Raw genomic sequence first — 72089 nt, 5'->3', positions numbered from 1 at the left:
GTCCAAATCTTATTGAAGAATTTCATCCCGAAGGGTTATCAAGAGAAGAAATGAGTACACAGGCAATCCTAGCACGGAGAAATGATGAAGTCAAACGAATTAACGTGAAAATTGTCAATCGGTTACACGGCAAATTGGTTAAATGCCTATCAATAGACTAGGCTTAAACAGTTGGTGGTAATGGTGCGGAAGATGAAAACATCAGCTTACAATATTCCAAAGAATATCTACAACTGTTAACACTGTCCAGTCTTCCACCACCCGAATTACTGTAGAAAGAAGGATGTATCCAAGTAAGGTAATGTAGTACATCTTCCGTGGATAACATTACACCAAAGGAGATCTTGACATGCCATTCGTATTAAAACATTAACAGTTTCCCATTAGAATAGCTTTTGCAAAGACAATTAACAAATCACAGAGACAAACATTCGAGTTGGTTTATTTATTAGAGAGAAAGAAACAAAATTCACTCACAGGCAGATATATGTTGCATTGTCACGATGTAAGTCCAAACACAGAATCAAAATTCAACACGATATTGATGAAAATTTAATTTAATAAATTGTTTTACTCAAGCGTTACAGTAAAAGTGTAAGTTTAAAAAGTATCTCTGTGTTAGGCCAAACAGAACAAAATCATATAATGCAACAAATACTGTAACTCTAACGCAACATGAAACATAATTTACTTTCAAATTATTACGTTTTACTATTTTTTAATATGGTTAATTAGTCACTGTAATGTAAAATAGTTCTATTATGCATATGTAGCAATTCCCATGAAAATAACAATCTGTTTCAAAAGTACATCCACATCCTTATACACGAGAGGCAGAAACACAAAGTGGCTAGTGCATAGCGCCGGCCCAGGGGTTGGCGAGCAAAGCAAGCAGGAGGCAAAGCCCCCTAATTTTTATTATGTTTTAAGTTATTATGTTTTATCATTATGTTATTATGCTATTATGTTATTAACATTAGTTATTATGTTTTATTATGTTTTAAATTATTTTTTTTAACATTATGTTATCTTTAATCCCTTGCTACTATAAAAATATAAATCAAAAAAGATATAGACATAGACTCTTTTTTCCCTTTAAGTGAGTTCCACAAACCTGACTGACTACATTGATTATGCACTTGTATTTATTTTTATTGTCAGAGTCAAATTCAAACTCCACCCTGACAATAGTTTCCTATTTTATAACCAATTATTTTCTCTGTGTTCAGAAATATTTTCTTTCTAGCTAGTTTACAACTTTTAGGTTCCAAAGGCTATGAAGCCGGTTAGTGAAAAGGAGTATTAGTTAGTGAAATAGTATTCTAAGAGCAACAACTGGATTATTTATAAAACAGAAACAACACATTTTCACTTCTATCCATTATTTAAATTAGTTTTCATAATGGGGTTTTATTTTCACATTAGTTTCTATTTCTTCATCAGCATTTAATTGATTAACCAGGTTTTTTTTTAGTTGTTTCAGTTACTTTTTTGTTAATTATAATAACATTTCTGGAGACTCCAGCATAAAAAGAGCAACCATCTTTGATGAAGAGGTCTTGCTCCGGAGCTATCACAGTAAAGTTTCTTCTGTCTACATTATGTTTTAACCTCCCACACAATATTCTGATTCCTTCCTTGCCTGAGTAATTAATCCAGATTCTTAAGGGGCTAATTTCCGCTGCCTAAGTCTACCACATCCAGATCTGTGGCCTGACCCCCACATGGCTACCTTGGGTAGAACCCAATAAGGCCACCAGAAATGTACCAGTGAATATCATCTCTGATTTTTAACTCCAGAAAGAAATTCCTGTTCCAAGCAAGCTTTGACACAGTTTATTAAACACCAATGTCAGTTTTATTTTGCGCTCTTCTTTGTTTGGCTTCTCCAAATAAACTGATTTTACATGAAGAACTTTTCCAGGAGCATAAGGCACTTTGTCAACATATTATATCTCCTAGAAGGATTATGACTATGTCAAGGACACCAGCCTTGCTGGAAAGAAAAATTTTCTGAATTAACCATTTTCAGTTTAGACATGATGGCAGGGTTCCTCCCTTTCTTAAATTTATGAATTTATGACAAATAATGTGAGAATATGTGAAAGACTAATATGTAGGTTTTGCTGTGAAAATTATTTTATAGAACAAAAAATGTTCGTTAAATGTTGAAATCTTAGATCTTAAAATCCCTGACTACAAAAATATCCTTTTTTTCAGACATGTGCAGCAAAAGAAATAGAGGAAAGTCAAAAGAGCTTTGTTGATCTCATTAATGTCATTGAAGAAACCCGCAAGAAAGTAACTGAGCTGATTAAAGATAAGGAAAACAGAGAAGTGGAAAAGGCAGAAGCCCTTGTGTTGAAATTGGAGAAGGAGATTGAGGATCTGATGAGGACAGACAATGAAATGACAGAATTATCAAACACAGATGATCACATTCACTTTTTACAGGTATAGTTATTGTGATTTGAAAAACAAGTTGCAGTTCAGACATGTTCCATATGATTCTTTTTTGTTATCTTGTCCTGCCTCCTATGATATAGACCTTCCCGTCTCTTTGTGTTCCTGCTGGAGATGGAGATATACCCTGTATAAGTGCCCATACCGGCTTCTCTTTTGAAGATTTGAGGAGGGAGCTTTTCTGCCTGAAAGAACGTCTGGAAGATATCAGCAATTGGGTATATGAGAAAAATCACCATTAAAAAGGCCATTATACTTTTGTTTATATGATACAAAATTCAAAAATGTGAATGACATATTTATTTTTTGTGTTTTGTAGATGATCTTGTCTGTAACTTGAAGCCACATGATATGTGTAGATGTAAGCATCTCTTTTATTTTATAAATAACAAAGCATATTTCCCTTGGTATTATTTAGGCTTCGATTTAGTGAACACAAATGCCAGAGGTTGTGAGCTTAACAGATTATATTTATATTTTTCCTATCGGCAGAAGGTAGGGCAGTGGCTAGTGATGCTGGCTTATAGTTTCAGATACCTGGAATGAGCCCAAGTCACTGTCTGTGTAGAGTTTTTTGCCAGGTATTCCAGTTTTACTTTCCCATCCTAAAGATGTACAGGTCAGGTTGATTGAAGACTCTTCACTTAGGAGTATTGAAGTGTGGGCTGGTGTGCCATTGAGGAAAGGCTCTTGCATTGTCTCCAGAGCTGCTGAAGTATGCTCTAGTTATATGCTGACAGCACTTCTGGGAAATCAGTGGATTATTATGGAGCAAAGACTGTGGGCATGGTGGTTATACAATCCTGTATACAAACATGCTTATACTGCTCATACATGTGGTAACTCTAAAGAATAAAATCAAACCAATACAGCCTTCAAAGCCACTCATTTAATGAGGTACTTTAATACAAGCCTGCTTTAAACAACACTTTATGCACCTGCTTTGGGTGTATTGCTATGTGACCACCGCTTTGTCAGTTACTGCTTGCTCATACCATTGAATTTGAAAGCCCTGCACAGCCACTCAGATTGTATTTTATTTTTGCTGCTGGATGATATGTGACCAGCCCTACGCTTGCATAAATTGTGTCTGTTTCAAGTCCTCACATATCTGGCACACTTACTCTTTTCAGTGTCTTTACAATTTTTGGTATTGATATGCAGAATAATAGCGGTGTCCTCCATTGGAAATAGAAAATCTACCTCCATCTACTTGACATATCAGTTAGTTCTTCTTGAAACCAAGCACGTCTTTTGTCAGAAATTTAAAAACTCTGCCTGACGTTCTTTGTTAAACAAGCACAAACAGTCATATTGACAGATTAAGCACGTGGCTCAGAACTAAGCTCCTTGATAGTGCACTTGTACAGTTCTCAGTTTGTAAGCTTCACTTTATTAATATCCATCCATTATCCAACCCGCTATATCCTAACTACAGGGTCATGGGGGTCTGCTGGGGCCAATCCCAGCCAACACAGGGCGCAAGGCAGGAAACAAACCCCGGGCATGGTGCCAGCCTACCACAGCTTTATTAAAATAAAACATATAATTAGTCTCATATTGTCTATTTTGAATAGAACTGATATTGAAATTATTCCAAGTTTAAAATACAAGACATATGAGAATTTTTAAAAATAAATTTGGACACCAAAATTAGGCAAGAAATAAATGATTGGGAAATACAGAACATTTGGCAACCCTAGGTCTGGCCCTGCACAATAGTGTATTGGAATAAACTGGTGAATGAATGAACGTATTTTCCCTTCAGAATGTACATTTTTCAAGAAATTTGATATACAGTAGCAGTGAACTAGAGACATATCAAATATCATTAATACATTTAATACAACTCGAAATGCCAATGCCCACTTTAGCTGAACCTGTTTTCTATTGTAGAAGGCAGGCAAAGTAAATAAATGGAGAAAATTATAAAAAAAAAAATCAGATAAAATTCTGTAGCAATGTGTTTACTTCTACTTTGATTCTCACTGCCACATTGAACGTCACACTAGTAAGTCATTACTTTCTAGATTATAAATTAAAAAAAAAAAAACAGAAAATATAATGTTTTAAGTAACCATTCTAGTCTTTTTGCTGCACGTTCTAGCACAAGTTAGCACTGTTGACTTATTCTTCTAGAGTTCTGGATAAGACCCCTCCGCTCAGCCCCCCAGAAACATTATGTTCAAAGATATGATTGTTAAGTAAATGACCAAAACTCGCCCTGAGTTCCCCTGTTCCCACCTTGGACCAGCACTATCAGCTTACTTACTAGCTCTCACAACCCTTAAGTAGACAAGTTGGTTAGAAAATGGACAGATGAGTGGATATGGGAATGTAAACTTTTTAAAGTCGATCTCTTTGGTATAAGCAATAAATGTTGAAATGATTTAAGGTTTTGAGACAGGTTCTGGTAAGTATTAAAATTAACCTATACTGTACATCAAAAAAGGTTTAATGTCTCCTTAATGGAATATTCCACCTAATGTTATTTTTCATATGTTATTTACTCCAGTTTGTAGTTGAGGACGAGAAACATTTTTTATCTCATGTTTTTATGGCGAAAGGACATAACTAAATTTTTGATAGAATGGGACCCAATAGAAACCAGCCCATGATAATAACAAACAATATAAAACATCCATTAAAAAAATCTCACGTTACTTGTGTTGCCTAATCCACATGTCAGGTCATCTTGTCATATACTCAGAAAATGACAAACAAACATATTTTTTGGTACCATACTGCTAAATAAATCACTCTGGATAATGAAAGTAATCCACAAACAGTATGCCTCTCCACAGGGGGTTGCACTTTTATGTTAATTACAATGGGGTAAATAACAAATAACAAGATTATTTTTGGATTGAGTATTCCTTTAAAGAACATACAAAAAGTGTCTGCTAATGGGTTATTGTTTTTCAAATGAATTATTAATTAAGATTAACAAAAAAAATTAACTTAATGAGAAACGGTTCAAAATTGCTTTGAATTTTATAAGTATCTGTTAATGTTATTCTCAGTAAATGTAGGATGCTAACTTTTTGGACACTTTTCAACATTTGTAATGATAATTTCATTATTAATCTGATCTGTCTTGAATAAGAAGTTTTTGCATACCTTATTAATATTTAATTTGAACATTGTAATGCAATCCTTAAATTCAACAATATATACATTATATGTATTTACAGTATATAAAATCCATCGTCTGTCTGTCTGTATGTATGTCTGTCCGCTTTTCACGAGAGAACCACTTAACAGATTTAGATCGTGTTTTTTTCCGTAATTTGCTTCAACACTCCAGTTGATTTTGCGACCTCTCTCTTCATGCTAAGTATCATAGTTTGCTTGCGGTACCAATTTATTTGCACAAATCCGACAGAGTAGCTGTGGGCCGAGGGGAGCGGGGGTGGAGCCCTCCTGACTCACGCACCAGCCTCCGTTCGAGTCGGTCTACCACTTGTCACGTGTTGGAGCGTACCTTGCCTCTGCTTAGCTAGCGATACCTGTTTGTTCAACAGACTTAGTCATCTAGAGATTGTTAAGGAGTAACGTTGACATTTTTGAGATAGAGAGAGCTCAGAGCTACATGTGTTTTAGAGGGTAGCTGCTGATTGCCAGAGATATCACGGCTACATGCTTTTCTCCCCACGCGGAGGACACTCTACCGTCGGAGCTGAACACAATCAGATACAGTGCCAACGTTTGACACTGGAGTGTACCTACCTTCCATTTGGCCAGAATTACATTTTTTTTAAAATTTTTAATTGATTTTTAAAGCTTGTCCTGTTTCACTACTACATGGGTGGAGCTGCGGGAGACAGCTAATATAAAATAAATAAAAAGAAATAAAGTTTCACTCCTGCAATATCAAAAGGTAAATAAGGGCATGCAGTAAATGAGATATGTACATTTCACTTACTTTGTCATTCTTCTTCTCTTCCAGGCTTTTTTGTGACGATTAGCCCATGTATAAGCCAATAGTGTTAGACCACTGATGGGAAAAGCTGAAAAACGGTTTCATTTTGAGATCAGGAAATAGGAGAAACAAAATTTGTAAACTGAGGCTACGTCCCACTACTATATTTTTATTTAAAAATGGAGTTTTTAAACAAAAACAATTTCTGTCCACATTAATGTTTCACCTTGTTTACAAAAGCACACTAAAATGGCCAAAAACACATATGACATACCTGTTCGCCTACAGTGGAAAGGAGAAGACAAAGCGTCCTCCTTGAAGGAATGGTTATGTCACCGACCACAGGATTTATCGCAAAACTATACAATCTGGTAAATAATTTGCCTCTTGTGCATGTATGTAGCATTCAAACTGTACAAAACAAAATTTAAATGCATACAAGAAAGCAACACAATGGAAAGCAACTCCTCCATTTCCGTTATGCTGGAAAAACGTTTTCTTCCTGGAAGGGTGACCCATCAGGGAATTAGAAACAGGATTAAATCAGGGAAGGGCCATGTAATAAGCATGAACTAATCAGAGTGTTTTCAAAATTCAGAGTTTTCACTCATCAACGCTGCAATGCCAAGCCAATATTTTCAGAAATATGCAGCTCTAAAGTGCATTTTCAATAGTCTCCATTTCTGGGGTTCAAAAGCATAGGGGTGATGCAGAAAAAAGGTGGACAAAGGCAATTTTGCATTATGGGCATAGCCTTAGACAAAGAGGAATTCAAAATACCAGAAAAACCCTAGTGAAACTAATAATTTTGTTTTTCTGCTAGAGGTAAATTCATATCCACAAATAAAGGAAAAATGTCATACCCAAAAGGACATTCAGTTGTGCATCAAAACCCTAATGCCAACCAAAACGTGGAGTCCAAAATTCATACCAGTAAGTCTTTACCTCAGTCTTTATATTCAAATCACACACACTCCATTTTTTTAAAATCCACAATCTTGGACAATCTGGAATTTCATGATACTGACCTTTATACTGGAGGCAATGGGAGCTGTTGTTAACAACAAAAAGACAATTCCATGTCCTACAAATTTTGTACCAATGAAAGACAAAATGGTGGAGTGAGAACAAAAAAAATGTAAGAGTAAAATTATTAATACAGAGAGGCAGAGCTTGCATTGTGTTACTTTTGGATCTCATGAATATACTTTGACATTTTTCTGCCATAAGGCAGGAAGAGGACAAGGAGATAAAAAATACTCAAAACCAGAAACAAGTCGAAACTGTGAAGAAGAAACCTTATGAACCAAAGCCTAAATCCTAATGTGAATTTGAAGTCAGACTGAAGCTTAAAGTTCAGAAACCAGAACCTTCAGAAATTATTTTGCACTATGTTTGATTCTGGTTTTCTATCCAAATCAAAGTTATGAGTGAATCGCGGCACCAGTATTTAAGGGGTGTTCATGTCAGAAAGCCACCCTCTGAGTTTTTCCCAGGGGTGTGTTACCATCTCGAGCCAAGAGGGGGCACTGCTGCTGTATTGTCGTCTTGTTCCTGCACATTACAGAGAGAGAGCTCCACAGCCTACTTATAGTCTACATAGCCATTCAGATTAGATGATAGATAGATAGATAGATAGATAGATAGATAGATAGATAGATAGATAGATAGATAGATAGATAGATAGATAGATAGATAGATACTTTATTAATCCCAAGGGGAAATTCACATACTCCAGCAGCAGCATACTGATAAAGAAAATATTAAAGAGTGATAACAGTGCAGGTATACAGACAGACAATAACTTTGTATAATTTTAATGTTTACCCACCCGGGTGGAATTGAAGAGTTGCATAGTGTGGGGGAGGAACGATCTCCTCAGTCTGTCAGTGGAGCAGGATATTGACAGAAGTCTGTCGCTGAAGCTGCTCCTCTGTCTGGAGATGACACTGTTTAGTGGATGCAGTGGATTCTCCATGGTTGACAGGAGCCTGCTCAGCGCCCGTCGCTCTGCCATAGATGTCAAACTGTCCAGCTCCATACCTACGATAGAGCCTGCCTTCCTCACCAGTTTGTCCAGACGTGAGGCGTCCCTCATTTTTATGCTGCCTCCCCAGCACACCACCGCGTAGAAGAGGGCGCTCGCCACAACTGTCTGATAGAACATCTGCAGCATCTTATTGCAGATGTTGAAGGTCGCCAGCCTTCTAAGGAAGTATAGTCAGCTCTGTCCTTTCTTACACAGAGCATCAATATTGGCAGTCCAGTCCAATTTATCATCCAGCTGCACTCCCAGGTATTTATAGGTCTGCACCCTCTGCACACAGTCACCTCTGATGATCATGGGGTCCATGAGATTAAGCTAGCCTGAGTGTTATGGTGGTAGCAGTTTTGTTTCTTTTTGAATGCCATTGTTCATTGTTGTTGTTGTTGAATCTTCAAGTAAACGGGAAATCAAACATTTGTTGAAGGATCAACCTGTCATTCCCTCAGATGACCACAGGGGTCATGCTGATGATGTAAGGCATTGTGCTTTTCGAAACCATGTTCATTAGCATCCAGGAATAGTGTACCAGTAATAGGAATGATAACATGGCAGCTCCCATATATGGAACAAAATAACATTGTGGCACATTGAATTAAATAATCACTATGATCAGGCACATTGTACTGCAACAGTAACTACATAGACATATAACCAATGTAAAGAAACCCAAATACAATATATTTATATATAGACATTTTTTTAAGAGATGTGAACATCTCATAACAACCTTGAAACAAGCCCTTGATCTCCAAAACGTTCTGTGAGCCATACAGATGAGTTACGTGTCATAGAAGTTGAGTGTTGTTTGAGTGGTAAATATTTAAAACTAACTGTAGCTCATTTTGTTTATTTTAATTAAAAAATATGTCATGGAAGTACATATATAATGTTATCAGGAATATGTGAAAGAGGTTAAATGAGATGACCCTCTTAATGTTAACCATCTTTCCATTGCAGACTGATATCAGCCTACCGCGTGTGCTCAGTATCTCTTAACGAAAACAGAAAGCTCTTGTCAAATGGAAAGTCCAAGTCCTCCCCTGATCGTGCTGACACACTGGAGTGTTCTTGGAATCAACTGTGTTTCTTTGGGTATTACTTGTTCTAAGTGTTGACTTGCTTATTCTAATGATATAAATGTGAAGAGAGCTGCTTCCATTGTAACACAATCTAAAATATGACTGGGATGGTTTGGATATCCTGTTAATAATACTTGGCACTGCCATTTCCACTTGTTGGCAAATACAGTCAAGCGAAACATCACATGTAATGCATGGTCCAGCTGTATTATATATTGGAAGGTGAGTTTTTGGTTGGTTGGTTGTTAACTTCAAAAGAACATTTTTGAGTTTTCTTTTCAATTGTAAGGCCTGATCTTCTTTATTGGCACAGAGCCTAGTACCAGAACATGACATCATATGGAGAACTACTACTAAAGTATTGTAATAGTCCAATATCTATATTCTTTAAAGAGTATGCATATTGTATTGTATCTGTCAATGCTTGATTGCCACCAATTGATGCAGAAGTGCGTGCATATGAAATCTTTGATGTAACAGTGTTCTAGTCAATACTGTTCATTGCTGAACTCTAACATTTTCAACATATCAAACCAAAGGCATTGCCTTACAACTCCTGGGTTTGTTTCCCAAATTTTTCATTGCCTGTGTGGTATAAACTTTCACTTAATGGCCACATCAGTTTTTTTCTGGGTACTCCAATTTCCCTCATTCTTCTTCAAGGACGCACACACCACATTGGGTTTACAGTAAATGGACCCACCATGAATGTGTGCATGAGTGTGACCAGCAAATGTTACTGTCCTCTAAAGGTTTGTTTCCATCCCTACATATAACAAAGAAATTCCCTGAAACCCTCTTATAGGCAGACAAGGTTCATAAAATAAATGTATGCATGAAGGTTATCAGACTATTATCACTTTAGAAAGCAATAATTAATTAAAATCTTCATGGTTTAGTTGTTTTTATGAAGAAACGTAACTATAGTTAAATGCAAACCTAATGAAGTATTCTCAAAGCACACTTGATTGTTTAGGTTAACTTTAATTTTTAACATTGTGCTCCCCTATTTCATGGCTTTCAGCTATACACTGCTTTTTATTTGTTCAATAAACTGTGTTAAGTGTATTGTTTACTCTGGTTTTTCTTCATTTTCTTGAAATATTTGTAAAGGTAATTTCAATTAGAATCCTGTGATAAGAAGGAGCCCTTGTGATAACCCCCCACATCCAAAGAACAAAAAGGATTCTAACATGGCCTGGAAACACTTTCATAGTTAATGATCGCCCTACAGTTTCCAAGATATCAAGTTAGATCTTTCTTTAGTAGGTCCTGGTGTCCCTGTACCTTTACACCTTTTTTGTGCCTAAAGAGTTGAGTCTCCAAGAGCCCAACTACCTGCTCTGTTAGATGTAGAAATAGGACAGTATACACTGAGGAGACAAAACATTATGGTCACTCCTGTATGAGGTGAATGACTTTGATCATCTCATCACTATGGCAAAAGTCAAGACCTGGGATACGTTAGACTGTAAGCTGACAGTGGGTACTCCTATTCAAGGTTTTGAATGAGGCAGATAAAGAGCCTAAATGTGTAAAGACCCTAGACTCATAGATACAAGAGGTCAACAAAAGCTATGCTGTCTGGTGTGGACCAACAGAAGGGCTACTGTAGCACAAACATCAGAAATTGTCAATGTTGGTTAGGCGAATAATGTGTCACAACACAAAGTGCATCGAACCCTGCTGAGTATGGGACTTCATAGCCACTGGACAGCTTTAATGTTCATGCTAACCCCTTTACGGAGGGCATGCAACCTTTGTTTCAAGTCAATGTGGTATGAAGATCATTATACAGGTTATTGTTTCTTGCATGAGCCTAGGAGCGATAGATAGATAGATAGATAGATAGATAGATAGATAGATAGATAGATAGATAGATAGATAGATAGATAGATAGATAGATAGATAAGCAAAATACCGGTGCTTTGCAACAGAGAAATAGTGTGTTAAAGAAGTTATGAAAAAGAAAAGGAAACATTTTAAAAATAATGTAACATGATTTTCAATGTAATTGTCATAGGCTAATTTTAGTATTGAGAGTGAATCTGGTGATTGTAAAGAAGCAATCTTGTGTCAAGTCAATGCCGAAATTTTTTAGAGTCAGGCCCTGTGACTTATTTATTGTCATAGAGAAGCAAACCCTTACTGGAAGGTTGGAAGTAGTGGAGTAAAGAAGAAGGGAGCAGTGAGCACGACAAACAGCTGAGGAAAGTAAGGATGCGAGTGAGGACGCACATGAGTGCGGGATGTCATTAATGTATATAGGCAGGGAGTCAACCAGGAGGTAGGTGCGTGGACAGCGGAAAAAGGAAATAAATCCTCTTTTAACGGAAATAAGGAATGAAACCGCCAAAAGGAGAGGTCAGTTCCGAAAGTTCCTTACGACATAATGGTGAGAACCACCAAAAAGAAGATGTTATTTCCAAAAGTTCGTTATGGGGCACGGCCCGAAATTAAATATACTTAATGTTTGTAAGTACAGTGTAAAGGATGAGCATGGGAAATTTGGGCTTCGTATATTGGAAGTCGCAGAAATAGTGAGGAGGGGTTTCCCCTATCTATATATACAGTTTAGGGGGTACACCTGTCCCCCCCCCCCCCCCCCCCTTGGGTATTGCAATAGGACAAGAAACATACCTAACTTTTGTAAGTATACTGCAAGGAATGAGCATGTGAAATTTCAACTTCCCACCTATATGGAAAGTGGGAGAATTAGTGATGAGTCAGTGAGGGTTTTGCCTTTTATATAGATAGATGATTTTATTAATGTTGAAGCAAACTGCAAAAGGTTACAGCAACAGTCATATGACATGGAAAATAGCTAAGGAAAAAAGCTGAAAGTAAATATAAAGCATGTGATGTACGGTCCACAAAATTCTTTTTTCACAGTCAATTTTGCATTTTGCAAAACACAAAACTCACTAAAAAGAGCAGAACATCTAGATGCCCTCCCACACTGCCCAGATGTTCCACCAGTCCTTCAGTGCGGCTTCAAACACTTTCATCTGTCTGGCATACTGCACTTACAAGAAATCGTATTATTTTGAATTCAAATAGGTAATGAGTTGAATAATGGGGATTTTAAGTAATTAAGACCACCTGCCTTGTTCCCTGTGCACACTGGGATAGATTCCAGTTTCACTGCAAATCTACTCTGGATAAAGCAGGTTTAGAAAATGTTTTGCTGGATGGATGGATGATTATTATTGTAGGTTAATGACTTTCATTTGTATAAGTCACTCACTTTTTTTTGCCACAGCTAGACCAAACATTTGTCATATTGAACCATGTTTTACTTTATACAAAAAGCAATGATGTTTACAGGCTGCACATTTTGGTATGAATGTTTGAAATCTATCCATACAAGCAAGCATTGAACAGAGTAGGAGCAGAACAAACCTCTAACAGACCCCCGAATCAACTGTGAAAAACACAAAGGTTCTGCCTCCACTCTGTAAAGCACTCACAGTGCGAGTGTACAGGCTGGCAATGACATCCGACAACTTTGGGGGGATCCAGCGTTGATCACTTTATGAAAGTCAACAAAGGCTGCAAAGAAACAACAGCAATATTTGTGTTTGTGCTCGATGAGGACCCTTGTTGCCAGGATGCAGTCCATGGCAGACTTCTTAAGCATAAAACCAGACTGCTCTGGTCAATGGTAGATGAGCAAGTGATCACGGATCCTATTGAGGATGACCCTAACAAGGACCTTACCCAGCACCAAGAGCAGTGCTAAACCCCTGTAGTTGTTTCAATCCAGGCGATCACGCTTCGCTATTCAGATAAGGATGACAAGTCCTGTTTCCAGTCAGTTGGGATGCTGTGCTAAATATGTATTTGTACCATGGGTTTTGTTTTTTATTTAAATTTTTTTTTTAATCTTTTTACATTTTACATGCATTATATCTGAAAAGAATAAAGGGCTTATGACTCATGCATGGTAGCTCAAAAGACACGCGTGAATACTGCAGTGTTCAAATAAACTCAGCCCTTCACAAAAGCAGGACACTGTACAAGTGCCATGTGGGGTAATTAAAAAGGTGGAATTGGGCACAATTTTCACTGCCTATTTGCACCTGTAATTCAGCAAGATAAAATGATTGATTAATATATTTCATCAATCACAATTTATCTTTGTATTTAATACTTATTGAAAACAAATGCAGCTGGTGGGCAATAAATTGGGTATGGTTTTAAACACTGTCAAGTCAAAGTGCCACTTCTAGCTTACAGTAATGGATAGATTTAACATGTTGCATTACGGGTGAATTATGAATTAGCTAATGTGAATGGAAAACATTTGAAACAAAAGCGTTGTTTTCGCATTGACCTGTGTTAACATTAGACTAAACTGATGAGGTAACTACAAGGGAGATTTTTAACATTCTTGTCCTAAACTTCAGGAGGCTGACCGTACCCTCATTTGCAGCTTTAAATTTAGGGCCACCATCACTGACAACCTAAAGTGGGCACAATGTACTTGAACTATTGCCAAGAAAACTCAACATCTTACATCCTCGGATATCTGTGGAAAAGCCAGATTTCACCATTTGTACTCACCAGCTTACACAGGTGAACACACAGGATTCCGTCTTCACTTCCTTGATTACAGTGCTCTCCATAATGTTTGGAACAAAGACATATTTTTCTTGATTTCCCCCTCTGCTCCACAATTTAAAACTACAACTCAAACAATTCAGATGTGATTAAAGTGCACATTGTAGACTTTCATTTCATTTAAGGGGATCTGCATACATTTTTGGTCTCTTCAAGTAGAAATAACAATTTTTCTACATGCCCAGGGCACCACAAACCAGCTGGTATCATGGGCGTTTGCAATTCCTCAGGTGGGTTTCATTGCTTCATAAGGTACCTCGGCTTGCTTCTACCCTTTGGAGTCTCTAGTTGCTATTGTTCAACATGAGGAAAAACAAGAATAAAACCATTGGAGACATTGATAGAACATTAGGATGACCAAAATCAACTGTCTGGAATATCATGAAGAAGAAAGACCGCACTGGTGGGCTCAATAATCACAAAGGGATTGGTAGGCCAAGGAAGACCTTCACTGCTGACCTCACGATAGCAAAGAAAAAGCCCCAAATGCCTGTGCAACAGATCACAGTCTTTAGGATGCAGATGTGCGTGTCTGAGACAAGTATCTACAGAAAACTTCATGAGTAGAAATACAGAGGCCACACTGCAAGATGCAAACCACTGGGTTGCCACCAAAACAGGATGGTCAGCTGACAGTTTGCAAAAAAGAACTTAAAAGAGCCTACAGAAGTCTGGAAACAGGTCTTGTGGACAGACAAGACAAAGATTAACCTTCATGAGATTGATAGCAAGAGGAAAGTGTGGAGACCAAAAGGAACTGCCCAAGATCAAAAGCAGACCACCTCATCTGTTAATCATGTATGATCGTGTATGGCTGTCACAAGCACTGGCACACTTCTCTTTATGGATGAAGGAATTGTTGAAGGCAGTCGCACAATAAATTCTGAGGTGTGTAGAAGCATCTGATCTGCTTGAGTTCCAGTAAATGCCTCCAAACTCAATGGATGGCACTTCGTCCTGCAACAAGATGATGACCTCAAACAGACTGCCAAGGCAACAAAGGAATTTTTCAAAGGTAAAAATTGGAAAATTGTTGGACAGCCAAGTTAGTCACCCAATCTGGGGAGACCCAATGAGGACCACTCTCCGACTGAATGCATTTGCATTGCGCCATGACAGCGCTTGCAGTTTCACACGGGGACCACCTCCCATCTGTTGCACAAAATGCAAAGTTTCTCTTGTTTCTAGTAGTAAAAAGACATTGTTTCAAGGACTTGTTGCTTTAGATTGAGGTGTACATATATACTGTAAAGCAGAAATAATAAAAAGGTCAGAAAGAGGTGAAACTCCATCATTCATTGGCAGAGCACTTGGTTACAGTCGGTCAACAATAGCATTTGTTAAAATAATGTACCTGTTCCGACTTACATACAAATTCAACTTAAGTACAAACCTACAGTCCCTATCTCATATGTAACCCGGGGACTGCCTGTGTATATATATTATACATATATATATATATATATATATATATATATATAGAAATCAAATTGTCCGGAATCGGAGAAAACGAATCACATATCTTAAAATTGGCTTTTATTCCCGAGCTTTCAACACCTACCAGGTGTCATCATCAGATGAAAATGATTAGACATACAGGAATCAAACACAACATATAGCAAATGAGGAAGGGGGTGTAGGTGGGTGGATTAGAAAGGTGGGTTTCATAGGGTGTTTTTGTCTTATGTCTTTTTTATTACTAAGATGTTCTTTTTTTTTTTAAACCTGCATAAGCTGGGCTAAAGTCCAAGGGTCTGTTAATGTCATTTTCATTTAATAGCCACAATTCAGCCAGCTCTCTGGCACTTTTAGTATTTGCCCTGAACCTTACTTGCACCATGTCCCAGTTAAATGCGTGTCTGGTTGAATTAGTACGTGTACATATCAGAGACCATGGAACCCTACTTCTAACAGGACTGCCATACTCTTGTATATATGTTGCGAGTGTTTTAGATGTTTGTCAGGCATATACAGCTGGGCATAAATCACATGGTATGCTGTAAACCCCATTCTGTGTCTCTGGTGCTGATTTCTTGCTTTCAGCATTAAAAATGACTGTCCACCGAGCGTTCCCCAGTTTATGTGCTGCTTTAATGCCTGATCTGGAGAAGATGTGTACTGTGGTTTGAGACACGCCACGGCGATAAGGAAGATGACCTTATCTGGTAGTCATAAATTGGACTTGATCTGCACATCTGGCTTACAGTATCTGTTGGCAACACTTATTACTGTGATTTGGGACTCTGACCATAAAGCAGTACATTTCACTGTCTCATTTCCTCTCCCTCTTCTTACCTGTAAACGTCAAATTTCTTTCAGGATCCTTAAACATATCTGTCCTTCTATCCTTGCAGGATCCATTTCTGATCTTTTTCTGTCTTCCCCTATTCCATCCATGCTGTATAGTCTTGTTGACTAATATAACTTGGCCCTTCTTTCAGCACTAGATAAAACAGCTCCTTTAAAACATCAGGAGGATCCCTTTAAGCGTTTGACTCCATGGTATAACTCAGAATTACAGTCTATGAAAGCAGAGAGAATGTCATGCAATACTGGCCTCACTGTGCACATCCATGCTTTCTCAGGCTGTCACAGGACTTACTGGGAAGCCCTAACTTCAGCCCAGAACACACATTATGGCATAATAATAGAAACTGGCCATAATAACTTGAGCGTTTTGTTCTCTGTAGTTAATAAAATACTTCAACATGTGTCTGGCCCAATTACCTCCTCTACTGAAGTCTGAAAAAATTCCTCCACTTTTTCTGTAATAAAAATCCATCCATCCATTTTCCAACCCGCTGAATCCGAACACAGGGTCACGGGGGTCTGCTGGAGCCAATCCCAGCCAACACAGGGCACAAGGCAGGAAACAATCCTGGGCAGGGTGCCAACCCACCGCAGGACACACACAAACACACCAAGCACACACTAGGGCCAATTTAGAATCGCCAATCCACCTAACCTGCATGTCTTTGGATTGTGGGAGGAAACCGGAGCGCCCGGAGGAAACCCACGCAGACACGGGGAGAACATGCAAACTCCACGCAGGGAGGACCTGGGAATCGAACCCAGGTCCCCAGGTCTCCCAACTGCGAGGCAGCAGCGCTACGTAATCAAAATTAAAGATCTAAATAATTCAACTAACATAAATCTATTTACATCTTTCCCTGTCTTCCCAGTTCCTTTACTAAATTTTCACCAGTCACATCTGCATTTGTTAACAACCTGCTTCCTAAGATGAGGCCGACTACTTGTGTAGTGGACCGCCTCCCCAATACATTTCTTAAATCCTGCCTTCATGCTATAATCCGGATCGTTACAACAATAATAAATACATCCCTTGACACCAGCTTTGTGCCAGCCACTTTTAAAACCAATTCTGTAACATCAATGTTAAAAATTGTCTGGTCTTGGCACTGACAATCTTAATTTTCAGCCTCCCTCTCACTTACCTTTTCTGTCAAAGGTTCTCGAGTGTGTTGTAGCCTCCCACCTCACTAATTACTTAACTTCTAATAACTTGGTGGAACCCTTTCAAGTCTGGTTTCAGAGCACAGCACAGCTGAGAAACTTCCTGCTCTGTTTCGGGTAACTAATGATATGCTGGTCTGTCCAGATTCTGCAGCCATAATCAAATTAATTCTGTTAGTCTCCAGTGCAGGATTTTGACACCATCAGACATGACATTCTACTGTCCAGAATGGAGAGCATACTCGGTATCTCTGGCACTGCCTTTCACTGGTTCAAATCCTATCTGACTGATAGGCAAGAGTTTGTTAGTCTTAGCAAGAGCAGGTCAGAGAAGGACTTCCTCAGGGCTCTGTATTCGGCCCTCAGCTCTTCTGCATCTATATCCTTCCCCTTGGCCATATTATTCATAGTTATGGACCAAGTTATTTTTATGAAGATGATACTCAACTCTATTTCAATATTAACAAGTGAACTTCATCACTTCATTAAAACTTGGATAAAGCAGAACTGTTTAAAATTAAAATTACAACAAAACATAACTCCCATAAACAGGCACTGAAGCGCAATTTAAGAAAATTAGCTCCTTTTCAGTCACTCTTGCCGATGATCTCATTATACCTTCTAATGCAAGGAATTTTGGTGCCATTTTTGATTCCTCCATTTCTTACTCCACTCACATAAACCACATTAAGAAACTTTCTTACTTTCACCTCTGTATAACATCCCGTGTTTGCTCATTCCGCTCCTTTTCTAAGGCTGTGAAACTCGTCCCTGCTTTTATCATATCGCACATTGATTACTGTAACTCCCTACTGGCAGGTGCCCCTTCATATCTTGTATCAAAACTCCAGTTGATCCCAAACTCTGCTGCAAGAGTCCTTACATGAACCAGCAAAGCTGAGCACTTCACACCCATCCTACTTTGCCTTCACTGGCACCCCGTGTCTTTCAGGATCGAGTACAAAATTCACCCAACTACAGTACATAGGTAACGGGGCTTTCAGCCATATAGCGCCCAGACTTTGGAATGACCTGCCAAAATTAATGAGATCAGCTGAGTGTACTCATTTTTTTTAAAGAAACACTTAAAACTCATCTGTTCAGGAAGGCTTTTAGCTTAAGCAGACATTCTGCCCCTCCTTTCAGTTTACCTCTTTGTTCACTGCTCAGCATAATTTGTGTGTTATATCAAATTATGTGATTTGTTAAGGATTTTCTTATTGAACTCAGTATTTTACTCTATTTTTTTCTTAATTCTGTTTAATGCTTTGTATACCCTGTATTTATCTGTTTAATGTGTATACATAAAACATTCTATCCAACGTTACATATATGCTGCTGTTTAAATAGACGTCTTGAGCATTCGAAAGGTGCTATATAAATAAAATGTATTATAATCATATGTCATCTAAACTTGGAACAATGATAGCTAACAGATTGGGGCACAAAGGAAAATTGATTCCAGGGTTATGCATCATAAAATGTCTTGGTTATACAGTGGGGCAAAAAAGTATTTAGTCAGCCACCAATTGTGCAAGTTCTCCCACTTAAAAAGATGAGAGAGGCCTGTAATTTTCATCATAGGTATACCTCAACTATGAGAGACAAAATGAGAAAAAAAAAGCCCAGAAAATCACATTGTCTAATTTTTGAAGAATTTATTTGCAAATTATGGTGGAAAAAAAGGTATTTGGTCAATAACAAAAGTTCATCTCATTACTTTGTTACATACCCTTTGTTGGCAATGACAGAGGTCAAACGTTTTCTGAAAGTCTTCACAAGGTTTTCACACACTGTTGCTGGTATTTTGGCCCATTCCTCCATGCAGATCTCCTCTAGAGCAGTGATGTTTTGGGGCTGTCGCTGGGCAACACAGACTTTCAACTCCCTCCAAAGATTTTCTATGGGGTTGAGATCTGGAAACTGGCTAGGCCACTCCAGGACCTTGAAATGCTTCTTACGAAGCGACTCCTTCGTTACCCGGGCGGTGTGTTTGGGATCATTGTCATGCTGAAAGACTCGGTCACGTTTCATCTTCAATGCCCTTGCTGATGGAAGGAGGTTTTCACTCAAAATCTGACGATACATGGCCCCATTCATTCTTTCCTTTACACGGATCAGTCGTCCTGGTCCCTTTGCAGAAAAACAGCCCCAAAGCATGATGTTTCCACCCGCATGCTTTACAGTAGGTATGGTGTTCTTTGAATGCAACTCGGCATTCTTTCTCCTCCAAACACGAGTAAAATTTTTTTTTATCTGACCATATGACATTCTCCCAATCCTCTTCTGGATCATCCAAATGCTCTCTAGCAAACTTCAGACAGGCCTGCACATGTACTGGGTTAAGCAGGGGGACACGTCTGACACTGCAGGATTTGAGTCCCTGGCGGTGTAGTGTGTTATTGATGGTAGCCTTTGTTACTCTGGTCCCAGCTCTCTGCAGGTCATTCACTAGGTCACCCCGTGTGGTTCTGGGATTTTGCTCACCGTTCTTGTGATCATTTTGACCCCACGGGGTGAGATCTTGTGTGGAGCCCCAGATCGAGGGAGATTATCAGTGGTTTTGTATGTCTTCCATTTTCTAATAATTGCTCCCACAGTTGATTTCTTCACACCAAGCTGCTTACCTATTGCAGATTCAGTCTCCCCAGCCTGGTGCAGGTGTACAATTTTGTTTCTGGTGTCCTTTGACAGCTCTTTGGTCTTGGCCATGGTGGAGTTTGGAGTGTGACTGTTTGAGGTTGTGGACAGGTGTCTTTTATATTGATAACAAGTTCAAACAGGTGCTATTAATACAGGTCATGAGTGGAGGACAGAGGACCCTCTTACAGAAGAAGTTACAGGCCTGTGAGAGCCAGAAATCTTGCTTGTTTGTAGGTGACCAAATACTTATTTTCCACCATAATTTGCAAATAAATTCTTTAAAAATCAGACAATGTGATTTTCTGGATTTTTTTCTCATTTTGTCTCTCATAGTTGAGGTATACCCTATGATGAAAATTACAGGCCTCTCATCTTTTTAAGTGGGAGAACTTGCACAATTGGTGGCTGACTAAATACTTTTTTGCCCCACTGTATACTATAAATTCCAGTTATTTGGAGAGAAATCCTAAAACACTTCAGATAATATTGGCATGAAACAAATGTTTTTATTCATATACAGACTTTTTCAGAAAAAAAAAATTAAAGTGTTATACTCACCACTCTTCCTTTACTACACAAGCAGAATAATAGATATTTATTTTTGGGTATTAACTTAGACACAATAAAGCCAAAAACTCCTTAGGGCATAAAGGGGTATGGTTAAATTTAACACCCGACAATTCAAATCAGCACTAAAATTCTGCTGCTCCTAACAACATCAGTCACAGTAAGAAACCAGGAGCAGATTATTTGTAATAAAAAAAAAAAAATCTATGGGACAATTATTATATAAACATGTAATAAGTAGATGAAAGAGTAGGGCACAGTAAGTTTGTTCCCTTTCTATTCTGAAGAGGTGACTTGTCTAACTTACCATGAGGTGCCAACTATTCCCTCGATTAGACAGACTAAATTAGGACTCTGAATGAACAACTAGTTTGCATGTTATGACTATTACTTTGAACACCCTGGAACACAGATTTTTCTTAACATATGTTTACAATTCAGAGGGAAACAAATAATCAATTCATTCTATTAATGTACTGACCTGTTCCAAAAGAACAAACTTAATTACAAGAGTATTATCTGGAATAGGGGTGGGCAATGTCTGTCCTGGAGGGCTGCACGTTTCTGCTCCAACCCAGTTTCTTAATGAGAAGTCAGTTATTGCTGATGAAGCCCTTATTGCTTAAGTGACATTTTGATGCTTCATTTTTGTGGTCTCTCTTATTAAGGTTCCCCACCCTTAATTGCTTATTTCAATCTTAAACAGCTGCATTCAGTGTTTTAATGGCTCCTTATTAGAATTAAGATTTAAATGACAAAGCAGCCAGACGTTCTCCATCTAGCTTGCTTCCATTTATATCTGTGTGTGTGTTCATTCTGCACTGTTTGAATTAACAAAAAACTTATTGAAAAATGTGACAGACTGAAAATTATATGTGTTAGGCTCAAAAATCATTTGGATGATATCCTTGGAAAGGAAAAAATCTACGATATAAGAACCTTACATTGCAGAGTAACAAGCCGTAAGATTAAATAAGGTCCAAGATTGGGAAGGATTGGGTTTCTAATTAAGAAACTGGGTTGGAATGAAAACCTGTAGCAACTGTGGCTCTGCAGGACCGACATTGCCCACCCCTGGTCTGGAAGACTGAAGACTGCACTAAAATATGAGAAAATTTCTCACCTCACATAGAGGACAGAATGTCAAAAATATGGGAATGACAGAACCATAAGACGTGCACAAGTATAAGCAAAACCTTTCAAAACTTTACAGAAAAATATTTACTTTCACAAATTGAAGCGTCAAGATAAATAGTGCATTTACTTGCATGTTGTACCACATAGTAAGTGGTAGCATCAAATGACTCAATGAATTTAACATTTTAAATGAAAATTATAATTGTCATACTTTTTTGATTTGGTATATAATTATCTTGTGCATGTGTCATTTTTAGCAAGAGTTCACTAAACCTGACTAGAAAAACAAGCTTGCACATTAGTTAAAAAAATATCCTTTGCAGTAAGCTTTCAAGGTGAATATACTGTATTCAAGGAGAAACACAGCAAACAAGTCTTATTTCTGGACAGCAATAAAACTTTCTCCATAAGCAAATGACAGGAGTAAGACATATATCATTATGTTACTTTTTAAATTTATTGTCTTTTTTATTGTACAATGTCAGAACAAATAAAAATGCTTTAACACTAAGGAATGGAGCTTGTGATCACAATCTGAGGTAGGCATCATTAGTCAGGCAACATAAAGAAAAGATGTATATTTGAACCAGATTACCACCAATCTACTTTGCAATAGTCACTGCAAATGTGTTTTTGTTTTTTTAAATATTACAAAGTGGAAACAAAGCATTAATATGTAAATACTGCCTTCTGTTCCTGCTTAATGTGCTGCCACCTGGGGGACTGATAGCTATTTTAGAAGAGGAACCTAGAAATTAGAATGAGACTTGTCTTTAAAATATTGCAGAAGATTTCAAAAATGCCTTAAAATACTTCAGTTCTGAAATGCACTCTTCAAAGAAACACTAAAGCTTTCTCAAGTGAATATAACCACCACAACAATTCACTGAAACCAATCATCATTGCAATGGTGTACACACATCATATAAAAAAAATGGCTGTTCCACAACCCAACTGCAGCATTATAAGAATACAGCATCATTTAGCAGCTCCCTAATAGTTTAAACGGGCTTGTCAGTTATTTCCCTCACAACAAACAAGGTACAAGTCACAATCATGTAAGGCTTACAGTCACTCAGTATATGTCTTCCAGGCTTAAATATCTAGCTGGTGATCGCTTCATGTAACATAATGTAACATTACGAACAAATGTAGTGCCCTCAAATTCTAAATTGTGATGCATGGACAACAAATCCATTTAACATTTTTAATGAACTTTTTATACTTATCTTGCAATTAAAAATCACACCCTGTGGCCTGAATATGGCATGAAAAAGTCTATGGCAATTTCACATCACTGAAAGTGATCTCTAAAAACAAAACGTTTCTTCAGACTGTTAAAAAAATAACATATCTTCACCTAAAAATAAAACATATTTCAAAGTCTAGGTCACCGTTAGTAAACAAAACAATAGTTAATCAGGTGCAACCATGGTGATTTAAAGGCTAAAATGTCTGAAAAGGAAATGTGTCTAATTTTTTCAATAACCATTTTATGCTCTAAATCAAGGGTTCCCAAAGTGGTCGATATTGACCCCCTGGGGTCGATTTGAACTTTCTAGGGGTCGATAGTTTCAATGAAAAAATTTGGGGGTCAACGACAGCAAAAATAGACCCCCTTACTACTGCTATTTGTTTGTTACTTCAAAATATCTATGATTCCAATAGGTACCTAATTAAGAAGTAAAATCATTTAAAAAAAACACATTACATACCAAATTTGCGAACGAAAAGGTAAAATGTGTCATTAAAAGAGTCACACGTAAGAATGCATGAAAATACATGTAGCACAAACATGTCTGTTCATTGTCTTATCGAACATATCAAAGCAAGTGCGGATATGAAAAACCATTGCATGTAATTAGGAGGTCGACGGTTTTAAAAGTTTTTGGTAAAGGGGTCTGCGGCTGAAAAAAGTTTGGGAACCCTTGCTCTAAATTAACTATTTTTAACCCACTGCCTTCCATGAACGTAAATCAAATGGAACATATGCAACCATCTCAACAAACACAGAATTAACTGCATGTGACAGACCTGTTGTCACATTTTTTGGCAATGAAAAGCACACACAGCAATGAATTAGGGGCCACTAGAAATGTATATTACTAGGACAGACATAAATGGAGACCTCCAGTAAAAACAAAAGTGGTCACACATTCCAATCAAAAGGAGAAAAGGAATGCCTAGGTTTTTTTTTTTTAAAGACCAAAGTTCACCAACATACAGAACAACAAGCCTGATCCACTTTGTTTCAGCAACCTAAGGAATGTTTGTTTAGGCACCTTCTTAGCTATTCAGACTAAATGGCAAATTTAAGCACATAATAAAGAACACAATACAAATATACACAAAACTATGTTTTAATAAGAAGCTACACCAGATCCAGAGGGGAAATTTTATGCTAAGGAAATTAATCTTGCATCTTATTTTTTTTAATAATGGCATTTAAAACCCCACCTAACAGTAGATATTTTAAGAAATGCAAAACCTTTACTGTAGTGTAGCTGATGCCATGAACTTTTTGCAGTAAGTTTTTTCGTAGAGTGACACGCCTCACTTTCTATGAAAATGATGCACCTTTTAAATGGGGAATGGTGTTATACATATAAATACCATCCCTCTAAGAGATAACAGGTAAAACTTTATTAATTTTACTATTGCCAATGAACAAAAATCAGTAGTGGAACTGAACAATGGGGGGGGTGGATTCTGAAAAAAAAACATACAGACAACAGGGAGTCCTTTCATATTCAGTCAAACATCCCATTCTACAGTTCCCACTCAACTCCGCCATCATTCAGATTATTGTTCCAACTCCTGGATTTGCCAATGAATTAACGCTTTCCTCTTGCCTCTGCCTCTTCTTTTACTAAAGATAAAATAACAAATAAATACATATGAATATTAGCAAAGACTTTAGCAACACCTGAGTTCACAAACTGCTTGCAAAGGTCCCATCAGTCTAGAATTACCACCACTCACCTTTTCTTAGTTCTTCCCGCTTGCGTGCTGCTTCCTCTCTCTGTTTCTTCACAAGTGCCAGACGGGCCAAGTCTGCTCGTGCCTGCTCAGTCTTTCCTTCTAGATGCAATTTCATATAGCGCTCTTTGGCTTGTTGCTTTTCTATCTCCTCTCTAATGTGATAACAGAAAATGTAAAGTGTTTAAAAACTTTTTTTTTTTTTTTAAAAGTATAAAAGTCTAAAGAAAAGCAATTTAAAAGGTAGCAATTATAGGAAATTTTAAACGAGCAAATTTTTTTGTATTAGACTTGAAATATACGATGTAGTCCAAACTAAATTACTGGTCTAATATACACTGCTCAAAAAATTAAGGGAACACTTAAATCACACATCAGAACTCGATGAATGAAATATTCAAGTAGAAAACCTTTACTGAGTAATACTATGCAATTCGTTGAGAGTAATGTAACAGTAGTCAATGGAAACCCAAATCACCAACTCACTGAGGGCCGGAAAGTCAAAAACTTAACACAGGCAGATCGAACTTGTGGGAATTTCATCATGACATTTCATAATGGGACTCAGTAGTATGCATTATATTGTAGATACCTTTGCAAAAATGAATTGGTGAACTGAAAAGTGAATACACAAATTTGAAGGAAAAAAAGTTCAACATATGGATAATATATTAATTACCTATAACAAACTTGGGCAAAAATTACTACCATTTTGCAAAAAAACAAACAAAAAACCTAACAAGAGGCACAGGGGTCCCAAGCCCACAGATGATCACTCAAGGATTCTTTTGTCAGAAATGTGACACTAAAAACTTCAACATACAAGATTATTAGAAAACATTACAGGTTGGATGAGGGAGGTGGTGTTGGCAGGGAGGAACTCAGTCTGAACTCCCTCATAATACAAATCCAAAGGGTGGCTGCCAGCATTATCCATAATAAGCAACACTTTGAAGTCCATGCCTAAGTCGTGGAGGTATTCCTTGGCTTGAGGGATGAAGCACTGGTGAAACCAGTTTGAAGCAAGGACTTTGGTAATCCAGGCTTTAAGGTTGTGCATCCAGAAGACAGGCACCAGGTTTTTATTTTTGTTTTTAAGGGCCCTAGGGTTCGCTGATTTGTAGAGGAGGCTAGGTTTCATCATGTAACCAGCAGCATGGCCACACATAGTAAGTGTCACTCTGTCCTTCTGTGCCTTAAACCCTGAAGCTTTGGCTTCGTCCTTTATGATGTAAGTTCCGGACGGCATCATCTTCCAGAACAAGCCAGACTCATCCATTTTAAAAACTTGTTTGGGCGTGTATCCCTTCTCCTCTATGATGTGCCTAAATGTCTTGGGGTACTTCTCTGCGGCTTCTTTGTCAGCAGACGCTGCCTCTCCATGTAGAGAGATGCATTGAATATTAAATCGTTTCTGAAAACGATCAAACCATCCCTTACTGGCTTGAAAATCTTCAGGCTCCGGTGCTGTTGATGGTCCTGGTTGTGGTTCTTTGGTACCTTCTACATTGTCACCTGTAGCGAACTGCTGGTACAATTTCCCTTCTTTCTCACAGATGTTACCAACCAAGGGGATGTTCCTCCTGCAGTCGGTGATCCATAATGCCAAGTCAGATTCCATCCTGACGATATTTTTATTCCTTACGGTGGTTACCTTTTTGGCTCGCAAAAACTTACAGATATGGCACTCCGGATCGCTGCCTCGTTCTTCTTTATGTAGCGCACGGTGCTTTCATTAATGCCATAGTGGCGTGCTACTGCAGCATAACTTTTTAGTTCCTGGAGCAAATCCAGTAGTGTTTTAAACTTCTTCTGGCGCTTAGGCTCAGTGCCAGAAGCCTTAGGAGGTGCAGGGCGTTTCAGCGGCATCTTGTGTGTTTAAGAATAACAAAATGAATACAATAACAAAATGGAAAACACAAGGACACTCAGCTGGAGACACGTCACAAGGCGGCAGTCAATCAGCAGCAAGGAGAAATGAATAACGTTCTCGGATTGGCTACTTTCAACATTCCAAACCGCGTCTCCCTCAGCAGTGGAAAACACGGACAATCACCTGGAGACGCGTCACAGGGCAACAGTCAATCAGCAGCAAGGAGAAATGAATAACACTCTCGGATTGGCTACTTTCACCATCCCAAACCACGTTTCCCTCAGCGGTTGTTTCCTGTTCTTTCTTCAGCACATTATTGACACAAAAAAAGCCATAAAAAATTGCAGAAGATATTTACGCTTTCCGCTAACATTTAATAGTTAGGTTCCAAGGAAAAATCCACGAACGACCGAGTCCATGAACCCTGAACCGAGTTTTCGCGGGAGTCTACTGTAATTCAAATTCAGTAGAACTATGTACTGATATTTATAAAAAAAAAAAAGAAAAATGAATCAGATAAATTAATAAAAATTAATTCATTATGCGTATGAAACCTAATGGACAACCATAAATATAACCTATGAACAGTCTGCTCAAAATGCTTTGAGTGGAATTATCACCGACAGATCTGCATGTAGAAATCTGTGGGCATGAGAGAGGAGTCTTGTGACAAGACCCTCTCAAAAAACATAAGTGGATTTTGGAAAACACGTAAGAAGTGGGATGTATTGGAAAGCTTCCTTTCATTTTAGCATTCTGCATTTCTCTAAAAAGATTCAATCTTTATCACATGCATGAAAAAGAAATGACTAATTAACCGCAATATAAACAAGTGTAGCTTTCCATTTAACCCTATAACCTAATGGGTAGATTACACTGATGTTAACATAATCTTACCATGTAGTCTCAAACATAAAAATGAAATTTAAGTCCATGAAATAAAATGACCAGTGGCACTGGCCTAATATAATCACTAAATTTAAGGAAAAAGTATAAATGTCTTTTTTAACATTTAACCACAATTAATCGTTTATTGTATCCAGTTCTTCATTTGTAAAGAACATAATATCTCCATAAGTGACAGGCAGACTTTAGCGTGTTAGAAAAATGAATGTGAAGAGTGCAATCAGTCAAGTCACAGATGGAGGTTGGCAACAGAATAGCAGATCTTTAACACTAGAATTACCAGAGCCTACGAAAAAACTCGTAAATCCGTCCCACCTTAAATCGCGTCTTAAATCCGTTTGCATGTCTCTGCCAGAGTCTTTTGTCATCTAAATGTGCTGATAAACAAAAGCTACTAGCAGCCAGCTATTCCATCCCCCCACCGACTTAGAATGAACTTCTCCTAGCTCATGCCTTGCCTTGATTTGATTATTTGGGATTGAAGTGGAGTTTTAGAGTGGAAATAATTCGAGCGTTATTTGGAATACACGCATTTCATGTGTGTTCCGTTTCTACAGTATAGTAGTCTGTGCAAACACATTTTTAAAACAGAAACGTTTTTCATATTCTAATAGTAAATGACAAAATGTAGGCATAAACTATATAACGTATGAAGCCTGAAGTCCATATATCAAAGAAACACTTTCACAAAAGGTACAAAGAAGAGAACACGTGCGCTTTTATTCAAAAATATAACTGCACAAAAAAAAAAAAAAAAAGCCGCGTTAGCATGCCACATTGACACTCTTGCTGCATCCGCCGCGGTGGCGTAATGGTATCAGTTCCTGACTGGGAATCAGAGGGTGGTGAGTTCGATCCCGCACGGCTCCACTTCGAGAAATGAACTGCTCTTATTCTTACAATTTTAGAATAACAACATAAATTTGATTTCAGTTTGTAACAGCCGGTGTAACTTATGATACTGGTACAGGTTCGATGCATACTAACGCCCCCCCCCCCCTCCCCCCAAAGGGTTCTGACACATAAACGCTGGCGAAGCTGCCTTCTTCGTATCTCACCGTCACTTGATTTTCTTTTTATTCAGTGTTATTGAGTGTTCCTGCCAGTCCCCACATGTTGCTGTATGCTGTTTCTTTTGTACTCCAGGACATGCAGAGGAGAGAATGATTTCACATTATTTATGCTGTTTTCACATAAAATTTTCACACCTGATCTGACGCTGTTCGTTTTCAAACAATATTGCATTAGTGCGATGAAGTTTTCATATATATTGTCTCTTTCAGGTGTGTAATAGAAACCACAGCATAGAGAGAAGTGAGTACATTGCTTCTTACAGGAAAAGGTGATGGAAAAAGTGCATTGGTACGAGAATGCAGTCACGAGTATACTGCAGAGCTATAGCGCGTCTTTATGTGAAAACAGCATAAATAATGTGAAATCATTCTCTCCTCTGCATGTCCTGGAGTACAAAAGAAACAGCATACAGCAACATGTGGGGACTGGCAGGAACACTCAATAACACTGAATAAAAAGAAAATCAAGTGACGGTGAGATACGAAGAAGGCAGCTTCGCCAGCGTTTGTGTGTCAGAACCCTTTGGGGGGGGGGAGGAGGGGGGCGTTAGTATGCATCGACTGCTAGAATGAAAAGTGAATTTAAAAAAAAAAAAAAAAGCTAACCTTTACCAGTATCATAAGTTACACCGGCTGTTACAGACTGAAATCAAATTTATGTTGTTATTCTAAAATTGTAAGAATAAGAGCAGTTCATTTCTCGAAGTGGAGCCGTGCGGGATCGAACTCACCACCCTCTGATTCCCAGTCAGGAACTGATACCATTACGCCACCGCGGCGGATGCAGCAAGAGTGTCAATGTGGCATGCTAACGTGGCTTTTTTTTTTTTTGTGCAGTTATATTTTTGAATAAAAGCGCACGTGTTCTCTTATTTGTACCTTTTGTGAAAGTGTTTCTTTGATATATGGACTTCAGGCTTCATACGTTACATAGTTTATGCCTACATTTTGTCATTTACTATTAGAATATGAAAAACGTTTCTGTTTTAAAAATGTGTTTGCACAGACTTCTATACTGTAGAAACGGAACACACATGAAATGCGTGTATTCCAAATAACGCTCGAATTATTTCCACTCTAAAACTCCACTTCAATCCCAAATAATCAAATCAAGGCAAGGCATGAGCTAGGAGAAGTTCATTCTAAGTCGGTGGGGGGATGGAATAGCTGGCTGCTAGTAGCTTTTGTTTATCAGCACATTTAGATGACAAAAGACTCTGGCGGAGATGTGCAAACGGATTTAAGACGCGATTTAAGGTGGGACGGATTTACGAGTTTTTTCGTAGGCTCTGGTAATTCTAGTGTTAAGCACAAGTCTTAATGTAAGCCCGTTTCAGGAGGAGTTGTAACTTTTAATTAAATCAACCTTTAACAATACACTTGAAGTCTAGAGTTGTAGTCCTGTTGCTGTGTAGACCATTTAATTACATATTGCCACGTTTGTGTCTCCTGTGCTATGACAATATAAGGAACACTGCAGTTGTTGGATTATTAGTTATGTTTAGCCTATAATGTTTGCCCCTACCACACCAATATTTACGACAAATTGGCATTTATGTTTATTTGCTTTTAATTTGTTCATCCTTTACCTTCACTACCATCCTACCCATGCTTTCAGTAAATGAATGGATGGATACGAAGACAAGAATTTGCTTTTCACTGAAGCAAAGTTCATGTTTAACAGGTAACGGAATTTCCATACCAGTGCTGCCCAGTGACTTTAAGCCACAATAAACTTGTAGCTATTGTACTGTATATTTCACACAGACACAATAATCTATTAAAGAATATTTATGAAATTTGGGCTTGTAATATAACTTTACGATATCAACAAAAAAGGCTTTGCAACTAGCTATATTACTTAAAATTCTTTAGGATTAATTCTTTACAGAATTCTGATTACAGTTTGAATAGCCATCACCAGGCTTGCATAATTTCACTAATCCATTGAGAATGGAGACAGCGAAGCACATTTTTATATAATTATACTTGAACAATTTCTACGTGATAGGAATTTGAAATTACCTTCTAAGCAAATTTATTATAATGATGAGCTGAGGCTTCTTTTAGGATTGCTTACTGACTTTTGCCATATGATAGCATAATAGGCTACAGAAACTGGATTAAGCATATTTGATAAATGCTGTAATATTACGGCTAAAGGTTCAGATGTAAGATGACTAGGACTAAACTGTGTAAAGAATGTCCCAAATAAAAATGGTCAATCACTTCTCTTAAAAAAAAAAAAAAATGGGGGGGTGTTACTAAGAACCAATTTCAACAAATGTAAAAAGACCTACACAGTACACGGAACATTGGGAGACTTGGAAAACTAATATTGTCAGTTTTATTACCTCTCTCGACGCGAGAGTTCACGGGGTGCACTTAAATCCACTTCAGCTACTTTCTTGCTCTTCTGAGATGCTCTGTTTGGATTCTCAATCTCAATTAAACCTTCCACTCCCTTCTTCTTTCTCTAAAGAGAAGGAAATTTAAAAAAAATACAATAATTGAAAGAATTAATATATGAATTTAAGAAATTACCACATTATCAACAATGCCTCAGCAGTTGTAATTGCTGAAAGACGAATGTTCAACTGCATGGTTTTATTTAATATAAATTTAAAAATCACCAGCTATTAAAAGTTTCTTATTAAACTTATTGATAACTAAAGAAAAAACAAACACTTGATATGAATTCTTTATCATTACAGTGCACATATATGTTGGCTAGAATTAGTTGCATTTCACTAATGCTTCCAACTACTATAATGCACATTACAAATTGCCTGTCTCTAAGATGAGTTTTCTAGGTACTCTAAATTTCCTCATCTTTTTTCCAGTGAATCCTATTTTCCAAATCTTAAAAACTTTACCCTACATGGCCTTGTGTTTGATTTCTGATGCAGTGCCCAACTTAGGTATTTGCTTGTTCACACATAGCAGAGTGATACAGCAATTTTCCAGGCTAAGAGCACTTATGTTAATCTCTTCTCCCAGGAAGTAGGCTGATGATCCTTAAACATGTGCTACATGTCTGTGAAAATCAACTGCAGGTCCAAAAATCTCTGAAAAGAAACTAAAAGACTGAGCAGAAATAGTCAAGTGTAATGTTTGCTATTTTTTTTATAATGCAGTTAATTGTATATCTTGATATATATCTCTTTATCAATCATCAGTGTTTAATGGAAATTGAACATAACAGAATGAATGCATAGCAGCAAGGATAGAAAGACAGGTTATTCTATGTCCATTTAAAGAAATCTGCAGTAGAATGCTTTTTCATTATATTTGCAATGAACATCATACACCAAGCTCTAACCAGACCCTCAGCCGGCGCACTGTATCATTCCTTTCACTTTTGGAATACTGCATGTGAAGGAGGCATTGAATAGCATCAAGTGGCAAGTGAAGCTAACTTTTTCTCCTTGGCTTACTCCACTTTTCAAGAGCTAATCTAAGAAAGCAAGCAAGAATTGCTAAATAAACAAGACAGACTACAATTTGGAACATCACAAATGAGCCATGATGCCATTACTCTTTGCTTCTTTACCTGGCAGCTCTCCGACTTTACTCATATGTATGCCAAAACAGAAATTCCCTGAAATGACTATGTCTCGCCCAGGCATTCTTGATACAGCTTTGCACTCAACTCTGAACTTTTCCAATAAATGCCTGGGATAGACTACATGTATGAAAGTGATTCATGAGAAATACTCCTGATTTTCCTTCTCACAGTGGTCACATCACTGCTGCTACCCCATTTGTAAAAGTTTGTAAAAGTGACCATGTTATTGTAGGGTAATTCTGTTGAATGCACAACTTCTAGCAATCACAGTAGCTATCATACATCCTTCAGAAACTTAACAGAAGCTGTGAGTTTAATCAAATTGTTTTACAATAAGGTAATGGCACTTTATAGCAGCAATTTCAGTTCTGCTGCATTTATATTTAAACCGAACAGCAGCTTATTGTGAATATATAGCAGTCAAAAAACTGCATGGAAACGTAACCATGTACATCTGAACATAATTCTATTGATAATTATAAAATTTTGGGGAAAAAAAGCAGTTTAACCATCATTTATTTTACATCATTAGTTAGCCTATTCTGCTACCAAAGCTTTTAAGTCAAGTGGCTTTGCTCCATACAGAATACAGCAGCACAAAATAATCCCTACGACTTTGGTGCAACATATACATAAAAACAGGACAAGTGCGAGACAGGTAAAGAACCATACTACAATATAAATAGACAGATAAATTGGAAGTAAATAAATAGTAATAATTTGAAATGTACATAATAACTAATAAAAAAAATCAACAGTAGTAACAACTGTAACAAATGTACTGCATATAAATAAGCTACTACAAGCAGATGAGGGCATAGAGGCAGCACAAAGTTTGACTGCCAAAGGGGTGGAGGCTGTTCTAGAACAAATTTGGATGCCACAGTACTTTCTGCCAGGCGAAAGTAGGACAAAGAGTGGGAGAGGTGAAAGCGGCCCTTCATAATGCATTGCTTTATAAAGATGTTTTAATGGAGGGCAGAGAGGTCCCAATGATCATTTCTGTTGTGTGCACTATCCATTGCAAGACCTTATGGATGGACAGACAGTGCAGTTTTCCAACCACACAATGATGCAGCTAGTCAGAACTCTCAATGATGTCACTGTAGAATGTGGTGAGAAAAGGGGGAGGTAGGCCTACCTTCTTCAGCCGCTGACAAAAGTAAAGACGCTACTGCACCTTCTTGACTTGGACAATTAACACTACCTTCATAGTAAGTTCAGCTGCCAGGAGCACTGAAAGGAAGCTGAATAACTTTGAAAAGGCATAAAACTTGCTCCAAATTATTACAATTTCTTATTTGGCCAACATCTTTATCCATGAAGACTTACAACATTTGAGATACAATTGGGACACATTTCTTTTTGTTGTTCCAAGTGGAGCACAGGCAAGGGAATTGACTTGCTCATGGTCACACAGTGTAGGTAGAGGGATTTGAAAACACACACTCAAAAGACTGAAGTCCAAATATTTTTCATAGGTGTTGTTAGTCCAAGAGAACAGCAGATGGTACAAAATGTATAATATCTTTCAGAGCTGGGAGCTAAACATTACCATTTGTTGGGAATTTAACCTATAGTGCCAGCCTACTTCATTGGAAGGCATGGTTGTACAACTGTGACAATAAAGTAAAAGTTCCTTCTCAACACTGATCAATCTTTATTGTAAGTAAATAATGGAAGATGTAGCTCTGTCCAGGAATGGTTCCCATGACAACATCACACCAAAATTCTACCTACAGTAAACCTTTGTTGTGTTAGTTAAAAACTTCAATAAATTATCTAATTCTATTATTTTTCTCCCTGTCATTTTCCATAGATACATCCATGACAGTTCCAGACTGTGTATTATTTTACCCTGTCTCCTGCATACCCTTGCATCCAGTTTTGGTATCCCTCTCTGCCTTTCTCCTGGCATCTCCATCACTAATACTATTCCTTAATACACTGTTTACCTCCCGACCCCCCCTCCCCCATACGTGTCAAAACCACTAACAATACCAACCTAATCAAAAGTAAGATTTATTTTTTAAGATATGCAAGAAGGATGATTTTTCATGGGGGTTCTTATTGTCTCAAAAAATCTATTATTGAACACTGAGTACCTAAAGCATAATTTCATAAAGCAATATGGGGTTTTCTGTTGTTTAGACTGCAAAAGGTTTTAGTGTGTATTTTGCTTTGGCTGAAACAAGGGAGAAAATATAAAATGAGGAGAGCATATTAAAGGTACAAAAATGGGCAAGATTAATCTGACAAAATACACTTTTATGAAGAAGAATGTTGACTGAGTAGACTGATGGTATAGACAATTTATATTGTAGAACCGAAAAGTGAAGACTCACAACAAAAGATTCCACACATTACTAATGTATATTATAGAACTGAAAAGTACAGACTCTCAAAAGATCCCACATAAGAATATTAATTAACACTATATAGCAGTTATTTTAAACGAATTACACTTTGCTGCCTTTATTTAATACTCACATCACACTCTTCCTCACTGCTTTCATCTTCAGAGTCAGATTCACTTTCTGGAGCAGCACCACCATTTTCCTCCTAAAAAACAAAATGCACAAAATTATGACTACAAAAGCACTGTGACTACTAATGACTTTCTCTCATAAAAACCATGATGTACAATTTTTATTGCTGGTAGACATAAGCAAATGGTGCGCTTTTTAATTATCTTTAGAAACATACTTACCTTCTCTCGTTCTGCTTTCATTTGTCGGTCAATCTCTTCTGGATTAGTAAACTGCTTCCCCCGGCCTTTATATCCTTTCTTACCTAAAGCAAGATGAACAAATATTAATGTCCATAACTTAGGCTGTCCTGAAAGCATATGTCTTAGCCAGCTGATCCAAACTACTTGTAGAACTCTTCTGGTTTAAATGAGTAATTGCTTTTTTTGACTAGACTGGTGTCTTCATCCAAACAGCACATTTGTTCCACTTCATTCCTGCTATACCAGCCATAGAACCTAGAAATCTATTCAGGGATACTTCTCATGCCACTTCATTTTAGTGGATGATGGTATCAGTGTAACAATCTTGCAGGCGTGGCACTCTCATCACAAAATGTCTCCATAGCAATTTGGTAATACAAACTCAGGTCATCAGCCTGCAAGAGTGCAAAAAGCAACAATCTTAGCCAGCTGGCCCAAAGGAGAACTCTGTCGGCTCAAGTAACTGCTGTGGCTTCTGACAGTGAGGAAACCTTTTGCTCAACAGAAAGCTCACTGTACTTGAGCTCTACGCTAATGGATCTTCTTACTGTAAAAAAAAGTATATTACTCACTTTAGGCAATTCACACAACGGTACCCCAAAAAGGGGTTTATACAGTGGTGTGAAAAACTATTTGCCCCCTTCCTGATTTCTTATTCTTTTGCATGTTTGTCACACAAAATGTTTCTGATCATCAAACACATTTAACCATTAGTCAAATATAACACAAGTAAACACAAAATGCAGTTTTTAAATGATGGTTTTTATTATTTAGGGAGAAAAAAAATCCAAACAATGGCCCTGTGTGAAAAATTAATTGCCCCCCTTGTTAAAAAATAACCTAACTGTGGTGTATCATACCTGAGTTCAATTTCCGTAGCCATCCCCAGGCCTGATTACTGCCACACCTGTTTCAATCAAGAAATCACTTAAATAGGAGCTGCCTGACACAGAGAAGTAGACCAAAAGCACCTCAAAAGCTAGACATCATGCCAAGATCCAAAGAAATTCAGGAACAAATGAGAACAGAAGTAATTGAGATCTATCAGTCTGGTAAAGGTTATAAAGCCATTTCTAAAGCTTTGGGACTCCAGCGAACCACAGTGAGAGCCATTATCCACAAATGGCAAAAACATGGAACAGTGGTGAACCTTCCCAGGAGTGGCCGGCCGACCAAAATTACCCCAAGAGCGCAGAGACGACTCATCCGAGAGGTCACAAAAGACCCCAGGACAACGTCTAAAGAACTGCAGGCCTCACTTGCCTCAATTAAGGTCAGTGTTCACGACTCCACCATAAGAAAGAGACTGGGCAAAAACGGCCTGCATGGCAGATTTCCAAGACGCAAACCACTGTTAAGCAAAAAGAACATTAGGGCTCGTCTCAATTTTGCTAAGAAACATCTCAATGATTGCCAAGACTTTTGGGAAAATACCTTGTGAACTGATGAGTCAAAACTTGAACTTTTTGGAAGGCAAATGTCCTGTTACATCTGGCGTAAAAGGAACACAGCATTTCAGAAAAAGAACATCATACCAACAGTAAAATATGGTGGTGGTAGTGTGATGGTCTGGGGTTGTTTTGCTGCTTCAGGACCTGGAAGGCTTGCTGTGATAGATGGAACCATGAATTCTACTGTCTACCAAAAAATCCTGAAGGAGAATGTCCGGCCATCTGTTCGTCAACTCAAGCTGAAGCGATCTTGGGTGCTGCAACAGGACAATGACCCAAAACACACCAGCAAATCCACCTCTGAATGGCTGAAGAAAAACAAAATGAAGACTTTGGAGTGGCCTAGTCAAAGTCCTGACCTGAATCCAATTGAGATGCTATGGCATGACCTTAAAAAGGCGGTTCATGCTAGAAAACCCTCAAATAAAGCTGAATTACAACAATTTTGCAAAGATGAGTGGGCCAAAATTCCTCCAGAGCGCTGTAATAGACTCATTGCAAGTTATCGCAAACGCTTGATTGCAGTTATTGCTGCTAAGGGTGGCCCAACCAGTTATTAGGTTCAGGGGGCAATTACTTTTTCACACAGGGCCATGCAGGTTTGGATTTTTTTTTCTCCCTAAATAATAAAAACCACCATTTACAAACTGCATTTTGTGTTTACTTGTGTTATATTTGACTAATGGTTAAATGTGTTTGATGATCAGAAACATTTTGTGTGACAAACATGCAAAAGAATAAGAAATCAGGAAGGGGGCAAATAGTTTTTCACACCACTGTATACTTCAAGGTGCCATTCACAAATAAATACTGGTACACTCCAAGACTAATTATAAATTGATGAAGCAGCTGCAGTTATGTAAGCTTTATAAAGCACTCAGTTTCAGGTCATCCCTGGCTAATAATTACCAGAATTGACAGAAATTAAAAAATTGCATTTACAAACAACAAAAGGATAATCTACATTTGTGAAGCTCACTCCTAAAAACAGGTTGAGAAGCAAAATAGAGTGAGAGAGTTTGGGCATCTAGTGAGGATGTACCTGGAGAATGCCCTACACAGGGGAAATACAAGTACCGTAATCACAATTCAGAATAGGAATTCCAGAAAAAGTAGCTGGTAATAAGGAAAGCCTGGTAAGCAATGCTTCCTTTATGTCACAAAATGACGATGGGGATTTAGAACAGGGGTGGGCAATGTTGGTCCTGGAGGACTGCAGGTTTTTGTTCCAACCTAGGACCTTAATGAGAAGTCAATCATTGCTGAGGAAGCACTTATTGCTTAAGTCACATTTTCATGCTTCATTTTAGTGGTCTTGCTTGTTACGATTCCCCAACCTTAATTGCTTATTCCAGTCTTATTCAGCTGCATACACTGTTTTAATGGCTCCTTATTAGCAATAAGAGGCAAACAACAAAGGAGCCAGAAATTCTCCATCTAACTTGTTTCCACTTACACCTATGTGGATTCATCATGCACTACTTGGTTTAATAAAACACTTAATAGAAAAATGGGACAGACTGAAAATTATCCAATTTAGGTTTTAAATCATTTGGATGATATTCTTGGAAAGGAAAAAAAATCTACGATATAAGATGATTATATTGCAGACTAACGAGCCATAATATTAAAAAGGTCTGAGATTGGCAAGGATTGGTTTCAAAATAAGCAATTGAGTTAGAATAAAAATTTGCAGCCACTGCAGCCCTCCAGGACAAAATGCCAACCCTTGATTCTCTAAGTCTATAGCTAAACACATATCTCTCTAATATAAAAAAAAAAAAAAAAAAAAAAATCTTGGAAGGAGACGAGATGCGATTTTCTCGGAGAGACACTTATACATCCCGCGAGAAAGAGATTTAACCATGCCTGGGGCTGGAAATAAAGGACAAAGAGTAGATGACAAAGTAGAATGTCGTAAAGAATTCTAAAATGTTGGCGCAGTACACATGCAGAGCAAGTCAGAGATAATGGAAGTATGAAAATTTGAAAGTCTCAGAAAAAAAAAAAAAAAAAAAAAAAAAAAGGATAGTAAAGATTGCATTGGCTCAAACAAATGGAAATTATTACTCTGTGAAATAACGAAACAGCAAAAAGAGATTGAATATATTGTTTGGATTTAAACTTTAAGACTTGTAGATCATCTAATTCGTGTTGCCAGCGAGAATTAAAAGATTCCAAAAACATTAGCGTGGTATGAAGTCCCGTGAGACAGAGACTTTTAACATGAGATTCTTTCAAGTCACGCCCTACTTACAACTATTTTCAAACAAAACCACGGTCATCTAACCTCAGTCGTGTGAATGCTTTTGTCAGACACAGTTCCTGTGCTCTCAACTCTTAGATCTAGATGACACGTCAACGACAAAGCGAAGAAGAAAGAGCATGGACAAACATTCGAAAAAGTTTTAATTACTAGAGAGAAAAACGATATTCACTCACAGGCAGTTATATGTTGCATTGTCATGATGCAAGTCCAAAAACAGAATCAAAATTCAAACCAATCTTGAAGAAAATTTAGTTCCAAATATTGTTTTTACTGAAGTTTTAAAGTAAAAGTGAAAATAATGCATATGTAACAATTCCCATGAAAATAATCTCTTTAAATTGTATATCCGGCAAACAAAACCTGGGGGGTTGACTTTTTATCAGAGCAGACTACGTAAACTGATATCGAAAAACAACTTTGAACTCATCCCTAATTTAAGCACAATGCCTTTTCTGACGGTGAATTCAGGACCATTAGCTTTTGCCAAAATAACTACAGGCCTGAAGATCACTAGTCTTCTTCCAACTGTAGCGTAATGGAGGTTTAAGATTTTAGAACTACTACCTGTAGACATTTCCAGACTGACAAAATTACCATAAATATTTGAGAATACATTTTAATTAGAGCATGGCATGCCACTGCAGTCTATATGCCAAGCCCTATGCTGTAATGATGAAACAAGACTCAAAAGGGGGACAGCACACTCAGATCTACACTGTTTTTTAACTAAAGTATTAAGACATATCACTTCAATCAAATAAATTGGACTAGAAACTGTGGAAGAGGTACTGAAGATTACACTTAAGAGGAGAATGCTCCATGTGGAGTAAGGTGGAGTGGAGTCACTTTGAGGTTCTGTCCCAAGTCAGTTTTTTCTCATTTATATTAATTATACACATTTTGGTATTGTTAGTAAACTTGGAAATTTGCAGAGGATGCTAAAATTGGAGGAATGGAAGAAACTGATGAGGCAGCAAAAGCTATTCAAAAACACTTGGACAAGCTTCAAAACTGGGTAAACAATTGTAAAAGCTGTTTAATGCTACACACGGGGAAAGGGAATTTCAATTCTAAATACAAGACAGGAGACACTGTCCTAAAAGGTAGGAGCCTCTGAAAAGGATTTATGGGTGTATGTTAACAAATCATTTTCATCATCTAAGCAATACACAGAATCTATTAAAAGGGAAAATAAAATGTTATATCATAAAAATATTGAATATAAATTGAGGGAGGTTATGCTTAGACTTATAATGCAAAAGACAAACCTTGTGTCATATTGCGTGCAGTTCTGGTCACAACGTTACAAGAAAGACATCACAGCACTTGAAGCTGTGCACAGGATGGCAACCTGGGCAACACCAGCACTTAAGAACATGTTGTACTTGAACAGACATCGAGATTCAAGATAGTTTAGTCTTGAGCAAAGTAGACTGTGTGGGGACCTAATCTAGATCTTCAAAGTCCTTAAAGGCATTGATAAAATAGATCCAGAGGAATTCCTTTCAACTTAATGATGAATGTAATACTTGAGGACTCAAGAGGAAATTACTGGGCAGTGCATCAAGGACTTAATGCCAGAAAGCACATCTTTAGACAAAGCGTTGTGGGAATCTGGAAGAAACCACCAAGATATGTAGCTGAAGCAGAAACCATAACATCCTTTAAGACGAATCAGGATGAGATATTGGGACAGCTTAGCCATTAGCTAAATAAGTAAGCCTGAGGGACGGAATGGTCTCCTCCTTTATCAGAATTCTTTTGTTTAATGCTATGTTGCACATAAAATAAAAACCAATACATTTTAACAAATGGACTCAAGATCCCATTGACTTATTATCATAAAGATCTGATCAAACTCGACGTCTATAATATGCAAGTAATCACACAATGCAGAAGAGGCCATGTTTCTCAAAATAGTCATGCTAAAATTTTGTTTTAATACTCTTCGATCCCTTTAAATTACACATGCTATGTGGTTTGTGTTTCTTGAGGGCACTCCAAGGAACAACCATAGTAGTACATCTAAAGAATGGAGGTCTACTTAGTACATCACCTAAGCAAATAAACAAACAATTGCAAAAGCCTAATTTCACATACACTTTTTTATTTACTATGCAGACAAAATGAAGAATCAAACAGCAAAGACAAAAAAAACAAAAAAAAAAAACTTTAAAGGTTATTATGCAAAGGGGATGAAACTCTCAGTATGGTAAGTCTGCATATATTGTATAGAAATGCTGAATCGAGACAAATTGTTCCTATTTAATTCTGTTTTGCTTCAGAATTCACTTTATCGGATTTCCTTTATACAATACCACGTAAATATCTTATCTTCAGTATTGCTAAAACTTCCTACAACATTGTTTTGAGATTCAGTCAAAAACTGCCAGAACATAAATACTGACATTTTGCTTTACAAGACAATAAAACAAGCTTTAGTAAATAAGAAATAAACACAAGACCAAATGACATATTGTGATAGCTTATCACGCGATGAGCTTTAGATAGGGGGAGAAAAACAGACAGTCCAGCTGGTTGTTTCATTTTTGTCCACTAATAGTTGAAAAAAAAGGTAAAACTTTTTACTAACAAAACGAAAACAAAATAAAAAACACTTTAAAACAATTTAATGGTGCGATAAACATTTCGGCAATCCTCCGAATACCGGTCCCAAATTATTTAACAACTGTTTTCCTATTGAGTGGACAATATTTAGGAGCGGGGGCAATAAGGTTAGTTATTAACGACCGGGGTAGCGGTCGTTGTTGGCTGGAGGTCGTGCAGAGACGTGATGCTCCAACATTGGAACGCATCATCAGTGCTCATGTTTTACCGGGGACAACAGTCGTTACCAACGCATGGAGAGGGTATCAGAATGTTGGGCTGATGAATAACGGCATTTACCAACATGCTGTCATTGTTCATGCCGAAAAGTTTGTAGATCCAGTACACGAGGAAATTCATACGGAGACTATAGAAGGGTTGTGGATGCTGGCGAAGCGGAAGCTGCGCTACCAAAGCGGTACAAGCCGTGGACTGTTCGCCAGTTACTTGTCGACCTTTCAGTGGCGCAACTGCCACAAACGCAATCTTTTCGGCAATTATATGCATTTGCTCAGCGATAACTACAACATTTAGTTCGGAGGATTGCCAACATTTCATATGCATAAGTTAAAAAAAAAAACAAAAAAACGATAAAGAATAGAAAAACGTTCCGTATTAAAAGTGAAGAACACTACTCGTAGAAAGATATGCCAATAAAAATAAGTCATAAAAGAGGGGACTCCTAAAACGCAAAATTTACAACACGTATTACTTTAGAAATAGTTTAGTTTTTCATTAATCCAATTGTTTAATGATGAGAAGCGACCTACACTTAAAGTGAAAAATTAGGTAAAGACAAAACAAAAAAGGAAAACGCTTTAAGCGAGTTACGCTTGGAAGTTTACATTCATTGTAATCTGCTGTAAATAAATTCATCCAGTAAAACAATATCTGAAAACAACTACGCTCAACCATAAATATTGGTAGTCAAAACCCATTCCAGTAACGAATACAACTCTGGAACCAGAGCAAGTCCACTGCGAGGTACACTTGAACTTAAGCCTCAAATGTGTCTAACTGATCAAACCTGATCAAAATTACATTAACGTTATATATACATATCAAGTATGTAACGGGTGTGCAAATACAATTAGTCAACATATTGATTCAACTAAGTTAGGCAAGCAGCCGCAGATCGTGGCGATTACATTTACACTTCAGACATACGTAGCGGGAAAATATAGTCCGCTAGTCAAAATTCGAATATCCCGTTGGAAAATGTGAAGTTATTCTTTAATTACATTAATCTGTACGTATCATCTACCACATGCTTGCAAAGGCATATTGAAATAATTTTCATAATATCACCGACTTCAAAGTAAACAGTAAACCTTCACAAGCCCCCACACCAAAAAAAAAATTAAAAAAATACACCTCCAGTGTTCCAAAATTCCTTAAGTTTCTTGCATAACAACAGGTCTAATATGTGCATACAATTACGCGGCTACTCCGCAACGTTTCGGTTATTTTTTCCAAATATTTTTTATCATATTATGGATTCATATGCTCTAACTTAAATGCGACTTACCTCCTCTAGGCATGTCTTTTCTTATAAACGGGGTACTATATAGTTATAATATTAAATCTAAACTAAATGATATGTTTATAAAAATACAGGACACCTCAGGCCTGGTTATCCGCTTGCCAGCCGCCTTTCCAACACACATTCACACCACTACAATTCGCAACCCGCGACCGCGTCAGAAAACCCATCAATCATTCATAGCCAATAAAGATAGTTGTTTTTCAGAGGCTGCGCCATTCTTCCAATCGCAAAATACAGTACTGGAAAAGGGCGGGTAGCGACGCAGACCAATGCTTCCGGAAAAGAAATTGAAAGCAATAAGGGCCAATGCGCTTGGTGGTATTTCTTGATAAGCACTACCCCCAGACCCGGAAGCTCAAGAGTACACACACAAAAAAAAAATAGCGTTTTGCATCGCGAGAAATATACGTTGTGATAGGTTTCATCACTTTGTTCTAGAAAGGTTAAACAGTTATTCTTTTCCGGAACGTGGTACACAATAATAGTTAATCCAGATGAGTAACTAAATATCTATCGTTATGTGATGCATATGCTCACAAGCAAAAGGTAAAAATTTATAATAAATAATATATTCCACGTAAAAAATATATTGATGCCTCACGAGCCTACACTGAATATGCAGGTTTAAAAATGATGAACGTACGTGTGACATCTATTAGGTCTTTAATATTCAAGAGCTAAGGCGTGGTTTATAAACAGGGAGGGCACTTTGTGACGTCATTTTGGCGCTTGGAGTAGTGCGAGTGCAAAAAAAATCACAGACGCTGAAGTTGAGTTTCCTCCACGTTGTTTCAGGGGTAAATGTCGTTCTGTTTTGTACCATTTGATTTAAATTACTTAGGTAATTTAAAACGACGATTCTAAATGTAGTTTTACATTAGTGTGATCGAAACACGTGTTTTCAAACAAAACGCATGGTGCGTTGTAGGTACGAATCGAAAACAATTTTCTGACTTAGATATTTTGCGTAAACGACGTTTCAGGATGAGACGTATTTTAAATAAATGAATTCTTGTTATAACGGTACATAGAGATTTTAAATACTATTACACGTTATTGTACCACGAGGTCATTCATTCAAAATACTCGAAAATTGTATTACAGAGTAACAAAAGCTACAATGTTTTAAATAAAATAATAACACCACAAAGCATTCTTTTACGTTTCGCACCTCTAAGGTTATTGATTCTTTGCATCCTTCTAAAAATGATAGGTTTGCTTTCAAATGGAAAAGGTTTGTTTTATGTATGTATTTACTGACCTGATGGAGAAAGTTATTTAAAACACCTTCTCAACAGGTTTATTTTGGGTGATGATGTTGATGCATTCATGCAATGCCGCCTATAATTGAGCTAGAATGTTTAGATAACACTGAGAAAGTCGGGTAATACATGCATTTTTTAATTGTATACCAGTAGGGCAAGTGTTCTACAAAATAAGCACGTAAGTGTCCATGGTGTTTCGCATAATATGACTATTATTTCTTTCTCTAAAATGGATTTTCATTGCAAAGTGATTATAAAAACAACATTTACATCAAGAGTGTATCAAGCTTTGTGATTGGAAGCACGTTGGTTGCAGTGTTTTATTTCAGTTTCTTATTCGGAATTCACCTTTATTATTTGATCTGCTGACATATTTGCTGCATATATGTTGTGTGCTTTTTTCATACTGTCAGAATTAATATGCACAGCAGCATTGTTATTTTAGTTTAACATTTATTTGTGAGTTATTTTGTAATGTACATTTTCAGGTTTGCTGCTTAATGACACTTGAGCAGATTAGTTGACTCATACTAATTGTAGGAGTTCACATGTAGATGATTTTCAGAGTAGTAACTTTCCAACCCTTTCATAACATCTTCACTTGAGCTTTTTAATTCATCATTTCAGAACCCAGTGTATGCAGTGCTTACAGTAGAAACATACTAAAGTAAAGAATATTTTGCCCTTGGATTTAATAAAAGTACTTTGATGTACATTCATTAGTTAGACTAATTTTTCAGTTTATCCAAAAAAAAAAAAAAAGCCCAAACTGGTTATTCGTGTAAGATCCAGTTAGGTATGTTTAAGAATCTGTTTTAGGTATTGAATGATCTCTTCTAGGTAGGTTAAGATATACCTAAATAAACTTATTGCAAAGTGGCCATGTGTGGCAAGATTGTAAAGTGGACAATATCTTGTTCTTTTTCATCTTCGGGGTCTTCTGGTAAGTCACCTTTTAGTAACTGCCAATATAATGTATGTGTTGTGTTTGTAATTTTCGTGAAACAAAGTCATCTTGCCTTTTGTGTCTTTTTTTTAGGCAGATTTCAGAATGTCTGATAGACAAGGAGCTAGACCCAAGCGAAGGAGGAGTAGTTCATTGTCTAGAAAGAGCAGGACTGTGCAGAAGACTAAAAGACGTAGTTCATCTTCAGGTATTCCGATCGTTTACTAATGAATCTTCCCTTGAAATGCATACTTGCCGCTATACAAATCCAAATTATTAAAAATTGTCTTTGAGATACTGAAGCTTTAAAAACTCTGCAAAGGTAGCTTGAAAATGGCAATTTCTCAGCAGAGTGTAATGGAACTGCACTCTGGTTTCATGCCTACTTTACAACCCCCATCCTGTTAAAAGCATTGTGTATAATTTTGAAAAACAGCAACTCTTGAAAGTGTTTTTTCTTCTTCTTTCCCCCTCTCTTCATCCAGTAATCAGGATTTCATGGAAAGTGCTAAATCCATGTTTGTTTTTATTTGAATTTGTTTTAACTGTTCAATTTGTATTGACCTTATCAACTTTGTATTACCTCAGAGTAACCAATTATCCATAGTAATATATTACAATCCTACTATCCTATCCAACTGAGTAAGGAATTCCAAAACATGATACTGTGGTGTTCTCACATTCCCATACCATGCTTCTCAGCATTCATGAGATATTCTGTCCGTGTTGCTTCTGGAATATTCTCTGTATCACCAGTTACAAAATCTCATTCAAGAATGAGCATTTTTGAGTCGGTAGAATTGGCAGAATTGGGTGCACAGCTGGAAATCAAAATGGATGACCTGCCAGTCTGTCATAGGGCACTAGCATTCATAACCCGAGGCTTGGCTCATGTGAGGTTAGTATAAACTTGCCAATTATTTTAAATTTGCACTTCTTTGGGATATTTTAGGAAACTGAGTACTTGTTGTAAAATCCATATGGGCAAAATGAGACTGTACGAATAACACAAATATGGTGGCCAGGTCAGAATTGAAACTTCAGCTGTGAAACACCTTTGCATTTTTTTATCTTGTATTCTGTTCTTCTTTATAACTGAGGCTAAGGATCAGTGCTGGTATCCCGAAGGTTGCCGGTTTGAATCCCCGTCACTTCCAAAAGAGATCCTACACTGCTGGGCCCTTGAGCAACACCCTTAACCTGTAATTGCTCCAGAGGCCCTGTACAATGACTGACCCTGCGCTCTACCCCAAGGGGTATGCGAAAACTAAGAAATTCCTAATATAAGAAATTGTATAAGGCAAAATAAAGAACAAAAAACAAACAAAAAAAATAATGTCAGCTGCAACATTTACTTTCAGAATTCACAGTTAAAGCAAATAGTGGTTGACCACCATGCCCCTAAAGTTCTGTATTTGACAGTAGGCAGTTTCCAATTTGATGTGCCTGTAGATGTGTAGGTGTTTATATAGGTGTTCCTGAATTCATGCAAATATTGACTATTTATATTTAGTTTTATTTTCAATATCATGGCTCAGTCATTGTCTTACTCATTCTTTTAGGATGTTAAGGGTGACATCACACATTGGCTGTGGATTAATTGCACAAATAAATTCTAAGTGGCTTAAAAGCTCTGGCAACAATATAGGACAGTGATTTTGTGTAGATGTCTGTTAGAAAAGGTCCTACATCATATAAACTGCCAGTACTTGTTTAACTAATAAATGTTGAGCAGTAGAGTGGTGCAGAAATTTGTTAGGAGAGCGGATGGGTTGGGATCTGAGATTGCTTCAGTGTAGCTGGATTCTTGTGGCTTCCTGCAGAATGTTTTGTTATTCTATTAAATTACTGCAGCTTTGTCAGAACTTTGGCTTTTGCATCTTCGGGTTTATCTGTGTAACTTAACCATTTTTTTTTTTTTTTTGTATCATGAATTGTTGAATACACCCGTGCTTGCTCAAGGGCCAGTTATCCTAGCCTCCACGTCTTTGGGGATGTGGGAGGAAAACCCATACAGGGAGGATGTCTGTGTAGAGTTTGCACCAAGTCCAGAAGTGTAATTTGAAATAAGGATGTTAGATTCATAAACTGGTAACACTAATCACTATGCCATCCTGTGATGTAATAAATGAAATATATTAATCTCTTTTGGTAATAGATTGGCGTTTTCTTAAATATTTCCTCTACATCCAGTCAGATTTGCTTGTTCTTGTGTTTATTTTAATCATGGCCAAACCAAAAACGACAACATTTTGAAATTTCGTTTAGTCTAATATGTTGGATTGTAGAAATATTTAATTACTTTGGCTAAATAATTAAAAATTATGAATTGGTGTGTAAACAGACCAAGACCAGGTAATTGTCTAATATGTAATGCTGCAAGTGTGAATGATCTCATTTACTGGCCATAATGTAGTAAAGCACATTGCGATTGCTTTTTCGCAGAGAAATGCCTGGAAAAAGTATCAAAATGAGTTAGTCAATTGATTATTAAAGTTCAATAACTTGCAGTAGAAACAAAATTTTGTTAAACCTGCTTCCCGTCATATTTATTTTTCTTAGTTTATTAATGTCACCAATGAAATACACCTTAAGAACCATGTCTGACTTATGTCTCATGCTTTAAACTAAACCCTTTCTTTCATAATCTTAAGAACAGAGACGAAAGAAGTTAAGGAGAAACAAAGCAGGCAGAAAGAGTGTCAAGAAGCGAAAACGCAGGGTAGTGAAAAACAAATTGAAACACAAGACACCAGTGAAGAAGAAATTCAAGAAGAAAAGAGGTAGATCCAGTTTAGGAAGTGTCCTCCATTTATTGAATGTTCCTGCCTTTTGTAGCAAAGGTGTCTTTGTAAGTTCTTTGGTTTACTTTTCAAAACATATGAAATCTTCTGGTTCCTGTCTGAACCAAAAACTCTTCGACTATTATTCTGTCCCAGGTCAATTATATCCATAGTTTATAGGTAGTTGGGTTTCATAATTCATTATTTGAAAACTGATTAAATAGAATGTCTATACTGTATGTAAATATCAGGAAGAGTGCTTTCATATGTTTGTGTGTCATATATTGAGAAACCAAAAGGTAAAACTTAATTTTGTGACTTATTAACCACTATACCTCTTATTTACAGTATGCCATTACCAGACAAAAATATCATTCTCTGCACTTCCTAGCTATCTGTTCCAAATACCCAGTGACATTTTATGTATTTGAGTCTGTGAATTGAGTCTGGCTTCTGGATGCACACATTTAAATGTTTTGGATACTGTCATTTGCTAGACATGATTGTTTGAATCCCAGTTCACGTGTCTCACTTTTTATAGCTAACTTGGTATTCAGTTGAGAAGCAAATTATTAAGTGACTAAGTTACTGGCTGTGTGCAGAAACACATTTTGCTAGCTTTATCAAAAAGCCAAGATTGTGTATAAAGGAAAAAAAAAATACTGTATATCTTCTATTGCCATGATATGCAGTGCAATAGGGGGGAATAAAACTGTTTAAAATTAGAGAATTCTATATATCAGTGTTTGTGTGAATAGAGCATTCACTGATAAACAAGATTTACAGTAATACAGTACATAATTTTTCTGAGTGCTTTAGGTCCTTGATACGGCCATTAGTTTCTTGCTGGTAATACATGTGAAGTGTACAGCAAATCATATAAACTGCAATAGTCTTACTCAAGAACATAGTTAAGTTTAAACAGAAATTCTTTTTTAGCAGTTTCTTGCATGAGTTAAAGAATAGTTTGCATTTGTTTATTGCTAATTTATTGAACTGTTTAAGTGGTATGAAATAAGTTAATGTAATTTGAGGACAGCTGACCTAAATGCAAGTACTGCAAATGATGCATTCTCCCTGATCTGCATGTTACTTATTCAAATGTGTAATTGTATTATTCATATAAAAAGGGAGAATCAAATACATAACTTTAGGACAGTCAGTCATCATCTAACCTGCTATATCCCAAAACAGGGTCACGGAGGGTCTGCTAGAGCCAATCCCAGCCAGCACAGGGCGCAAGGCAGGAACAAATCCTGGGCAGGGCGCCAGCCCACAGCAGGACACACACACACACAGCACACACTAGGGACAATTTAGGATCGCCAATGCACGTAACCTGCATGTCTTTGGATTGTGGGAGGAAACCAGAGCAACCAGAGGAAACCCATGCAGTCACAGGCAAAACATGCAAATTCCATGCAGGGAGGACCCGGGAAGCAAACCCAGGTCTTCTAACTGCGAGGCAGCAGCGCTACCACTGCGCCACCGTGCCACCACTTTAGGACTGTGTTTGTTCCCTTTTTAAAAAAAAAAAAAAAAAGTTTTAATACTGTAAATAGAGACAGTTGTAGCCTATATTAGTGCATCCTGTTCGGATCAGATTAGATACCTTGTCTTATTCAATTAGAAAGTGGAGAATTGTAAAGCTTTACTATTAAGTAATCACTTGACTATATTAAAATGTACAAACATTTTGTAGTGGTTTTGTATTCTTAATTTGGGAATAACTATGATAAATGCCTGCTAGATTCTAAAAATCATTTAATTGTTCACAATGAAGTGAATTGTTTTCTAATTTTAAATGAAATTTAACCTTTGTTTAACATTTTATGGTTGGTCGGTATGTTGGTTACAATCTTCCAGTTGAATTAGTCAGAACCACTTTAAGGATTTTTCCAAGGCAGTAATATATAGTACATATAATAAAAATGGCATATAAAAGAATATGATCAGCCAATGAAGTCCACATAGCATATACAGTACAGGTTTTATAGGCAATAGAATGCCAACAGTTTGAATGTTGACAAGTGCCTGTGTTTATATGGAACCTAATATTTAATAGCTGGTCAGATAATGCAGGCAGACAGAACTCATTGATGTAAACGTTGTGAATGTTGCCGAGTCTGTAGATGACAAACAATCATAATTTTGAAAACGATGGGTTATAATCCTCTATTATCAAGCCTACTTAAACTTTTAACAAAGTCCTGTTTGTACAATAAAGAAAAGTTAAATGTTTAGTACTTACAACTTTGTATGTCACATAATATTCTTTGTTTGCCCATGCTGCTAGTTGACCTATCTATATGGTTGTACCTACATTACAAAATGAGTATTTAAATGTTTTTCAAATCAGGAAGATGCTATTATGCAGTGATGGTACAACACTGGTTAGATAAGAGTTTTAGTGTGCTTGTACTACTGGTAGATATAGTCTCCGAGTTACAAATGCTAATGCCTGATGCTGATGTATTAAATGTAAAAGAAGTCTGTCATTAAAGGATAAAGCTAATTCAAACAGTGTGAAAATCTGTGTTATGTGTCAAGTGAAATTAGAATATCTTAAATGAGTAATCAGCTGAACATGTTAAGTTTTATTGAGGGAGAGGAAGACTGATGCCGTTGAAAGTTTAGATGCACCAGTGACATGCTATGAGTTAAGGAGAAAGGAAATGCATTCAGAATGATTACATGGAGTGAAAGATGGGGAATGACTAAATATTGAGGTGTAGTGTGTTGGAAATATAATAGATGGGAGCTAGGCTGGGGTTATACTTCACACACAGCGCGTGGTCCTGTGGATGCTTCTGCTATGCAAGCGGTGTACTGTTAATACTTGTGAGCATACTTTACGTAAATCTGGAAGATTCCACCAGGTGACAGTGCGAGATATCATCACGGTGAGAAAACGACATTTGGCTTCAATGTGTTGTGAATTGCCTGAAACATCCATTAAATTCCCAGGACACTTTGCCACAATATCTCTGAAAAGGATAGATGTTTAATGATTACATCCATTTATCCAGGGATGCGCTCATTCCAGCATGCATTGGGCACGAGGCAGAAACAATCCCTGGACGTGGCTTCAGCTCATTGTAAGGTGAATACAAGCATACACATAAACTAGCTTCATTTCAGCTTCCCCAAATCCTCCAATCTGTATGTCTTTGGAAGGAAACCGGAGCAAACTATGGAAACCCACCAGGAAAATATGGAAACTCTAAGCAGGAAACGCCAGGGATGTGACTCCGTACTGTAAGACGGCAGCACTGCCACCCCGCCACTGGTCTGCCCCCACATGTGTAATTATTAACAGTATTCATTATTTAAATGAAGTTAACGATTAATCTGTAAAATGTAATATACATACATACTTTGAATTCCATTTCATCATGAAAGTGATATCGAGTATAAATCTAAGGATTGTAAATGTGCAGAGAGCTGCAATATCATAAATTTAACGTGTTCTTTGTGGCAATTTCTGCCTGCTGCTGCTGTCCGTTCAGGAGGAAGCTCCAGAAGCACTTAGCGATTAACAACTGGGTCAGTTTTAAGATAACATTTGCAATGGTTTACTTTAATGACAATCTGTAAGGTTCAAATGGAAATTTCAAGATTAAAGCCGAAATTTCCACTTTAATCACAAAACAGACCGTTTCACTGTGTCCCTAATTTTATTTTTCCTCTGTGGCTCAGATATGCTGCCATACATTCTGATGCTGTTGTGAAGGTGCAAAAGAAAAAAAAAAAACAGCACAGAATATGGTATGTGAGAACTTTAAAATGTATTACATCAATACGTTGGGAAATATGCGATGCTTGAATATAAAAGCACCACAAATGCATTTGTACGTCGGCATTTTGCTTCACCACATCAAACCGTTTATCGAACATCGAAGCACGCACATCGATCCCGAAGGATCCGCAAAGCACCTTGCTGTCGCATGTTGATCGTAAACAGAGACTCTAACATCACACTCTAACTTGAACATACTGCACCTCCTAATTTTTTGCTGGTACTGCAACTCGCACACCTGTTGCGTTAATTTCTGAGGAAGTGTTCAGAGGACACGTCAGATGAATGCTGGGAACACAGCATTTGTGTTCTGAGCATGAAGTATGAACAGGCCCTTAGGGAGTCCAAAAACAAGAATAGCACTTCTAGCAGGTAACACAATACTGAAGAGTGAGCCCTAAGAACACCAAGGCAATGGAAAGTTTAGGAAGGGAGGGGAGGGACATTGACCAGCCTTAATAAAAACCTGATAGTCGATGATTTTTTATTTATATATATATATATATATATATATATATATATATATATATATATATATATATATATATATACCATCATTGCCTGGGAGGTTGTAATGGAGCATCTGAAATGATATAGCTTAATAATTTTACTTGAATCAGGAGAAACTTACTTACTAATCACTTTGTGATTACTCTCTCAGGAAGTCCTCTTCATTTGTTTGAGTTTTGATGGAGCATATTCCTTGTACATTAACTCCACTGTTTAATAATAGTCTCTTTGTAGTTTTTATAGATCAGTCTTACTGATGAGACTTGATACTGACAAAGTCTATTTTGACCATATTGACAGCACTAGGCATATTTACTGATTGGTTGATGTGTTATTATTTTATTATATAGGCATTCTCAGATTAGTTTGATGGATATGTATAGCTTAAGTGTTATATGGCAAAAATAATGAAGATAGACTCAAATTGCTGTAGAAGGAATATAATTTGTAAACTATTTTGTAAGAAGTTCCAAGTAAGAGTACAGTATAATGTAATTCCTTATTAGGACTAATATAATGCCTCTGAAAAATTACTTGTTTACTATCACAGTCCATTTAAAAATTTTCTTTTGATAAACAGGTGAAGAAGGACCTGTCAAGAAAAAGCCAGCAAAAGGGAAAGGAAGTAAAAGGCTTCTAGGTGGTCATATGTCTATAGCAGGTATCCAAGAATATCTGATTTTATTTTTCTCCCTGCAGAATTTATATTTATATATTCAGAGGATTTTACCTTTTTGAAAAATCTCTAATGCTCCCACTTATTTCTTTAATATGTTGAAAAAATATGATTTGTCTTTTCCAAGTTGCACAGTTTGTTCAGTAATTTGAGTTAAGTGCCAAGTAAGAATAATGTGAAGAATTGCCTACCTGTAAATAAGCTGTCCTTTTTTCTTAATATATTTTAGTATAATGTATATACCCGGCCTGACTTTATACAATAAGAAATGTTGCTGTCATATAAGGTGTTTGAACTATTATATCTCATGGAAGTTACATGTTCAGGTATTGTGATATTTTGTGTACTGCGGGGAACTGGCTTACCTCTTATTTCAGATGTTGTTTTAATGCTGGACAGCGTAATAGAACAGTGGTGCCAGAGAGCCCTTAAACACAAACATACAAGCACAGTCCCGGCTTCAAATAGATGGGTGCTTATTACAAAAATATCTTGCCAGAAGTACCAAAGCACAAGTTTTCTCTCCTACAATCACTTCTCCTGTCTCCACTGCACTGCCCTTGTCCAGTTGAGTTTTGCTTGTCCTCCTCCCACCTCCAACTCGCATGGATAAGGCAGTACGGTCCCTTTTATTGAGGACATGGGAGTACGTCCGGTGACAGGACTGTTGCCCCTTGGAAGCACTTCCGGGTCACATGGAAGTCCCACATAACAGGGAATACATCTTCCTGCAGCAGTTTCTTCTGTTATCCATGTAGTCCTGTAGCACAGCCCTGCTGGGATCCAACTCCAGGCATTCCCTGCTGTTTCCTGAATGGGCACAGATATCTGAGGCTGCTGCCATCTACCTCCAGATGTGAATAAACACTCTCAGAGACAGTCTTTCCCTGTCCTCCTTTATTCCGGCCAGGGAAGATACTAGTAACATGGCTGGTTGGGATGCCTGTCCATTTCCCCACAGCCTTCCGTTGGGGTAAGGCATCTTCTTCTCTGTTTGGGATATCTGTCTATCCACCTGGGAAGTCTCGTTCAGGTATGGTACCTTTCTCTTCTTTGGGCGGGATGTCTTTCTGTCCTCTTGGAGCCCCCCATCTGGGTAAGAAACTGTGCCCTTTCATGGTCAGGATGCCCGTTCATTCCACGTGGCACTTACGACAGGTTTTGTCAGACTGAGGGTGGAGCAGGAGGGGGACTAGAGTTTTTTGTGAATGAACAGTGGTGAAAGAGGAAGCACAGTACAATTAAAACTAAAATATATGATCAAGACTTTGCAACGAAGACTGTATTTGTCCATGTCACTGTCGAGGAAAATAACTTGCGTCATCCTGGCTGAGTCCGCAGCAGAAGTGATTCACTCTCTACCAGTATCTTTTTGATAAATCATTCGGAATACTGGTAACTTTAAACAAACAATCAAATGTCTGTTAGGCATGTTCCATCTGTGTACACTTCAAGCTGGACCTGACCTACTCTATCCAAATATTAATGAATTTAAATATAAACTTGTGGTACAATATGTGCAGGTCTCACCTTCTCTTACTGCCACCTACAAACCTGTTACTGACGGGCTTTATTTTATATACTTTATTGACTATTCCTATCTACTGTATAATAATGTTTTCGTCATATGGATGAATTTATTCATTAAAGCTAGCATAAAGGTTTTATGCTAGGCATCCATTAGTTTGTCTTTTTGAGTGATTTATACATTCCATGACCATGCAATGTTTTCATAAGATATGGAAACTTAATTTAATTCCCGATTCCACAGCAAATCTGTAATAACATGGTAAATGACAGTTTTCAGTTTTGTAATATGTAATAGATTGTGAGAAAACAGTTTCAGTGTTAATAATTATTTATGTTGTTAATGTACCAAAAATAAGTCAATGAGCTTTCTTACAGAGCAGACACAGGTTTAAAAAAATCCAAAATAATTCACTTTTTTTTTCTTTTTTTTTTTTTTTTTTTAAATATATAACCTATTTATAGGAGGTATTTGGAAAGCAGTTCATGATTCTGTGATAGTGGGAGGCACTGCATTTGCCATGTTCCTTGGCTCTCAGCGAACATGGAAAAGCAAACCCATTGATGAAAGAGCAGCAGAAAGGTTCCGCCAAGCCTGTGTTGAATATGGATTTCATCCCAGTGTGATCTTGCCACATGGCTCCTATCTAATGAATTGTGGTTCTCCCAGGCGGGGTATGGATAAATTATTAATTAATTTTTAGGGAGAAAGATGCATTTCCTTAATTGTTTTTTTTGTTTTTTTTTTAATCATTAATTGATGTGTCATTTAAACTTGCAGACTATAGCAGCTAACATAAACCCCATACATAAACCCCAGGCACTGAACCATCTCTAAAGACTCTTCTCATCAGATGTTAAAGTTACATAGGCTGTTTAAATAATGGAAGTCCATGTATTTGTAGACGTTCTAGGTTTTCAAAAAAGGTTTTAAATTGTTCATTGTAAAATCTCCTACCCAATGGATTTAGGAGTCATAGTGGACTCTAAGCTAGCGACTTCCCGACAGTGTTCAGAAGCCATTAAGAATGTTAGGTTATATAGCTCGATGTGTGGAGTACAAGTCCAAGGAGGTTCTGCTCACCCTTTATAATGCACTGGTGAGGCCTCATCTTGAGTACTGTGTGCAGTTTTGGTCTCCAGGCTACAAAAAGGACATAGCAGCACTAGAAAAGGTCCAGAGAAGAGCGACTAGGCTGATTCCAGGGCTACAGGGGTTGAATTATGAGGAAAGATTAAAAAAGCTGAGCCTATACAGTTTAAGCAAAAGAAAATTAAGAGGTGAAATGATTGAAGTGTTTAAAATTATGAAGGGAAGTAGTACAGTGGATTGAGACTTATTTTAAAATGAGTTCATCAAAAACACGGGGACACAGTTGGAAACTTGTTAAGGGTAAATTTCGCACAAACATTAGGAAGTTTTTCTTTACACAAATAAAGATAGACACTTGGAATAAGCTACCAAGTAGTGTGGTAGACAGTAAGACGTTGGGGACTTTCAGTACTCAACTTGATGTTTTTTGGAAGAAATAAGTGGATAGGACTGGCGAGCTTTGTTGGGCTGAATGGCCTGTTCTCGTCTAGAGTGTTCTAATGTTCAATCTTAAGTAATAATAAGACATTTTTAGGGTAAGTGTATTTAAATTCTAATAACTAAGAAAAAATAACATGGAGTTCAAACAGTTCCATATAATCCACCACAGTAAATTGTTCATTTGACCTTACTTCAGAGCATTAGGAATTATTGTTATCCAAAGACTGTTTGATAAATAAGTGACTATTTCAATTGCTGGTGAATATCAAATAGAGAGTATTTACCTTGGCTTGCCAAACGGGTGCAAGTTCACATCTTTTTGCTTCTTTCCAAAATTTCATAGTATGCATGTTTGCAACCCAGTAGGAGTTCTGAGAGTTTGGTAGTGCCATGCCTCTGTCTAGTTTAGATTTCTAGAGAACATTTATTTATTTATGGCCTCTTTATAGAAAGTGTTTCATAAAGTACACAGTTTTAAAAAATGCAATAAATCAGCCAAAATTGAAGCAAAATACAAAATTTCCTCTTTCACGTAAACTTGTGACTTCACATATCCCCATAAAAAGAAGTCACAAGGTGTGAGGTCACATGAAATTGGAGGCCATTCTTGGTCGCCGCCGTAAAGCGAGATCAGACGCTCAGAATTTTTCACGAAGCAAGGTGATTGTCTCCCGGGATGTATCGCAGGTAGCTCCGTCCTGCTGAAACCACATTCCGTCATCCTCCATTTCTTCCAGAGCAGGCTACAAAAAGTTAGTGATCATGTCCCCGATAACGGTTGCCATTTATAGTAACTGAATTTCCATCATCATCTTCAAAAAAGATGGGGCCAATCACGCCTCCTGCCCAAAAACCACACCAAACCGTGGCTCGTAGGGGATGCATTTCGTGCTCTTGGATCACTCTAGGGTTTTCATTACCCCAAATGCTGCAATTTTGTTTGTTGACATACCCAGAGAGATGGAAATGTGCCTCGTCACTGAAGATTATTCTTTTTGAAAAATTGTCATCCTCTTGTTCCAAAATCCAATCGGCGAATTTTCGCTGTTTTACGTGATCTGCTGGTTTCAGCTCTTGTGTCAACTGAATCTTGTAGGGGTGCATATGAAGATCTTTTTTCAGTATTCGATACACTGAAGATGGTGACATACCCAGCTGTTGTGAACGATGGCAAAGCGACTTCACAGGGCTCACATTCACACTGTCTTGCACTACCGCGATGTTTTGTTGCGTTCGAACATTACGGTTTTTGACCGGGCAATTTTCTGGTTGCAACTAACCCAGATTCTTCGAATTTCTGTACCAACCTCGAAACTGTTGTTGCGGTAGGAGCATTGTCACGTCCAAAGATCGCGCAAAGTTTACGGACAGTCTTTGCTTAGCACTCCCCATTTTTGTAATGGGTTTTCACAATAAGAATGCATTGCTCAATACTGAACTGCTCCATGGCTACTAAATGGAAAAACGACAAATGTTCTTCTAATTGGAGTGATAATAGATAACGAAAATGTTAGGAACAGTGCTGACAACCTTCAAACAAAAAAATCCCGCGCAATTCAAAAAACTGCGTACTTTATGAAACACCCTTTATTTCAAATTACTTTGCCTTTGTGAACAGTTTATTTAATATATAGTTTTATTAATAAATAGTTACAAGTAAAGTTATACTTATTTTAGAATAATATTTAATTATGTGATACAAATCAGGGCTCAAAGAAGCACTGTAAAATAGTCCTATACTTTGTTCTTAGCCATTCTTGGGTGCTTTTAGCTGTGTGTTTTTTGGTCATTGTCCTATTGGAAGGATCCATGACCTGCAACTGAGACAGAGTTTTCTGACACTGGACAGTACGTTTCGATCCAGAATGTTTTGATAATCTTAAGATTTCATCGTTCCCTCCATAAACACAAGGCACTCCTCCATGTTTCACAGTAGGTGATGTGTTCTTTTCTTTGAAAGCTTCATTTTTTGTCTGTGGACATAGAGCTGATTTGACTTGCCTAAAAGTTCTAGTTTTGTATCATCTATCCAAAGAACATTTTCCCAGAAGCATTGTGGCTTGTCAATATGCATATTATCACATTACAGTCTTTTTTTTTTTTTTTTTTTTTTTCAACAGTGAAGTTTGAAAAATCGCTCTAATCCAATTATTTATGATCTTTTCTAGAAATGCCATCACATGTGGCTAGGCCATTTTAGAATATATTTGTAGAGTAAGCAGTGCTTCATCTTTTTTCATACTTGATTTGCTTTACTCGATGACATATCAAAGGCATGCAGGTCTACATGGGACAACTGCTATTCGTTTAATCACTCTTCAGGAGGTATACAGCACTTTTTCAATGAGCTACAAGGGTATCGACAAATTTGTCCACATTCAGTGCAGTGTTGCTCATTTTAACCACTTCAGCTGTATCTGTATATAGTGATACTTTTGTATTAATTACTTAAATTGGATCAGACACATTAGTATTTACTGAAGTCTACAGCACAAAGTAAGACTAAAGAATTTACTACATTTAAAAAATAAAAGTTTTAAATCAGAAGGCTGTAGTAGTGTTAGAGTATTAGTAGTACTACAAATCTTTTTTTTTCTTTTTGTTTTAATTATTTGTTCAATTATTCAGTTGTACCTGTGCTTTAAAGACCTGAGAGCATTAGCACTGTATACTTCAGCTGTGAAACACTGAAAAAAAAACATATGTATTATGAAATAGATTACCAGGATTATATTATATATTGTACTTTTTACTGATTTTAGTGTAAATTAAGTTTGTTTATTTCACTATGGATTTTGCCATATGTTGGTTTATTAAAGAATTTGTGTAGCATTACTTTCATAGGCATGTTTGCTGTCTATAGAGGATCCAACTCTTTATGACCTTGAGCAGGATTAATAGGATGCAGAAAATGGATGGATCTACCAGCTCATTCATTGCTGTAGCTGATAACCAAGGATAGTTTTCATATTCTCACATGGACATGACTTTTGTGGTTTAGTGTTAGAAATGCAGTTTGTAATATGGGTTTGTTTAGAACAACCATTTGAAAATGCTTAAACATGGAAGTAAACTACAAAAAATGTAAAATGTTAGGCATTAACTTTTTATTGAATGTTTATGTGGCTTTAAACCTTGTATAGTAAAGCAATATTAGAATTTGAGAGACACCTGAGAAGTCATGTTTTAAAATTGATTTTATATGTCATGGCATGATTATAGTTAACCTTGCTTAATATACAGCGTGTCAACAATGAAAGACTGGATCTGCTGATATTGGTTGTTAGGTAATTGTTTAACAAAAGCACTTTTTCTTTCTTGTAGTCTACTTGTGCTTTACTGAACGTTTCTGTATTGACTGTACTTTTCTAATTTTGTGTATTCTTGATGACTTTTTAAAAAAAAATTTTGGGTCAGATATTTTTCAAAAAAGCAGATCAATGCTGATTGATGAGCTGCGACGCTGTGAACAACTTGGCCTGACTATGTTTAACTTTCACCCTGGATCAACTCTAAATGAAATCAGTGTGGAGGAGTGTCTTGAAAGAATAGCAGACTCAATTAACTATGCCCACCAGCACACCAATAAGGTCATGACTGGTAAGTCTAAGAAATATGCAAGTCTTCCATCACTATATGAGACGTGGTTTAAAATCTACCCAGTTGCTATTCAGATGTCTTCATACTCACATATTCTTTAAAGCTTTATTTCATTTAATCAAAATTTGTTGTCCCAAAATTCATTATTCTTTTTTCAGTTGCTTTGTTGGAATGTTGAAAACCTATTGTATTAACTGTATTATATTCTATAATATGTCCTGTTTGTTCAGCCTAGAAAGGGTTGCCCTCTCTTTTGAAGTACTGAGTTAAAAAGCAGTAATTGATTATTTCAATGAATAATTAATAAATCTTGTTTGTAAATTAGTGGGCAACTGTATTTAAAGTCAAAGCACATGGATAATACACTTGAAGTTTAGCATTTATTTGTAGAGTACAGTTGTAAGTAAATTGCTGATGTTTTTAAAAGCTAATGATGCAGTTTTTTTGCTATGTGTTTTAACAGTAATTGAGAATATGTGCTGTCAAGGAAACACAGTTGGGGGAAGATTCTCAGAAATAAAAGGAATTATTAAATTGGTGAGAAACAAAAAGAGGATTGGGGTCTGTTTAGATACTTGCCATGCATTTGCTGCAGGTTGGTACATTAATTTAGCTTTGACTTCACAAGATAATCAAAAATATGTTGAATAGTACAAGTATCATATATATTTTTTTAGGGTATGACCTGTCAGCAAGGGGTGGAGTGAAGAAAATGCTAGATGAGTTTGATGCACAAGTTGGCATGAAGTACCTGATGGCCATTCATCTAAATGACTCTAAAGGTATTTTTTTTTTTTTTTATGTAGCCTCAGTTTATTCTTATAGCATTCATCATCAGAGACCAACTTTGAGCACCTTGCATAGATTTTAAACTTCAAAGTGAATACTGAAAATTATGAAAACTTGCAACATTTATAATATGGAAGCACTTAGATCTGTTTTAGAAACTAGAATACATTTCTAGAGACAGCAATTGGTGGAAATTTATTAACTTTACTATTAAAGAATAGTTTAAAATAATTTTTTTTTTCTACTGTATACTGAAGTGAAATTAAAATAACATCTATTTTAGATTTGGGTTTGATTCTAAGGGTTTCCAGGAATTTTCCATGACTCTGTGTATATGCAAGCCAGTATAGAAATTAGTTACATAATGTGGTGCAGTAGCTAAGGAACCTGACTATAAACAACAAGATTCTTCTGACTCGCTGTGCGACTGTCAGCATGTGGCTTGACCTGCCTTCACTTGAATTGAAGAAAAAACAAATGTAAGCCATTCCCCTGTTGTATGATCTTTTAATTCACCATAGATAAAGGCATCTGTAAAATGTATAATAGTAACAGCTTTCACATGATGATTTTTTCCCTGTAGAGTTTTAAGATGTTTAAATATTATCAGAAAGTTTGTACAAATTGACTGGTTCTCTGCTGTAGAGATGTGATGTCTCCCCACCACCAATTTATTTATTCCTTTGGAAGAGTAAATACTATTCAGGCCTGTAACACATAATGCATGCTGATTTTAGAGTCCTATATTGCAGAGGTGTCTGCTAATTCCAAAGAATTACACAGGGCAAGGTTGTGCACCTCCCACTGTGTGCTGCTCCACAGGCCTCCTGTTATGAAGGCACTGGAGGTACATTTTTTCTAAGCCACCACAGACCTTTAGTTTTTGGATAAACTAAATAGTTTAGTCAGAAATTACACCTATTGAAGTGTTTTCTATTTTCTGTTTCAGTGGTATCGCAATACTTTCATATCACATGCTCTTCTTACTCAGGGTAGTGGGGGGCAAGTCTCAACATAAAGTCTATGTACAGTCTATGAGCAAAAGACTGGCTAATCAAAATAAACACCCTTTTTTTCCCCCCAACTTTGGCCTGTGACTTATTGTCATTGCAAAGGTAGGCTTAATCGGAAACTTTCTACACTTCATCTTAAAAGAAATGTTTGTATACAATAAGTTTATTCTTAGAATCAGTATGGTTTTCCCTTCTACTAAAGTGTAAAAAAAAAAAAAAAAAAAAAAAAATGTTAAGCCTTTTACTGCATGCTGCTGTAACAAGTCATTCATTCACTGCTACCTTTATACTTAGTTGTTTAAAGTAAAATTGCACCAACGCTAATACGTTATTACTTATTCGTTAAACCACTGAACTTGCTGTTTGAAGAAATTAACTTGAGTCCATAAACTGAACTTCATTTAGCTGAAGTCATATGTTGAACGTCGTGTTGCACAAACAGAAGCATGTGAAGTTAACCCACTTAATCTTTACACATTTAAAGTAAGGTACCCACCCTGTAATAATTTCTCCATTTTATTTACGTCACACATATAATTTAGTTCAACTATGCTGCATATGCCTCTTGTGAGGCAGTGCTTATACCACTCAATGATGAACTAGAAAGATGTTTTAAGACAAAAAAGAAAGCACTGTAGTATGTGTGCAATGTATAACACTACCGTTTGTTTCCTACCTCTTAAGTCTGTTGTAGGTGATTAGGCTATATACATCTTGGCTTAGAAGTACAGTAGTGGAAACATTAAAAGGCCAAAAGATGCAAATCACATTTTAACACACAGATGAACCTCTCATTAATCGTTAAGTGTCCACTAAATTGCATTCATACACTTTCCCCAAAGTGACTGTCCATGATTGGAAAAAGCAAACCACAAGCTGCACCGCTAGGAAAATAGTTTTCTGCAAATGTGAACACCTGACAGAAAAGGTGAGGCGGTACCTTGAATGTGAACACATTTGTTGTTGCACGCATTTTTCAGCACAGTGTTGTTCCCCACTCCTAATTCATGAATTGCTCTCCAGGAATGATTCCACATTTTACATTTTTCTCCAAGCAGTATTTATAAAGTCTTTGTTTTGTAAAACCAATACATTAATGCATGTGCATTATATAAACTATTTTTAAGAATTTGTTTTGAGGAATGAAAATGTGTCTGGTTGAAGAGGGGGTGTTTGGAGGTGATTTGGTCCTCTCCAGAACCCAGGTGGCACTAAACGTGGTTCAGTAATGTATTACAATGAATATAAAACAGTTCAATGAGAGCAACATCACATCTATGGGAAATCAACTTCATTATGTTAGTGCAGTTAATAAACTTCCATTAACCTTCTTAGCTTTAGACTCGAGCATCACTCAGGCAGTGAAAGAGAGTTAAAAGCATTAGTCCAAAGTATCATTCGGGCAGCTGTATAGATGCATTTTGCGTAAGCTTTAGACCTGAGGATTACTCAGGCTATAAAATTGCTAACAGCATTAGTCCTGAGCGTTTCTTGGTCAACGGTGTAGACGCATCATCTCCTAGCCTCATAATGGTGTCTTGTAAGAAACGCTTTTCAGCAGTCTTGGTGTTGCACATTCTTGACAGTGATGAGAGCAGTGATGTTGAGGAGCTTCTCATTAACAGTGAACGATTAAGTGACACTGTCTTCAGGCAGTGAAGTTGAAACCGACTGTGAAACTGAAAGCGATTGTTATGAATGCGAAAGTTACACTCACGTTTGGGTTTCTGTTTATCCTGCTTCGAATATACCAGCACAACCTTGTTTTGAGTTTATGGGGCAGTCAGGAATAAAAGTGAAGGTTGACGGCCAAGATCCATTTACTTACATGAAGTTATTTCTTGATGATGATGCGATTGAAAGGATTGTTGTTGAGATGAATCGTTATGCTGAACAGTGTTGGGTAAATGACCATACACACCTAAGCAGTTTTCCCATTCAAAGATATACCACACAAGGCCTATTTTCACAGTATATATGGTATTAGCATCATCTGTTATTGTTCATTTCATATTATTATTAATCATTTTTATACTTTTTACACTTCTGACTTTGTACATTTAACATTTTGCACGTTTTACAGTAGAAGGAGATTTAATAAAAATATAATTTTTCAAGCCAAAAAAATGTAAAGCATTTTACATGGTTTTCTGAGAAAAAATGTAATGCGAAGGAGTTTACACTAAACACTTTATGGTGAAAAGGTAATATGTACACTGTTAACTGAGGGTTTGAGGTTGGCGTATTTACACCAAGTAAAATTGAAAGACCTTATAAAAATTTCCTCATTCATGTTTTGCATTACTGGGCACATTTTATCTCGTGTAGAGGCCTCATTGTCTGTCCCATTGTTGACTTTGCTCAGTTGCATTATGCATTGCTGCTAAAGCTACTGGGAGTTGCGATATCGGCCTTTTCCTGGTCACTCTCAAAAGTCTTCACTGCATTATTTACAGCTTGCTTGAGTCATCATTTAGGGTTTTTTTTTTTTTACTTCAAGATGAAAATATAAGTTTTTGGCAAGAATGGGTCATTTGCTTCTCTCTTTGCACCACTGGGCTCTTGTTTTAATTAATCATCCTCTTTCACTATTTTGCAGCACAGCAACACATTAAATGTTCAATCTCATAAAAGACTTATTAGACATTGTATGTTCTTATTTTTGTTTTTGTTTTAAAAAGTTTTAATTTAAGAGTAATTGGACAGGTTTATAATCGTGAGGATCGAAGTGGGTTAGGGATGAGTGCTGGAAAACAGGTTGCTGTGAGTGGTGGTCAGTGAAAACACTGACTTTTTCTTTTATTAGATATTTTCTTGTATATGCAAAGGCCCATTTGCAAGCAGGGCCTTAGGACGTGCACACCCGAGTCATCCTGATGGTAGATTCAACCATGCCATAAGAAAAAGAAGCTCAGAAGTGGCTATTGACTTTGGAGCAATAATCAGGTTTTCATCATTGTGCTGGTTCATATTTACCCAAATGTAGTAGATCTCTTTAAATATTTTTGTGTTGTTTTACCTTATAACCTGGGAACAAATGATTTTAGTTGTGGAAGACCGAAGAATGATATGTTTATAATGCATTTTCATTTCAGTTATTAACGTGCGCTTGCATTTCTACTCCCTATGTTCTAAATTATTATGTCAGTTCATTGCTGCAGTTTACAAATAGCAGTATTCTATTTTAGCATTTTTTATGGCTGTAAGAACTAATGGATTGTGCTGTATTTAAAATTCATCTCATTGGATTTTATTTAGGAATGTTGGAGTGTCACAAAGACCGTCATGAGAACATTGGTTATGGACATATTGGCTTAGATGGGTTCCGTCAGGTTATGAATGAGCCCCGTTTACGCAAAATTCCAATGATTCTCGAGACGCCCCACAGGTGAGCCTAATGAACCTCCCTCCTTGATATGAACATTTATTTTTACGTTTAAAATTTAAATTTTTTTTTAAATAGTAAATGCCAAGAACTGTAGCACAGTGATGAAGTGGTAAGCACAAGTACTTTATAGCTGTAGAAATGAGGCTTGAATCTTTGGCACATCAATGTTTGTGTGTTTTATATTAGTACTTCTTTCAGTATTCCAGTGTTATCTCATTATGCTAAGTTAATTGGTGACTTTAAATTTGTCCTGAGCAAATACAGTGCATCCGGAAAGTATTCACAGTGCATCACTTTTTCCACATTTTGTTATGTTACAGCCTTATTCCAAAATGGATTAAATTCATTTTTTTCCTCAGAATTCTACACACAACACCCCATAATGACAACGTGAAAAAAGTTTACTTGAAGTTTTTGAAAATTTATTAAAAATAAAAAAGCAGAGAAATCACATGTACATAAGTATTCACAACCTTTGCTCAATACTTTGTCGATGCACCTTTGGCAGCAATTACAGCCTCAGGTCTTTTTGAATATGATGCCACAAGATTGGCACACCTATCCTTGGCCAGTTTCACCCATTCCTCTTTGCAGCACCTCTCAAGCTCCATCAGGTTGGATGGGAAGCGTCGGTGCACAGCCATTTTAAGATCTCTCCAGAGATGTTCAATCGGATTCAAGTCTGGGCTCTGGCTGGGCCACTCAAGGACATTCACAGAGTTGTCCTGAAGCCACTCCTTTGATATCTTGGCCGTGTGCTTAGGGTCGTTGTCCTGCTGAAAGATGAACTGTCGCCCCAGTCTGAGGTCAAGAGCGTTCTGGAGCAGGTTTTCATCCAGGATGTCTCTGTACATTGCTGCAGTCATCTTTCCCCTTTATCCTGACTAGTCTCCCAGTTCCAACCGCTGAAAAACATCCCCACAGCATGATGCTGCCACCACCATGCTTCACTGTAGGGATGGTATTGGCCTGGTGAAAACGATGCCTGGTTTCCTCCAAACATGACGCCTGGCATTCACACCAAAGAGTTCAATCTTTGTCTCATCAGACCAGGGAATTTTCTTTCTCATGGTCTGAGAGTCCTTCAGGTGCCTTTTGGCAAACTCCAGGCGGGCTGCCATATGCCTTTTACTAAGGAGTGGCTTCCGTCTGGCCACTCTACCATACAGGCCTGATTGGTGGATTGCTGCAGAGATGGTTGTCATTCTGGAAGGTTCTCCTCTCTCCACAGAGGACCTCTGGAGCTCTGACAGAGTGACCATCGGGTTCTTGGTCACCTCCCTGACTAAGGCCCTTCTCCCCCGATTGCTCAGGTTAGATGGCAGGCCAGCTCTAGGAAGAGTCCTGGTGGTTTCAAACCTCTTCCACTTATGGATGATGGAGGCCACTGTGCTCATTGGGACCTTCAAAGCAGCAGAAATTTTTCTGTAACCTTCCCCAGATTTGTGCCTCGAGACAATCCTGTCTCGGAGGTCTACAGACAATTCCTTTGACTTCATGCTTGGTTTGTGCTCTGACATGAACTGTCAACTGTGGGACCTTATATAGACAAGTGTGTGCCTTTCCAAATCATGTCCAATCAACTGAATTTACCACAGGTGGACTCCAGTTAAGCTGCAGAAACATCTCAAGGATGATCAGGGGAAACAGAATGCACCTTAGCTCAATTTTGAGCTTCATGGCAAAGGCTGTGAATACTTACGCACATGTGTTTTCTCAAGGTTGTTTTTTTTTTTTTCTTTTTTTCTTAATAAATTTGCAAAAATCTCAAGTAAACTTTTTTCACACTGTCATTATGGGGTGTTGTGTGTAGAATGCTGAGGAAAAAAATGAATTTAATCCATTTTGGAATAAGGCTGTAACATAACAAAATGTGGAAAAAGTGATGCGCTGTGAATACTTTCCTGATGCACTGTATGTGAAAGTGTGCATGAAGTTGCCCTGTGTTAGGCTGGCATCATTGTCTGAGCTCAGTGTTGTCAGCATAGGCTGTAGTCCCCCTTGACACTGGTATGTTCTAAAAAGAAGTGGATGGAAGTTAATGTAACTAACTTTAGTCATTAACCAAGTCCTACAAAAATTGTTTACCTAACATCTCTAAAAAATAGTGGACAGCTTCAATCTGGTAAATGGGAAAAAAAAATTTAATATTTGTTTCATTAGGCCCAACTTTGATTATGAAAAGGAGATTAAACTACTGCGTTCTCTTTGTAACTGAAGCACACGGCTTGGACTGTTTCTTGGACAGAAGTTGAAACGTGAACTGGCTAGTTTCAGTCGGTGGCATCAGTTTTCTTTCACTACACCACACAAGGTACCGAAGAAGTAGTATTTTCAACTTTTTCCTCACTAAGTATTATTTTGGTGCCTCTCCCAAGTAGTGGGATACCTGGACAATTTATTGTGAACACCTGTATGATAAGATATTTTACTTTGTGCCTTTTTTGAAACACTGATTCTCTAGAGGAAAGAAAACTACTAACTGAATGAAAATAAAGCAGAAAGCATATTGTTAACAAGAGAATCCTGTCTTTAGAATATTTAAAGAAAAAAAGTTGAACATTGTTGTAATACAGAATTCATGCAAGTTCAAAAGGTAGCATGGCTGCACCTGGCAAATATTTGGCTTTGCTAAAGTCCGTTTTTTTTTTTATTGTACTGTACATGGTTATATGTTTGTATATTTTGTTTATTTTGTTTAAAATAAATTAATTTTTAAAATTTTACATTTTTTTGTCCTCAGTTGAATTATAAATGTTTTTTCAGTAATTGTAATCCTGGGATGCATAACCAACTAGCTATTAATACTAACAGGAATCCACGAAAGTCAGTAGCTAAATGTCAGGAGAGACAGGAGGCAGATCCATAAAACTCAATCAGTTGTTGAAAATAATTAGAAAATACCTTGGTAAAGTGATAGAAATGACTTGAATGGGTCCTCATAGTAAAACAGGAAGTGGTTTATTCAGTGTATATAATCCTGGGAACAAGTGTATTAAAATCACAACCATAATATCAGAAAGTATATGGGTATTTAAAAGCTTATGTGTATAATTTTTTGTTCAGGTTAAAGCAAATCAAGTAATCTAGCGATATCCTGAACAACAGCCTATTGGAAAATTATATGTCACGTATCCAATGCGTACATTGTTTTGCTAAAGTACTGTTAAATAAGTAGTTCACATGTTTAAACTGAATCGAGCTGAACTGAAAATCCACCCCCACATTCACTGGTCAAGAGTCCAGTCTTCATTTCAAAAGCTTGAATAAAACCACTGCCAAATAACTGTTATTTGAAAAAGTAAACCTAATATTAAGCAAATATCTTGCATCTCCATTTTGCTTGCATATTTTTGTATTGTCATCATGTATTTATTACACAGTAATGAGGACCAGAACCAGCATTTAGGTGCATTACTGGAACAAACTCTGTGCATATTTATAGCCATAACTGTATGTTTTGCAAATATATTACAACCCTTTTACAAGTTTTAGGATATTGCTGGATTAAATATTGTTCCATCTGTCTTTAGTGCTGTCTTACATACTCAAAACATTTTAAAGGAAAGTCATTTATTGAACAATATAGTAAAAATATAAAAATATGCATCCATGCATTACTTGATTTTGCTAAATTTTGCCTCAGTAGCAGCTCTGTGCATGAATGTTTTCTGAAATCCCCAATTTCAGTACAAAGTTGTAGGGAGATAGAGATTATCCCAGTGGAACTGAACACTGGTCAGGATCAGAGTTTCTTCATCAGACATGAAGATACTCTTGTACAAGTGAGACAAAGAAGCACACAGCCTCATTAATATTAGTCCAAATTAAAGGCAAATGGTACCCTAGCCAGCATAAGAGTAAACCCAAATGTGAGCAGAGAAAAGTGTAACTCTTAAAACATGGTGGCTGAGGTAGAATTAAAGCTGTTTACTTGAACCAGTGAAGCAGCAGTGCTAAGCACTGAATTGACATCCTACCACCACTCAAAGTGGGCTGAACTTGAATTGCCTTTTAACCTAAAATGCACATCTTTCGAAACTGGTAGGAAATAGGAGTACCTGCAGAAAACAAACGTGTAGGACATTTAAAAAGAATTCATTATATGGTACATTTTAGCTTGTAGCTTTAATTGGCCAGTTGTCATGAGTCTAGAAACCACAACTTTATATTTTTCATAAATTAACAATTGCCAAAGGAAATGGAGCCTTCCTTAAGCAGTGTATTAATTTGGAGAATCTTTTGAAATTCTTTTACATGCTCTTAGGTGGCTGCATTAAAAACTGGTGTATTTAAATGTGGTTATTTTTATTTTCCCGCAATGCCATTTTGTTTTACTTTGGGCACCACTGTTTTGTGGCTACTTCACTAACCCCAATGTGAGGTTGCTGGGAGCATAGAGACGGTATAATAGATTGCCATTTTGAATAATTCACTGGCCAACTTCCTTCATCTTTTCCCACATCTGTGTGGGGTCAATGTGCTTGCTCAAATATTTCAGTCAAGCCTTTTTTCTTCAGATCTTCATTTACTTCATCCATCTCCACTTTGGCCTCCCTCACATTCTCTTCCCCTGTACTTCCATTCCCATCCGTTATTTGCCCACATATTCATTGTCTGTCCTCATCACACGTCAATACCACTTCAGTCTACATTCCTGTACTTAGTTTTCTCTTCCACATTTGTTGTACCTCTGATTTATGTCCTTTCTTATTCTGTACGTTTTATTTTTGTAGCTTCACACATCCATCTCAACATTCCCATTTCTGGCACATTTTAAGTTCTTCTTCTGTGCTCCATTTACTGACCGTGTCTCAGCTCCGTACATCATTGCTGGTCTTACCGCTGTCTTAAAAACCTAACCTTTAACCTTTGCCTTACTACTTTGTTCACACAACAGTCCTGATACCTTCTTCCAATTGTTTCATCCACAGTGCACTTTGGGTTATCTCTACTTCTGATCTTCCATCTCATATTTTCTGTCTGCTTCCTATTTATCTTCAGTCCTCTGTTTTCCAAAGTGCTTCTCCAGTCTTCCAACTTAATGTTTCCTGGTGCTTCACAACACTAAGTGAGTACTTAAAAGAATTATTTTTGATCCTTGCTAGTTTTTCACTACATGGTTTTTGTCTCTTTCTTGGGTTTCTTATTCAGTTGATTTTCCAGCACTTCATTGTGGGTTTTTTATGCATATTGCTTATCGGTTTAGCTTGCCACAATTCCACCCTCTGTCGGTGTCATAACATACGCCTGCACCAACAACATGTGCATAATCTGGAATTGCTGTGTATCTGTATAGAGAAAATATTAGTTTGTGAAAAAGTAAATGCATCCTCCTTGATAGCTGGTCTATGTACAGTATTTAGAGGAGTTTCAACTATTCAACCACTGACCACAGGTTTGACCGTAAGGCGAAGCTCTCAATTTACCAGTCAATCTATGTTCCTACCCTCACCTATGGTCATGAGCTATGGGTAGTGACCAAAAGAACGAGATCGCGAATACAAGCGGCTGAAATGAGTTTCCTCCGCAGGGTGTCTGGGCTCTCCCTTAAAGATGGGGTGAGAAGCTCAGTCATCCGGGAGGGGCTCCGAGTAGAGCCACTGCTCCTCCGCATCGAGAGGAGTCAGATGAGGTGGCTCGGGCATCTGATGAGGATGCCTCCTGGACGCCTCCGTGGTGAGGTGTTCCGGGCACGTCCAAACGGGAGGAGGCCCCGGGGAAGACCCAGGACACGCTGGAGGGACTATGTCTCCCGGCTGGCCTGGGAACGCTTCGGGATTTTCCCGGAAGAGCTAGAAGTGGTGGCCGGGGAGAGGGAGTCTGGGTATCTCTGCTCAAGCTGCTGCCCCCGCGATCCGACTTCGGATAAGCGGAAGAGGATGGATGGATGACCACAGGTTTCATCCTACATCATTGCTAAAATTGCACTGATTCTAATATGACCCTAAACTCTTTAAGTATAATGGTTGTTTCAGATAACCAATGTTGCCAGACCAAGGTGAGGAAACCGAATAAGTCACTAATTAAACCATTTCAAGTGGCAGGCACCAACATGCTACTTCTATAGAACAAATAGGATTGGAACATCCAGGGTGTCCAGTTTCCATCCACATGTTACTAAAGTGGGCTGTGCAATGCTCAGCAAAGTTGCTCTAATTTCACCTTGATAGAGCAAGATTCTGCAGAGCCGCTCAAACATGTTACTAAAGTGTAGCAGCTACATACACTTCCCTTTTATGACCGAGTAGTTGATGACACTTTCATAGCAGAATCAAGAGTCTATTAGGTTGTTAGAGGCCAAAACAGAAAGAGAATAGAGGTGGGTAGCACACATTGCATCCCTGTTACCATGAAACCAAGTTACGCCACAACTGGTAACTCTAAAAGAAAAAGTTCTTTTGTATCATGGAGGGGAAAAAATATTACTACGAGACAAATCAATGGCTGCTTTTTACAATTTAGGAATTTGGAAACTTGTGCAAGCAGGTTATTAAAGAGCTTGAGGCCTGAAGACATCATCCAGTCCTCAGAATAATAGCAAATCAAAGTTCTTCATAAGAACAGTGTTCAGCTGTTCCCTACCACTTAAAGGCTACTGTTGTGAACAAACAAATGGTTTTCCAGAATGATTATGAATTTTGGGCTAAGACTTGGAAAAATAAAAAGTGTAAAAGAAAGGGATTGTCAAAAAATAGGCAGAGATCCGAACCCGGAAGTCAAATAGCAGAATTGTCCAACAAATCTTGCCTTATAAACCTTTTCTAATTATCTACTGTGAATCAGTACTTTTATTTAATTTTATCTCTATTTGGATGCTAGTAAACCTGTACCATCACTTTATTTAGTCAGTTGTTGATATTATACAAAGCCATCATGGATCCTGTTCTCGTTAGTGAAGACCACAAGAATAATGTGAGCACAAAATGGAGGTGCAATGAGTGATGAAAAGAAAGATAAATGAATTAAAAAGTGATATAAGTGCAAAATAATAACAAGTCAGAATTATGGGTACTAAAGCTAAGATTTGCAACAGCTATAGTCTGAAAAAGTGCCTTGTGTATGGACTACTTGGTGTCTTGCTGCATTTCAGAGAATATACTGCTGAAGCAACCTGTGACATCAAGCCCAGTTACAAAGACCACTTTTATAATTCATTAGGAGGATGCAAAGAGATGGCCCAGTTAAAGTTTGAGTGCCAGGACCTTCCATTCAGCACAACATGCAACCCTTATTGTGAACATTGACATTACAGAAGCACATGTTTGACTACACAAGATGTCCTGATTTCCATAGAGAGA

At 37.3% G+C, this 72089-nt stretch overlaps 3 protein-coding genes across 6 annotated transcripts in view; 2 read left to right on the top strand and 1 right to left on the bottom strand.

The window, feature by feature from the left end:
- The window catches only part of LOC114663052 (E3 ubiquitin-protein ligase TRIM47-like), a 15904-nt gene extending 13101 nt beyond the window's left edge, over positions 1–2803 (top strand). Inside the window, exons 4-6 of the mRNA XM_028816819.1 lie at positions 2221–2454; positions 2547–2681; positions 2783–2803. Of these exons, the coding sequence (XP_028672652.1) occupies positions 2221–2454; positions 2547–2681; positions 2783–2803 (390 nt within the window). The remainder of the gene's footprint in view (positions 1–2220; positions 2455–2546; positions 2682–2782) is intronic.
- A 19783-nt stretch (positions 2804–22586) lies between these two features.
- On the bottom strand, positions 22587–43111 carry pdap1a (pdgfa associated protein 1a). Its single transcript, XM_028815271.2, has 6 exons — positions 42941–43111; positions 35065–35147; positions 34845–34916; positions 31141–31262; positions 24938–25089; positions 22587–24824 (listed from the first exon to the last, which is right to left on the bottom strand). Exons 1-6 carry the CDS (start codon positions 42951–42953, stop codon positions 24790–24792), a joined length of 477 nt encoding a protein of 158 aa, XP_028671104.1. The 5' UTR covers positions 42954–43111; the 3' UTR covers positions 22587–24789.
- Positions 43112–43347: 236 nt separating this feature from the next.
- si:ch211-141o9.10 (probable endonuclease 4) lies at positions 43348–67514 on the top strand. Of its 4 annotated transcripts, none has more exons than XM_051935137.1 (10): positions 43348–43504; positions 45263–45377; positions 47824–47952; positions 52842–52922; positions 54930–55139; positions 59416–59598; positions 60062–60193; positions 60276–60380; positions 64659–64788; positions 66952–67514. In XM_051935137.1, exons 2-10 carry the CDS (start codon positions 45275–45277, stop codon positions 67004–67006), a joined length of 1128 nt encoding a protein of 375 aa, XP_051791097.1. In that variant the 5' UTR covers positions 43348–43504; positions 45263–45274; the 3' UTR covers positions 67007–67514. The 4 variants fall into 4 exon arrangements, with proteins under 4 accessions (XP_051791097.1, XP_051791099.1, XP_051791096.1 ...); XM_051935139.1 differs by lacking the exon at positions 43348–43504 and adding an exon at positions 43634–43799; XM_051935136.1 differs by lacking the exon at positions 43348–43504 and adding an exon at positions 43641–43755.
- The last annotated feature ends 4575 nt before the right edge of the window (positions 67515–72089 follow it).

Source organism: Erpetoichthys calabaricus, chromosome 12, assembly GCF_900747795.2.
Source record: "Erpetoichthys calabaricus chromosome 12, fErpCal1.3, whole genome shotgun sequence".
NCBI classification, from domain to species: domain Eukaryota; kingdom Metazoa; phylum Chordata; class Cladistia; order Polypteriformes; family Polypteridae; genus Erpetoichthys; species Erpetoichthys calabaricus.
Note: the sequence above shows the minus strand (reverse complement) of the source record. Positions and strands in the feature narration are given on the sequence as shown.

Excerpts from the sequence above, each read along its gene's own strand:
- pdap1a (XM_028815271.2), bottom strand. Across the intron at positions 34,917-35,064 it reads TGAAAGCAGAACGAGAGAAG|GAGGAAAATGGTGGTGCTGC; the intron begins GTAAGTATGTTT and ends TTTGTTTTTTAG. Across the intron at positions 31,263-34,844 it reads GCAGTGAGGAAGAGTGTGAT|AGAAAGAAGAAGGGAGTGGA; the intron begins GTGAGTATTAAA and ends CCTTCTCTTTAG.
- si:ch211-141o9.10 (XM_051935137.1), top strand. The coding sequence starts at position 45,275 with ATGTCTGATAGACAAGGAGCTAGACCCAAGCGAAGGAGGAGTAGTTCA. Across the intron at positions 47,953-52,841 it reads GAAATTCAAGAAGAAAAGAG|GTGAAGAAGGACCTGTCAAG; the intron begins GTAGATCCAGTT and ends TTTGATAAACAG. Across the intron at positions 60,381-64,658 it reads TCATCTAAATGACTCTAAAG|GAATGTTGGAGTGTCACAAA; the intron begins GTATTTTTTTTT and ends GATTTTATTTAG.